At 46.6% G+C, this 71696-nt stretch overlaps 1 protein-coding gene and 8 non-coding genes across 9 annotated transcripts; 5 read left to right on the forward strand and 4 right to left on the reverse strand.

Moving 5' to 3' along the window:
• The first annotated feature begins 678 nt into the window (after positions 1–678).
• Positions 679–793, forward strand: LOC122944332. Its single transcript, XR_006390994.1, has one exon. It is a non-coding gene; the product is annotated as a U5 spliceosomal RNA (small nuclear RNA).
• A 13853-nt stretch (positions 794–14646) lies between these two features.
• LOC122944334 lies at positions 14647–14761 on the forward strand. Its single transcript, XR_006390995.1, has one exon. It is a non-coding gene; the product is annotated as a U5 spliceosomal RNA (small nuclear RNA).
• Positions 14762–15424: 663 nt separating this feature from the next.
• Positions 15425–15573, reverse strand: LOC122944322. Its single transcript, XR_006390985.1, has one exon. It is a non-coding gene; the product is annotated as a U12 minor spliceosomal RNA (small nuclear RNA).
• A 3058-nt stretch (positions 15574–18631) lies between these two features.
• LOC122944324 lies at positions 18632–18746 on the forward strand. The gene has a single exon (XR_006390987.1). It is a non-coding gene; the product is annotated as a U5 spliceosomal RNA (small nuclear RNA).
• Positions 18747–19281: 535 nt separating this feature from the next.
• Positions 19282–19430, reverse strand: LOC122944321. The gene has a single exon (XR_006390984.1). It is a non-coding gene; the product is annotated as a U12 minor spliceosomal RNA (small nuclear RNA).
• Positions 19431–22936: 3506 nt separating this feature from the next.
• Positions 22937–23051, forward strand: LOC122944335. Its single transcript, XR_006390996.1, has one exon. It is a non-coding gene; the product is annotated as a U5 spliceosomal RNA (small nuclear RNA).
• Positions 23052–24319: 1268 nt separating this feature from the next.
• Positions 24320–24468, forward strand: LOC122944319. The gene has a single exon (XR_006390982.1). It is a non-coding gene; the product is annotated as a U12 minor spliceosomal RNA (small nuclear RNA).
• Positions 24469–26047: 1579 nt separating this feature from the next.
• LOC122944336 lies at positions 26048–26162 on the reverse strand. The gene has a single exon (XR_006390997.1). It is a non-coding gene; the product is annotated as a U5 spliceosomal RNA (small nuclear RNA).
• A 30743-nt stretch (positions 26163–56905) lies between these two features.
• Positions 56906–66044, reverse strand: LOC122943683. The gene is made up of 4 exons (XM_044301604.1): positions 65981–66044; positions 62073–62312; positions 58723–58962; positions 56906–57575 (listed from the first exon to the last, which is right to left on the reverse strand). The coding sequence occupies exons 2-4, from the start codon at positions 62298–62300 to the stop codon at positions 57075–57077; spliced, it is 969 nt and encodes a 322-aa protein (XP_044157539.1). The 5' UTR covers positions 62301–62312; positions 65981–66044; the 3' UTR covers positions 56906–57074.
• Between the last annotated feature and the right edge of the window lie 5652 nt (positions 66045–71696).

Raw genomic sequence — 71696 nt, forward strand, 5'->3', positions numbered from 1 at the left:
GTTAAAAAGCTTTCACGGGTTGGATCTGTGCTCCTTCCGATCCGGGTCATTAGAGCAGGAGTGTGGCTCTCATGGGAGAGACGAGACCCCCGCACAGTGGATATGCCCCCTTTGTGTCCCTGTACAGTGGTTATGCCCCCCTTCCGCCTGTGTACTCTAAACCAGAAGTCTTGCGAGATTACGGCGATCTGACTTTGCGAGCAAGCAGAAGACTCCGGGTTACAGGCAGTGCTGGGCTCCAGAACGGTTAGTCTGGCCCCTTGGGCTCCTTACCCCTCCCCTCCTCATCCCCTGGACTGATCTGTGCAGGGGGCGAGCAAAACCAAATCAAGACCCTCGTCCGGGTTCAGCTGCACAGTGAGTGCTGGTCCCATCCCCCGCCGGGGTCATTGTGTCTGTAACCTCCACTGAACGGGGACTGTTCCGGGTCCTGCCCCCTCTGTGACTCCTCCCCCTCATCTGCATATTACCCAGGATGCATCTGCAGTGTCTTCAGACGGAGCGTTTTTTGTGATATTTTTATGGTTTTAATTGTACATATTTAGTAACAGATGAGATACATTGTATCCGGCAGAAGCAGCATGTGACCTGTACACAGCACATACATGTACACCGCACTCTCTGTGTGTGTGATGAGCGGCCCCCGGGCCCCCGGCACTGCCGGCCCCTGGCAGCTGTATACTCTGGTTTCTCTTCAGATCGAATAAATCTTTCGCCTTTTACTAAAGATTTCCGTGGAGAGGAACAATCATGAGTTTCATGGAATTTTTTGATGCCTGGCGCTCGCTGGGCTTCCTGTTCTGGTTAATAGTAGATTGGATGATGAGAGTTGTTGTATAGTAATGAGCTTATATGCTTGGCCAAATGCTGGTTAGGCTCAAGCATTGCTATTCCTGACACATGGCAGTACTTGGCTGAGTACTGTATGTGCTTGAGTCTCCTTCCCACTACTGTTAAGCAGCCAATAAACGTGCAGGTGAGTACTGCCATCTCTGTAATGCCAGTTGCCATGTAGTAGCCATGTTGGCTGCTGGCCGGAACGCGTCCTGATCATTGCGAGTCAAGGAGAGCTGTGCTGAGGGAGGGACAGACAGTGCAGGGAGATTGTGATCGCAATATATTCCAGTGAATAACGTTTCAAAGACCCAAAAGTCCTTTTAAGGACCATTGTGTGCGGTGCCAGCAATTTAATTGTGCAAAGTAGTGCTCACATAATTTTTTTTATACTTTGCGAAATAGCGATTCTTTTGCTACATAGACGGTGTCTGCAGTGACGTGTGACATCTGTGCAGCGATACCTTCTGTGTGTCAGGGGCAGACGTAGGAGGAATATTAGTGAAAACAATAATTTTTTTCCCATAATCCACATTTTTGCTGTGTAATCCGTGAATTGTGTGATCTGCGCTTCAACACCGTGTGTGGTTGTCAGGCCCAGATATAGGGAAAAATACAAAATATAAAGTACATCAGAAAACAGTGTCTGTACCGCAGAGTCCAGTAATCTGGGCCTGATATAGGGTCCATATTCTGTGGTGTTCTGTGACATATACTGTCCGGCATCCGAAAACGGAGTCTTTAGCGGACTGTAAAACAATCTGCGCCACATCTAGTGACAAAGCCATTAATATGAAGAAGGCGAGTACTAAGGGACGGGGAAGTGGCCGTGATGCTGATGGTGCACGCAGAGGCCGTGGCCCTGGGCGCAATGAAACTGTGCCTGCTGCCAGTGCACTAGAAAAAAAAAACATCCGCCGTACCGAGTTTCATGTCCAACTTAGTTGGCGGCGCAGGACAACACTGTCCAAGTCAGACCAGTGCGAACAGATGGTCGGTTGGATTGCTGAAGATAATGCTTCCAGTCAGTTAAGCACCATCCTCTCTTCCACCAAGTCCCGTCTCTGTAGCCAAGAGTCTGGTCAACCGAATCCTCTCTCCGATCATCCTTCCTCCCACCATGGAGAGGCCGGCCAAACGAGTGATCCCACACTCGGATATTCCGAGAAGCTCTTTCCAGCACCACTATTACATTTGGCCCTCACGCCCAGCACGCTTGAAGAGGGACCTGAGATATTGTGCCCTGATTCCCAACCTCTTGAGCCTTCACAGTCTCAAGAAGATGACGGTGGTGAACGGCAATCATTCGTTCATGAGGTGGATGATGATGAGACACAGTTACCAATCACTGAGGTTGTGGTTAGGTCAAGTCAGGAGGATGAGCAGAGTCAGGAAATGGAAGTGATGGTGGTGGACAAAGAGGTCACTGACCCAACATGGGAAGGTGAAAAGCCGAGCGAGGACAGCAGTATAGAGGGGAAGGGATAAGCAGCACCGCAACAGGCTGGAAGAGGCAGTGGGGTTGCAAAAGGCAGAAGTCGGCCCACACCAAACAGGTCTGCAACCGTTACACCGAGCACCCCTATGCGTAAATCTCCCTTGACAAAGGGTAGGTGTTCCGCAGTATGGTGCTTTTTTAGGAAAAGTGCAGACGACAAAAGAGTGGTAGTTTGCAACCTGTGCCGTACGAAAATGAGCCGGGGCGTGAACACTAGCAACCTGACCACCACCAGCATGATCCGCCACATGGCATCAAAGCACCCTAACAAGTGGGCCGAATGCCTGGGTCCACAATTTGGGTCTGCAGGTCACACCACTGCTGGCCAGTCCGCTGTCGAAGGCGCATGCCCGGATGTCCCTCGCCCTGCACCTGGACCTTCGCATGAACATTCAGCAACAACATCCACTTCCCTGTCCATAACACAGTCATTTGAACGCAAGCACAAATACCCACCCACAGGCCATAGCACTAAATGCGCAACTTTCGAAATTACTGGCCCTTAAAATGTTGCCATTTAGGACACTGAGGCCTTCCGCAGCCTGATGTCGACGGCCGTCCCTTGGTACGCAGTCCCCAGCTGCCACTGTTTTTCACGGTGTGCCGTGCCCACCTTACACCAGCATGTGTCCCAGAACATCACCCGTGCCCTGACCAACACAGTTACTGGGAAGGTCCACTTAACAGCGGACACATGGACAAGTGCTGGTAGCCAGGGATACTACATTTCCCTGACCGCACACTGGGTGAATGTTGTGGAGGCTGGGAGCGAGTCGTACCCTGGGATGGCACAGGTGCTACCCTCGCCCTGGATTGCGGGCCCTACGTCCATCAGGGTCTCTGCCAGCAGCTATGGTACTGGCTCCAACCCCCACTTCTCCTCCTCCTCCTCCGCTGCCTCCTCCACTTCCACCTCCAGCAGCAGTCAGCCATCAGTCCTAGCTGGATGCAGTGTAGCACTGCTGTGGGGAAGCGGCCACAGGCCGTGCTGAAGCTGATCTGCTAAGGGGACAAACAGCACACTGCCGCAGAGCTGTGGCAGGGTATAAGGGACCAGACCGAACTGTAGCTCTCGCCACTCAACCTACAACCAGGCATGGTTGTGTCTGACTATGGCCGTAACTTGGTGATGGCTTTGGAGCTCGGCAACCTGACACACATCCCATGCCTAGCCCACGTCTTAAACTTAGTGGTTCAGCGGTTTATCAAAACCTACCCCAATTTGCCAGAGCTACTAGGGAAGGTGTGCCCATTTTTGCAAGTTGTCCACATCTTCAGCCGGCCTGTCAATGCTGCAGCAGCGCTTGCGGCTTCCAGCTCACCGACTGTTGTGTGACGTGAGCACGCGCTGGAACTCTACGTTCCACATGTTGGCCAGGCTTTGTGAGCAGCAGATGCAGGTGTGGAATACCAGCTGTAACATGGTCGTCGCCTTTCGAGTCAACTGCCACTATTCACAAGTGAGGAGCGGGCATGGATGTCTGACCTCGGTGAGGTGTTAAGAAACTTTGATGAAACCACACAGATGGCGATCGGCGATAACGCTATTATCAGCGTAACCATCCCACTGCTGTGTCTACTCAAACGATCTTCAAAATTAAGGACGACGCTCTGAATGTGGCAGATAAGGAACTGGGGGAGGACATTACGCAGGGTGATAGCCAGACCACCCACAGTTCGTCTTCTCAGTGTGAATTGGACCATGAAGAGGAGGAGGAGCAGGAGACGGAGACAGTTGCCTTCGCTACAGAAGGTAGTACCCATGGAAGTTTAATTCCACCTGTTCAGCGTTAATAGGCAGAAGAGGAGGAGGAGGTGGAGAGTCATCCTGTTGTCGGCATCGACGTCTCGCCTGTTGGTACTCTGGAACACATGGCTGACTTCATGTTCGGCTGCCTTTCCCGTGACCCTCGCGTTATACGCATTTTAGATAACACGGATTACTGGGTGAGGTGAGAAATCTGAGGTGAATAGACAAATAGATAGATCTCATATTCTCCTAAACTTACATTATCAATAGCTAATTGTATAGCAGTGGCTATTGATCTATTAAGCAAATGAAAATGGTGCCTCTAGATGCCAGCCCGTCTGAAGACTAGGTGAGACCCTCCACATTATCAGGGGAAGCCCCCATTTAGCACAGGCCTGCTAATTACAAGCCATTTGGGCATCCTAATGAAGACCTGGGAGGGGAAGCGTCAGTTTTGACGTAAATTTGTTTTCCCTTAGTCCTAACAGCAGCACAAGTGGGGTATTTGCACCTGTGAAGCTGGTCAGGACAGGCGGAATTTTTAGTGAACAAAAAAATTCTGCCTAAGTATCCTAATTAGTAATTAACCAATGAAGCCCCTACCCCATATAACCCATCCCCTAACTGGACGGGGTTGCTTTATAACAAGTAACTGATAATAAATCACACAAAGGGAGGGAAATTTGTGTGCTGCTGTTAGGACTAAGGGAAAACAAACTTACGTCAAAATTGACGCTTCCCTTTTGTCCCAACAGCAGCACAAGTGGGGAAGTAGCAAGAAACCTCACCCAAATTGGGAGGGCTCCCTACTTCCCTCTTAGGAGAGGGCGGCACTTAAAACGGATTGTCCAAAGGCCATTCCCTCCGCTCGTCTGGCCTCTAGACGATAATGTGAGATGAAGGTGTTCTGGGAACTCCAAGAAGGGGCTGCACAAATTTGATCTAAGGGGATCAGTTTCTTTTCAGCATAAGAGGTGGATACAGCCCTGGTAGAATGGGCGGAGACAAAGGAAGGAGGCGTCAAGTCTTGGGACAGAAAAGCCAGACGGATTGCTTCTTTAATCCACCTGCTCAGAGTGGGTTTGGAGGCCTTCAGACCCCTGTTCTTCCCTGAATAGGTCAGAAGGAGGTTTTCCGATCTTCTAAAATTGCTTGTTCTGTCCAAATACACCCTAAGACCTCTTGAGATGTCCAATGTACGGAGCCTCTCTTCCTCGGGAGAAGACGCAGCCGGTAGGTAAAAAAGTGGGTAGACATATCGTCTGATTGATATTGGAAAAGGTAGGAACCTTTGGCAAAAAGGTTGGCAAGAACCTTAACAGGACTTTGTCCTGAAGGAAATTTAAATAGGGCTCGGAAGCCCCCAGAGCCTGAAGTTCCCCAACTCTCTTAGCTGATGTGATAGCCAGTAAGAAGGTGACCTTTAGAGATAAGAACCTCAAGTCTACCTCATTCAAAGGCTCAAAAAGAGGAATACATAACCCTTTTAGAACTACTGTTAAATCCCACTGCGGGATTGGTCTCAAGATTCTGGGTTTAAGCCTCTCGGCTCCCTTCAGGAACCTCTTGATTAGGTGGTCCTGAGAAATCGGTCTGCTAAGGAATGCCGATAAGGCAGAGACGTAAGCTCTGAGTGTAGATGGGCTTAGACCCTTGTCTAGACCATCCTGGAGGAATTGTAGAATAGCGGAGAGAGGAGGGTCTGAGGCAACTACCTCTCTGTCATTACACCATTGCAGGAATATTCTGTAGATTCTAGAATACTTTTTGCTTGTAGATTCCGCTCTGGAGTGAGAGATTGTTCTCAAGACCTCCACAGATAACCCTCTAGCTTCTAGAAGGGACCTGTCAATCTCCAGGCTGTCAGATTGAGCCTCCTCAGATCTAGACAGGGACCTGTGTCCTGATACACAAGGTCCTGTATTAGGGGAAGTCTCCAATAAATGCCCTGACTCATCTGCATGAGCTGGGTGAACCAAGACCTCGTCGGCCAGAATGGCATGATGGCAATCACCGAGGTCTGGTCTTGCTTGATCTTCATCAATACCCTCGGTATCATGGAAATTGGAGGGAAGATATATGCCAGCCTGAACCTCCAAGTTATGCACAGAGCGTCTATCGCTACCGGGTTGTCCTCCCTGTAAAGGGAACAGAACTTGCTCACCTTGGCATTCAATCGGGTAGCCATCAGGTCGATTTCCGGGGTACCCCACCGCTAGACTATCATGGAGAAGATACTCTTGTTCAGGGACCATTCTCCTGGAACCAGCAGGCCCCGACTCAGGCGATCTGCCACCACATTGAGATCTCCTTTGATATGGACTGCCATTAGGTGGGATAGGTTGATCTCTGCCCAAGAGAGAATAGAACCCACCTCCCTCAGGAGGGTTTGGGATTTCGTCCCCCCCTGTCTGTTCAGGTAAGCGACCACAGTTGTGTTGTCTGTCCGGACTCTCACCGCCTGACCGCGGATGAGAGGAGCAAAATGAAGAAGGGCTAGTTTGACTGCTCTCAACTCTCTCCAGTTGGATGAGAGGATTTTCTCCTGGGGATTCCAAGTACCTCGTACTGGGTTGTCCTCCAGATGGGCTCCCCAGCCCAGCAGGGAAGCGTCCGTGGTCAACGTGATCCAACGAGGTTGAACCAGAGACCTCCCATCTTATAGGTTCTTCCACCACTTGAGCGAAGAACGGACTTCTACCGACAGGGAGTGCATTCTGTCTAGGTCTTTGGGCTTGCGACTCCAAGCTGCTAAGACCTCCTCCTGAAGTGGGCGTAGGTGCCATAAGGCCCAAGGAACTGCCTCTGCAGATGCCGACATGTGGCCTAACATCCTCATAAGAACCCTTATGGAGACTCGTCTGGGTGGTATAAGAGACTGTGCGGCTTTTATTACTCTGTCCCTCCTCTGTGGGGACAGGTACAGGGTCATCAGTTGTGAATCGATCACAAACCCCAAGAATGTTCTTGTGGTTGACGGGATTAAGTGCAACTTGTCCCAATTTATCAGCCAACCCAAACGCTGGAGAATCTGGAGAGCTTGTTGAAGCTGACTCTGCAGGACGTCTGCGTTTGCGGCTTTTAAAAGCCAATTGTCCAAGCACGGTACGACCTCTAGCCCAAGAAGTCTTAAATGGGCAACCACAGGAGCCACTACCTTTGTGAAGGTGTGCGGAGCTAAGGATATGCCGAAGAGCAATACAGCAAACTGGTAGTGCTTCACTACCCCTTGCAAGGCCACAGCAACTCTGAGATATTTCCTGTGTGCTGGGTAGATGGGAACATGAAGGTAAGCATCCTTCAGGTCTATAGTTACCATCATATCTCCTGGGTTCAGGATGTTTAATACAGAGCGAATGGTTTCCATCCGGAAATGCTTCTTCCTGATGAAACGATTTAAGTAATGTAAATCGATGATCATCCGCCAGTCTCCTGATGGTTTTGGTACCAGAAAGATGGGAGAATAAACCCCCTGCCGTCATTCGCAAGGAGGAACCTCCTCTAATGCTCCTTTCCGTATATACTGGAGAACCGAGTCTTCCAGGATTGATTGTTTGTCGGGTGCTAAAGTCCTTGTCAGGACGAACTTGTCCCGAGGAAGGGAAATTAAATCTATTTTGTACCCTGATGCTATCACCTGTAGCACCCAAGGGTCTGGAATTTTTTGCATCCAAAAACTTTTGAATAAACTCAAACGTCCACCGACTGGGGGATTGGAAACTAGTCCTTCCTCTGGAACTCCGGGGGGTGGGGAAGGGGAATTGACGGGCTGTAGAGAGTCATAGATCAGCCCTGCGGTTTCCACGACCGCGACCCCTACCTCTCTTACTACCTTCAGAACGCCTCTGGGTTCTATCTCCACCCTGAAATCTTCCTCCTCCTCTACCTCTTCCTCGACCCCGAAAGGACTGCTGGGGGAGGGATTTACCTTTCTTGTCCGCTAAGTTCTCCATAAGAGAATCTAATTCAGAACCGAACAATCTACCCGGTTCATAGGGAAGGGAGCAAAGGTTAAACTTGGACGTATTGTCCGCTCCCCATGGTTTTAACCAGAGTGGGCGCCTGCTGGCTGAAGAAAGCGCCATAGATTTGGCCGCTAATTTTAATTGTTGTTGGGAGGAATCTGATAAGAAATCAATCCCCAGTAAGAGAGTCTTAAATTGGTCCAGGATGTCGTCCCGGGCAACCCCGGAATCCAAGTCCGATTGGATTCTGAGAGTGCGTGCACGGATAAACTCTGATACTTCAGAGCACGCTATAGCAACCGAGGCGGAGGCAGCCGAGTAATTGCGTCTAAGCGTGCACTCTGCTCGTCTGTCTAGGGGGTCCTTTAGGTTGCTGCCGTCGTCTGAGGGGACTAGAGTTCTTTTGGAGAGCTTAGATATTGCCATATCCACCTTTGGAGGTGGAACCCAGACTAAAGAATCTGCATCCTGTAGGGGGAACATTAGTTTAAACCTCTTTGTTAAGCCTGGACCCTTCTCCGGGTGTTTCCACTCGGTTGCCATTCATTTCTTTAGAGACTCGTCCACTTTAAAGGCCCTTGGCCCCCTAGAGGTGGACTGTGGAGCTTCCCCCTGCTCAAAATCATGGTCCCTCGACCTGATGGAGCGCAACAGTCTTTGAGTCTTTTCGGCCGGAAAGAGAAAGGCCGAACTCTCTTCCTCAGAGGAAGAATTATCCTCAATGGAGACGACGTCTTCAGACGTGGGTACAGGACCAGGAGAAGCCTGTCTGGGCCTCTTGTTAGAGACTGCTCCCTTGATTTCGGCAATGGAGGTATCCATAAACTGCTTCATCCAGGAAACCATCTCCACCACCGTTGGTTCTGGGTCCGTTGGTCTGGGTCGGCAGCCTGGGCATCTGTGGAATTCGTACGAATCCGGCAACGGGGTGCTGCAGCTGGAGCAGGCGAGATGTCTCTGCTTCTGAGTGGCTTTGCCTTATAAACAGACAACAGGATAAGAATTTGGACCCAAAATGGTACAAAAAAAGAGAGCAGTACCTTACCAGGAGGTGGCGATGCCATCTTAGAAAGAAAGCAAGGTGACTCCAAGGAACTTCCTGAGCGCAGGAGTAGCCAAACAGCAGAAGTCAGTTGAGCTCAGAAAACTGAAAGCAACACTGACCTGCCTCACACAGGTGCCTTAAATAGTGCAAGGGGGAGGAGCTATAGTCACTCACCCACCCTGGAGGTGGATCTCCAGACTTTAAATCGCAACCTTAATTAAAATAATATAATTTCTCCATGTCCCCCAGTTAGGTGCCCCTGCCCTACCTGAGGGCACCGACCTACGAAACTTTATGCAAAAGAAGCACTGAGCACAGCACTGGAGGACTGAGCCGAGGACCGGAAGTGACGTCAATGACGCACTTCCGATTCTCACGAGACGACGGAGGAGCGCGGAAGCGAACTGCTTCTGCGAAGATACTGTGGCACTGGGACTGAAATATAATCCAGCAATGCCTGGAAGAGTAGATGGGCCCAGATAAGTAATCTACCGGAGGCACGCTCAGCGCCCCCTCCCCCCACCAGAGGCAGGAGAGGGCAGGACACCGCTCTGGATACCTAGAAGATAAGAGAAGGCAGAATTAAACATTATAATATTATAATACTACAAGTATAACAAATGGGAGACTCCAGTAAGGAGTCTAGCCTGTCCTGGAGTCCACAGGACAATAAAAAAGCAACCCCGTCCAGTTAGGGGCCGGGTTACATGGGGTAGGGGCTTAATTGGCTAATTACTAATTAAGATACTTAGGCAGAATTTTTTGGTTCAATAAAAATTCCGCCTGTCCTGACCGGCTTCACAGGGGTAAATACCCCACTTGTGCTGCTGTTGGGACGAAAGGGAATACTTAAAATGCACAGCCACCCTAGACATGTTGGCTGCTAGACCAGTGGGTGGTCTAACCCATTCAGTAGATGAATGAAATAATATCAGAAGCCATATGTCACGAACTATGGATCCGATTGCTCCGGATCCCACAGCTGTGACGTAGTGGTCTGTGACGTGGTCTGCGCACACACAGAGACCTCACGTGACCGGGGTATTACCATTCGGCTAACACCCCCCACTACACTTCGGTAACTGCCACCACGTGGGTTCCCGGTCCACTAGCCGACTATCCGGGTCAGTCACTATCACACAGATCAGTGGATGAACCGGATATCATTTACTGACCAACCGCAGTAAATCACCCCCAGCTACAATTCCTAAATGCAATTTAACTAACTACCTGGTAACGTCTCTTCAAAGGCAAGGTACGTTGTTCAGCAGCTTAGAATATGGAAGACTTGGCCATTTAGATTTTATAATCTTTAATAAGAGGTAAAAAGCAGTGCATACAAGTCTAATGAAAATGACTATAAATCTACAGAATAATAATAACAATATAAATAACCACGACAGTTCAAATGAAAGGGAAAAAGATGAAAGAATACTTAGTTTCTCTGGAGGGTTTCAGATGGTCGTTCATATGTCATTTTTGAATCCTTGCAAACCCCGTTCAGTATGTATCAGGGGAGACCCTCAAAGTTCTTCTGATACACGGATATGCCGTCAATGTCCAATTAAGTGTCTGGTGATGTTCCATGGGTCTCTCTCCTCTGTCCTTGTGCACGGATTTTCATGAACTCTCCCATGGGCAGGAGACTTACTCCTGTCAGCCAGTCGCAGCAGAGTGACTGTGAAGCCTAGGGATTGGCCTCCAAGTTTTTTATGACCCCATCAAAGTTCAGTTCCTACAATGAGGATTATACTTAAGCCCGTATCTCCCTGATACATCGGCATATTTTTATACAGAATACATATTTGTGATCCTTATTTATTTACATACAGAATGAGACCACACACGGTAATGCTGGGACCTGTAGTTCTTCTACCACCCATAGGTCAGCTACAGAATCACATCCTCTAGTCATATTTGATACCCAATTAACCACAATACTCTGTAGAGCCTGTCAGAAAGGGCATAAGTTGATTCATAAATGAAATATGAAAGTGGACTGGTTTTATGCCCAGAGCTAATTAAGGGGCTATTAGCTCTCCTCAAACCAGACCTGGAAATTAATGACGTCACGCTCCAGCCAGGCTTGACAGCGAGCTGATCTTTATCTTAAAGGACAGGATGAGCTGGGCCTGGTATAGCCTTTATGACCTTTTATAGCTGGCCTCACAGAGTAGTGGTAATAAAAGTGTCCATCTATATCATAGGTGATCCAGGCTTCAGGAAGATGAGAGTTCACTGTTTTTAAACATAGGCCAGAAGCATTCAAGATGGCTACCCAGAGGAATTATGTATGTATGCCGGCACACCATAACTCCGACCTCATGGCACCCACAGCCTCAGAACCCTAATCATTGTGTTCAGCCTGACAGAGTCTATGCGCCATACTGGACAGGAGGCATTTCTCTGCATTCAGGATCTGGTGTCTGTATGACCGGGACGAAGCGACTCAGATTATGGGATCTTACCTGTACCCGCAGTCCCTGTCATACAGCAAGGAATCGCCATGATTCATATTGCCACCTCCGTCGGTCTTCTGGGAAGACACTTATTCCCTGCAGCTTGGGTAGAACATCTTTGGTGTCCTTTATATATGAGGTGAGACTTGGGACAAATGGGGACATAATCTCGTTTACATATTTGCTGATACCCTCACAAAGATTTTGATTGCCTGACACTATTGGTCTGGATGGTATTGGATGACGTTTTTATGGACTTTTAGAATTGCATAAAATGTTGCGATTGCAGGTTTTGGGTTAAATAAAACCTTGTGCTCCTCTTTAGCTATTAGGTTTCCATTGTGGCTGACTGTAATATCCCTTTTACATCTTGTATATATTTTAAGGTGGGGTCACTAGGTAGTTCTTTATGTGTATTTTCATCGCTAAGGGGATTCATAACCGTCTCTTTATATTCATCACTTCCACATTTCCCCCTTTGATGGTTTTATTTCAAGGTCATGATTTCCCATTTGTTCTGGTAAAGCTTGGCTTTCTTTATCCGTTAGATTTTGACCATTTTTTTTTTTTTTTTTTTTTTTAATTTTCTCCAAGTCTGCCCTTACCAGATTCATGAATGTTTGTATGTTACCATATTTTGTAAATGGTGGAGTGAATGTGGTTTGGGGAGTGAGTTCACTAAATGGCGCTGATGGTCTGGCACCTCCCCCTAGCCGTTCCTCCTGTAGTTCTTCTAAAATGTGTATTTCCCTCGCTTCCTTTTTGGATATTTTCTTGTATTTTACGCTTTCATTTCTTTTTACTCTTTTTTTTATCCTGTTGTGAATGTGATTGCTGCTCTTAGGCCAAAATGTCCCCCCTGAGGGACAATAAAGGGATTTTCTTCTTCTTTGTGTAAAGCCAATTTCCTTGCGAAAAGGTTAACATCCTTAACCCATGAAAAGCAATCAAAATAGGGCACTGGTGTAAATGGTAAACCTTTCTGTATCCCAGTTTCATGTTCCGAATCTAGAATAGTTTTGGATAGGTTAATAATCTGCATTTCTTTATCCTTTTGTTAAAGAAGATACTTTTAGTGACCAATAATAAAAGTTATGCTTTATACATTATTAACCTATGTAAAAAGAAGGCAACTAGTAGTCGCTGACTGATTGTAAAGAGTTAACTCTTCAGCCTCTACATGTGTTAGGGTCTATTGTGTTAAAGTAACCACATGGTAATTACTCCCCCTTTGTGCCCCCCCCCCCCCCGCACAGTGGTGCTGCCCCTGTTTCTGCCTCCGCACGGTGGTTATGCCCCTGTTTCTGCCCCCGCACAGTGGTGCAGCCCCTGTTTCTGCCCCCGCACAGTGGTTGTGCCCCCGCACGGTGGTTGTGCCCCTGTTTCTGCCCCCGCATAGTGGTTGTGCCCCCGCACGGTGGTTATGCCCCTGTTTCTGCCCCCGCACAGTGGTTGTGCGCCTGTTTCTGCCTCCGCACAGTGGTGCTGCCCCTGTTTCTGCCTCCGCACGGTGGTTATGCCCCTGTTTCTGCCCCCACACAGTGGTGCTGCCCCTGTTTCTGCCCCCGCACAGTGGTTGTGCCCCTGTTTCTGCCCCCGCACAGTGGTGCTGCCCCTGTTCCTGCCCCCGCACAGTGGTTGTGCCCCCGCACAGTGGTGCAGCCCCTGTTTCTGCCCCCGCACAGTGGTTGTGCCCCCGCACGGTGGTTGTGCCCCTGTTTCTGCCCCCGCACAGTGGTTGTGCCCCCGCACGGTGGTTATGCCCCTGTTTCTGCCCCCGCACAGTGGTTGTGCGCCTGTTTCTGCCTTCCGCACAGTGGTGCTGCCCCTGTTTCTGCCTCCGCACGGTGGTTATGCCCCTGTTTCTGCCCCCACACAGTGGTGCTGCCCCTGTTTCTGCCCCCGCACAGTGGTTGTGCCCCTGTTTCTGCCCCCGCACAGTGGTTGTGCCCGCGCACAGTGGTTATGCCCCTGTTTCTGCCCCCGCACAGTGGTGCTGCCCCTGTTTCTGCCCCCGCACAGTGGTTGTGCCCCTGTTTCTGCCCCCGCACAGTGGTTGTGCCCCCGCACGGTGGTTGTGCCCCTGTTTCTGCCCCCGCACAGTGGTTGTGCCCCCGCACAGTGGTTGTGCCCCCACACGGTGGTTGTGCCCCCTTTTCTGCCCCCGCACAGTGGTGCTGCCCCTGTTTCTGCCCTCACACAGTGGTGCTGCCCCTGTTTCTGCCCCCGCACAGTGGTTGTGCCCCTGTTTCTGCCCCAGCACAGTGGTTGTGCCCCTGTTTCTGCCCCTGCACAGTGGTTATGCCCCTGTTTCTGCCCCCGCACAGTGGTTATGCCCCTGTTTCTGCCCCCACACAGTGGTACTGCCCCTGTTTCTGCCCCCGCACAGTGGTGCTGCCCCTGTTTCTGCCCCTGCACAGTGGTGCTGCCCCTGTTTCTGCCCCTGCACAGTGGTGCTGCCCCTGTTTCTGCCCCCGCACAGTGGTGCTGCCCCTGTTTCTGCCCTCGCACAGTGGTTATGCCCCTGTTTCTGCCCCCGCACAGTGGTGCTGCCCCTGTTTCTGCCCCCGCACAGTGGTGCTGCCCCTGTTTCTGCCCCCGCACAGTGGTGCTGCCCCTGTTTCTGCCCCCGCACAGTGGTGCTGCCCCTGTTTCTAACCCCCGCATCTCCTGGACTGATCTTTATTCGGATTTCCCCTCCTCATCTCCTGGACTGATCTGTGCAGGGGGCGAGCAAAACCAAATCAAGACCCTCGTCCGGGTTCAGCTGCACAGTGAGTGCTGGTCCCATCCCCCGCCGGGGTCATTGTGTCTGTAACCTCCACTGAACGGGGACTGTTCCGGGTCCTGCCCCCTCTGTGACTCCTCCCCCTCATCTGCATATTACCCAGGATGCATCTGCGGTGTCTTCAGACGGAGCGTTTTTTGTGATATTTTTATGGTTTTTATTGTACATATTTAGTAACAGATGAGATACATTGTATCCGGCAGAAGCAGCATGTGACCTGTACACAGCACATACATGTACACCGCGCTCTCCGTGTGTGTGATGAGCGGCCCCCGGGCCCCCGGCACTGCCGGCCCCTGGCAACTGTATACTCTGGTTTCTCTTCAGATCGAATAAATCTTTCGCCTTTTACTAAAGATTTCCGTGGAGAGGAACAATCATGAGTTTCATGGAATTTTTTGATGCCTGGCGCTCGCTGGGCTTCCTGTTCTGGTTAATGATAGATTGGATGATGAGAGTTGTTCTTTCTTGGTGGGGTGGTTGTCTTAAAGCACAATATGTTAACCCCTTATAGAATAGGTTGGGGCAGTATAATTGGTATTTGCAGGATGCTTTATTAGGTTGCTTTTATTGCTAATATTCTCGTAGGACAAGGACTACTCCCCCTATTCTGCATGTACTTATGATGTGGTGAGAACGATATAATAGCTGTTGTAAGGTATAATATACACTGCGGGGAATTTGTCACTCAGTTCACAGACATGTAACAATTATTTTTAGATCTCACTGTTCAGAGATTGTTGATTTTGCTGATGATAGAGATTTTTATTTAAATATCACTCTTAATCCCATTCTCTTTCACTATACCATACTCATACTCTCATCCTCCCATTTTCTTCTGTCATTACACCGTGCACTCCTACTCCCATTCTACTCTATTCATTACACTGTGCACTCCTACTCCCATTCTCCTCTATCATTACACTGTGCACTCTTACTCCCATTCTCCTCTATCATTACACCATGGACTCCTACTCCCATTCTCCTCTATCATTACACCGTGCACTCCCACTCCCATTGTCTTCTATCATTACACCATGCACTACTACCCTCATTCTCCTCTGTCCTTGCACACAATCAGGGGTCAGGCAGATCACTACTACTGTAGGTCCTGCAAAGTAGGCAGATCCTCCTTGGGGCGACCTGTACCCATCCAAAAATTCCTCTCACATGAGCAGTGAGGAGCCGGCATCACCCGGACTCGTTATTTTCCTTACTCGTTAGTTTAAGGCATACCCTCCCTGTGTGGCCCCGGAGCTGTGGCCCTGGAGAGCGCCCTGTCTGTATCAGGGTGAGCCACTTGGCGCCTCCAGTGGTGGATGGTGGAATTACATGGAATCAGTGCGGAGTGATGAGGATGGGGACGGACAATCCTGAGATAATCCTTCAATGATCTATCCAGGAATGATCAGCGCAGGTGAAATGCATGATGGTAAATAAATCCCTGCAATGGTGCACTACAATACATGCAAATTAAAATATAAGGCTGAACCCTCACACTAGATGTTAAAATGAGACTTTAGCCAATATATTCAGTTCAAGAACATATCGGAGCCCGCACACCCCGTCAAGGTATCTCAGTTGGCGCGGAACCTGCTGGTAAACCTATTTTCATTTGCATATATTGTAGCGCACCTTTACCGTGATTTATTTATTCTCTTAGTCTAATCCACACATTATTCCATATCGTGTAGGATTTTTTGTGGCACATGTGGTCGGCTGCCGGCATCCTCCATTGTATGCATTAATTGCTGAGGATTGCCGTTTGCAGCGGATCATGTGGAGGTTTTCCTTCCCCGGTTATAAATACGCTACAGTATTTGGGGTTCTGAGCATTTCCTTCTATTAAGGCCACTTTATTCAGTGATTTGTCTCGAAATGCCTGATGGGAAGTTCTCTGCTTCTGGGAGCGATGACATCATCACAGGGATGGTCTCCGCCCACTTGGTATATTCCTGCAGTGCAGCCATCATACATTATCTGGCCGGGTTACTGTACAGCTCACCGCAAAACTTTTGAAAAGTCCAAAGAGAAACGTTATCATTTCATATTACACTAAGCCACGCCTCTAACTCCGCCCCCTGCCTATGTATACACAACCAGTTCCCTTACAGCCCCACATGGTAATTACTCCCCCTTTGTGTCCCTGCATAGTAGTTATGCCCCTGTTTCTGCCCCTGCACAGTCGTTTTGCCCCTGTTTCTGCCCCTGCACAGTCGTTTTGCCCCTGTTTCTGCCCCTGTACAGTTGTTATGCCCCCTTTGTGTCCCTGCATAGTAGTTATGCCCCTGTTTCTGCCCCTGCACAGTCGTTTTGCCCCTGTTTCTGCCCCTGTACAGTGGTAATGCCCCTATTTCTGCCCCCGCACAGTTGTTATGCCCCCTTTGTGCCCCTGTACAATGGTTATGCCCCCTTTGTGCTCCTGTTTCTGCCCCTGCACAGTGGTTGTGCCCCTGTTTCTGCCGCCGCACAGTGGTGCTGCCCCTGTTTCTGCCCCAGCACAGTGGTATTGCCCTGTTTCTGCCCCCGCACAGTGGTTGTGCCCCTGTTTCTGCCCCCGCACAGTGGTGCTGCCCCTGTTTCTGCCCCCGCACGGTGGTGCTGCCCCTGTTTCTGCCCCCGTACAGTGATGCTGCCCCTGTTTCTGCCCCTGTACAGTGGTAATGCCCCTGTTTCTGCCCCCGCACAGTGGTTGTGCCCCCTTTGTGCCCCTGTACAATGGTTATGCCCCCTTTGTGCCCCTGTTTCTGCCCCTGCACAGTGGTGCTGCCCCTGTTTCTGCCCCCGCACAGTGGTTATACCCTTGTTTCTGCCCCGCCACAGTGGTTGTGCCCTTGTTTCTGCCCCCGCACATTGATTGTGCCCCTGTTTCTGCCCCCGCACAGTGGTTGTGCCCCCGCACAGTGGTTATGCCCCTGTTTCTGCTCCCGCACAGTGGTGCTGCCCCAGTACTGTTAATAAAACAGTAAGTGACGCCCCCGCTTCGTTCCTCCGGTGAATGGAGTGTGTCCTCTTTCAGCTGAAGCACAATGCAGGGACAGAGTGCGCCTGCTGTTCCGGGCAGAAGAGAGCACAGGTCGATGCCCCTGTTTCTGCCCCTGCACAGTGATTGTGCCCCCGCACAGTGGTTATGCCCCTGTTTCTGCCCCTGTACAGTGGTGCTGCCCCTGTTTCTGCCCCTGCACAGTGGTTGAACCCCTGTTTCTGCCCCCGCACAGTGGTTGTGCCCTTGTTTCTGCCCCCGTAAAGCGGTTGTGCCCCTGTTTTTTCCCCCGCACAGTGGTTGTGCCCCCGCACAGTGGTTATGCCCCTGTTTCTGCCCCCGCACAGTGGTTATGCCCCTGTTTCTGCCCTCGCACAGTGGTTGTGCCCCTGTTCAGTGGTTATGCCCCTGTTTCTGCCCCCGCAAAGTGGTGCTGCCCCAGTACTGTTAATGATACAGTAAGTGACGCCCCCGCCTCGTTCCTCCGGTGAATGGAGCGTGTCCTGTTTCAGCTGCAGCACAATGCAGGGACAGAGCGCGCCTGCTGTTCCGGGCAGAAGAGAGCACAGGCCGATTCCCTGGTCGGAGAATGATTCAGGTGCGATGATGTCACCGGGTCTCGCCACTGCTGGTGGAGCAGGGAGCTGACGGCCGCTTCCCCATTATATCCAAGTGTCTCTACGTCCTCAGGACACAGAAACAGGTGATATTGGGGCGTACCACAGCCGTCCCGGGACTGGAGGACAGCCAAAACCCCAGGAGCGGTGGCAGCGGTTCCGGGACAGTTGGGAGGTTTGTGTACGGTGTTATTGGCGGCTGTGTAGAATGTCATGTGCCCAGGAGCTGACAATCGCAGCGCTCGGGTCTTTATGTGCAGGCGGTTTTGTTGCAGCTTTAATCGGATTTCCCCTCCTCATCCCCTGGACTGATCTGTGCAGGGGGCGAGCAAAACCAAATCAAGACCCTCGTCCGGGTTCAGCTGCACAGTGAGTGCTGGTCCCATCTCCCGCCGGGGTCCTTGTGTCTGTAACCTCCACTGAACGGGGACTGTTCCGGGTCCTGCCCCCTCTGCGACTCCTCCCCCTCATCTGCATATTACCCAGGATGCATCTGCGGTGTCTTCAGACGGAGCGTTTTTTTTGTAATATTTATATGGTTTTTATTGTACATTTTTAGTAACAGATGAGATACATTGTATCCGGCAGAAGCAGCATGTGACCTGTACACAGAACATACATGTACACCGCGCTCTCCGTGTGTGTGATGAGCGGCCCCCGGGCCCCCGGCACTGCCGGCCCCTGGCAGCTGTATACTCTGGTTTCTCTTCAGATCGAATAAATCTTTCGCCTTTTACTAAAGATTTCCGTGGAGAGGAACAATCATGAGTTTCATGGAATTTTTTGATGCCCGGCGCTTGCTGGGCTTCCTGTTCTGGTTAATGATAGATTGGATGATGAGAGTTGTTATAGTTTTTAAGTATGGTGGATGTTGTAACTCAGAAATTTTAACCCTTTATGATACTGGCTGGGGCTGTATTATTGGATATTGTAGGTTGCTTTTAATGCTAATATTCTGGGAGCAGCAGAACAAGGACTACTCCCCCCATTCTGTTTTGTGTACACTTCAGGCTGTGATCGATCCTATGACTGTTGTGCGGTGTGTACACTGCGTTCACAGACCTGGGACAGTTTTGCTTTTTTGAAGATGGAGCCGTTCAAAGCTTGTGGCTTTTGCTGGTGATATATATTGACTTAAACAAAAAACTGCACTACTACTCCCACTCTCCTCTGTCATTACACTATGCACTCCTACTCCCATTCTCTTGTTTCATTAAACTATGCACTACTACTCCCATTCTCCTCTATCATTACACAGTGCACTCCTACTCCCATTCTCTACTATCATTACACCATGCACTACTACCCTCATTCTCCTCTGTCCTTGCACACAATCAGGGGTCGGGCAGATCACTGCTCCTGAAGGTCTTGCAAAGTAGGCAGATCCTCCTTGGGGCGATCTGTACCCATCCAAAAATTCCTCTCACATGAGCAGTGAGGAGCCGGCGTCACCCGGACTCGTTATTTTCCTTACTCATTAGTTTAAGGCATACCCTCCCTGTGTGGCCCCGGAGCTGTGGCCCTGGAGAGCGCCCTGTCTGTATCAGGGTGAGCCACTTGGTGCCTCCAGTGGTGGATGGTGGAATTACATGGAATCAGTGCGGAGTGATGAGGATGGGGGCGGACAATCCTGAGATAATCCTTCAATGATCTATCCAGGAATGATCAGCGCAGGTGAAATGCATGATGGTAAATAAATCCCTGCAATGGTGCACTACAATACATGCAAATTAAAATATAAGGCTGAACCCTCACACTAGATGTTAAAATGAGACTTTAGCCAATATATTCAGTTCAAGAACATATCGGAGCCCGCACACCCTGTCAAGGTATCTCAGTTGGCGCGGAACCTGCTGGTAAAACTATTTTAATTTGCATATATTGTAGTGCACTATTACCGTGATTTATTTATTCTCTTAGTCTAATCCACACATTATTCCATATCGTGTAGGATTTTTTGTGGCACATGTGGTCGGCTGCCGGCATCCTCCATTGTATGCATTAATTGCTGAGGATTGCCGTTTGCAGCGGATCACGTGGAGGTTTTCCTTCCCTGGTTATAAATACGCTACAGTATTTGGGGTTCTGAGCATTTCCTCCCATTAAGGCCACTTTATTCAGTGATTTGTCTCGAAATGCCTGATGGGAAGTTCTCTGCTTCTGGGAGCGATGACATCATCACAGGGATGGTCTCCGCCCACTTGGTATATTCCTGCAGTGCAGCCATCATACATTATCTGGCCGGGTTACTGTACAGCTCACCGCAAAACTTTTGAAAAGTCCAAAGAGAAACATTATAATTTCATATTACGCTAAGCCACGCCTCTAACTCCGCCCCCTGCCTATGTATACACAACCAGTTCCCTTACAGCCCCACATGGTAATTACTCCCCCTTTGTGTCCCTGCATAGTAGTTATGCCCCCTTTGTGCCCCTGTACAGTGGTTATGCCCCTGTTTCTGCCCCTGTACAGTGGTAATGCCCCTGTTTCTGCCCCCGCACAGTGGTTATGCCCCCTTTGTGCACCTGTTCAATGGTTATGCCCCTTTTGTGCCCCTGTACAGTGGTTATGCCCCCTTTGTGCCCCTGTTTCTGCCGCCGCACAGTGGTGCTGCCCCTGTTTCTGCCCCCGCACAGTGGTTGTGCCCCTGTTTCTGCCCCCGCACAATGGTTATGCCCCTGTTTCTCCCCCCGCACAGTGGTTATGCCCCTGTTTCTGCCCCCGCACAGTGGTTATGCCGCTGTTTCTGTCCCCGCACAGTGGCTATGCACCTGTTTCAGCCCCTGCACAGTGGTGCTTCCCCCGTTTCTGCCCCGCACGGTGGTGCTGCCCCCGTTTCTGCCCCCGCACAGTGGTTATGCCGCTGTTTCTGCCCCCGCACAGTGGTTATACCCCTGTTTCTGACCCTGCACAGTGGTTGTGCCCCTATTTCTGCCCCCATACAGTGGTTATGCCCCTGTACAGTGGTGCTGCCCCTGTTTCTGCCCCGCACAGTGGTTGTGCCCCTGTTTCTGCCCCCGCACAGTGATGCTGCCCCTGTTTCTGTCCCTGTACAGTGGTAATGCCCCTGTTTCTGCCCCCGCACAGTGGTTGTGCCCCCTTTGTGCCCCTGTACAATGGTTATGCCCCTTTGTGCCCCTGTTTCTGCCCCTGCACAGTGGTGCTGCCCCTGTTTCTGCCCCCGCACAGTAGTTATACCCTTGTTTCTGCCCCGGCACAGTGGTTGTGCCCTTGTTTCTGCCCCCGCACAGTGGTTGTGCCCTTGCACAGTGGTTATGCCCCTGTTTCTGCCCCTGCACAGTGGTTGTGCCCCCGCACAGTGGTTATGCCCCTGTTTCTGCCCCTGTACAGTGGTTGTGCCCCTGTTTCTGCCCCCGCACAGTGGTTGTGCCCCTGTTTCTGCCCCCGCACAGTGGTTGTGCCCCTGTTTCTGCCCCCGCACAGTGGTGCTGCCTCTGTTTCTGCCCCCGTACAGTGGTGCTGCCCCTGTTTCTGCCCCTGTACAGTGGTAATGCCCCTGTTTCTGCCCCCGCACAGTGGTTGTGCCCCCTTTGTGCCCTTGTACAATGGTTATGCCCCCTTTGTGCCCCTGTTTCCGCCCCTGCACAGTGGTGCTACCCCTGTTTCTGCCCCCGCACAGTAGTTATACCCTTGTTTCTGGCCCGGCACAGTGGTTGTGCCCTTGTTTCTGCCCCTGCACAGTGGTTGTGCCCTTGCACAGTGGTTATGCCCCTGTTTCTGCCCCCGCACAGTGGTTGTGCCCTTGCACAGTGGTTATGCCCCTGTTTCTGCCCCTGCACAGTGGTTGTGCCCTCGCACAGTGGTTATGCCCCTGTTTCTGCCCCTGCACAGTGGTTGAACCCCTGTTTCTGCCCCCGCACAGTGGTTGTGCCCTTGTTTCTACCCCCGCACAGTGGTTGTGCCCCCCACAGTGGTTAGGCCCCTGTTTCTGCCCCCGCACAGTGGTTATTCCCCTGTTTCTGCCCCCGCACAGTGGTTATGCCCCTGTTTCTGCCCTCGCACAGTGGTTATGCCCCTGTTTCAGCCCCCGCACAGTGGTGCTGACCCTGTTTCTGCCCCCGCACAGTGGTGCTGCCCCTGTTTCTGCCCCCGCACAGTGGTGCTGCCCCAGTTCTGTTAATGATACAGTAAGTGACGCCCCCGCCTCGTTCCTCCGGTGAATGGAGCGTGTCCTGTTTCAGCTGCAGCACAATGCAGGGACAGAGCGCGCCTGCTGTTCCGGGCAGAAGAGAGCACAGGCCGATTCCCTGGTCGGAGAATGATTCAGGTGCGATGATGTCACCGGGTCTCGCCGCTGCTGGTGGAGCAGGGAGCTGACGGCCGCGTCCCCATTATATCCAAGTGTCTCTATGTCATCAGGACACAGAAACAGGTGATATTGGGGCGTACCACAGCCGTCCCGGGACTGGAGGACAGCCAAAACCCCAGGAGCGGTGGCAGCGGTTCCGGGACAGTTGGGAGGTTTGTGTACGGTGTTATTGGCGGCTGTGCAGCATGTCACGTGCCCAGGAGCTGACAATCGCAGCGCTCAGGTCTTTATGTGCAGGCGGTTTTGTTGCAGCTTTAATCGGATTTCCCCTCCTCATCTCCTGGACTGATCTGTGCAGGGGGCGAGCAAAACCAAATCAAGACCCTCGTCCGGGTTCAGCTGCACAGTGAGTGCTGGTCCCATCCCCCGCCGGGGTCCTTGTGTCTGTAACCTCCACTGAACGGGGACTGTTCCGGGTCCTGCCCCCTCTGTGACCCCTCCCCCTCATCTGCATATTACCCAGGATGCATCACCCTTGTCTTCAGACGGAGCGTTTTTTGTGATATTTATATGGTTTTTATTGTACATATTTAGTAACAGATGAAACACATTGTATCCGGCAGAGGCAGCATGTGACCTGTACACAGCACATACATGTACACCGCACTCTCCGTGTGTGTGATGAGCGGCCCCCGGGCCCCCGGCACTGCCGGCCCCTGGCAACTGTATACTCTGGTTTCTCTTCAGATCGAATAAATCTTTCGCCTTTTACTAAAGATTTCCGTGGAGAGGAACAATCATGAGTTTCATGGAATTTTTTGATGCCTGGCGCTCGCTGGGCTTCCTGTTCTGGTTAATGATATATTGGATGAGTTTTTATAGTTTTATGGTAGGGTGGATGTTCTAACTCAGAAATATTAACTCATTATGATGCTGGCTGGGGCTGTATTATTGGATATTGTAGGTTGCTTTTAATGCTAATATTCTGGGAGCAGCAGGACAAGGACTACTCCCCCTATTCTGTTTTGTGTACACTTCAGGGTGTGATTGATCTTATGAATGTTGTGCGGTGTTGTACACTGCGTTCACAGACCTTGGAAGATGGAGCCGTTCAAAGCTTGTGGCTTTTGCTGGTGATATATATTGATCCAATGTATACAATGTATCTCATCTGTTGCTAGAACTTTACAATAAGTGAAGTTGAAACAAAAAGTAACAATTCTAAAGACACGGCAGATGCATCCTGGGTAATATGCAAATCAGCCGGCTTCCTCAGCACTTCTGTTGCACCAGGGCTTTCCCAAAAGTAAATGTAAATCAGAAGAGGAAGAAGCTGCAGGACATGGAACAACCCTCCATCCCTGGTAATAAGGAGACATCGTCCAGTTTCTGAGGAAGCACCACCTGGCGGGTCTGAAGCCCGACTTATGGAAGCCCAAGATGATCCTCAAGATAATCAGAGCAAAGGACGTGGTGGAGTCTGTACCAAGAGTGCAGGAGACGGCACAGAGACTTGTCATGAAGGAGCCTCAACCTTAGGTCCTTCATACAGGCCCTCAGCTGGGGCAAGGAGGGAAGATCTTTTCACAACACACGTCTTGTGACTTCTTAAAGCCACTTTTCCGGCAGAAGGTAGATGATAAATCATGGGCCCGGTGACGCCCCTTCCTGCTATCACTTGTCTGTATTGCATTGTCTTCAGGGTTAGTGCAGCAGGCGGTGTGCGGTCATACTGTGTACACTGGACGGTATTACTTCTCATGTGCATTACTTTGGTTGCATTGATGTGAGCACGTGATAGGACTTTTATTCCAGGTCTGATAATGTATGATGGCTGCACTGCAGTAATGTACAAAGTGGGCAGAGACAATCCCTGTGATGATGTCATCGCTGCCAGAAGCAGCTTACTACCCATCATGCATTTCACCTGCGCTGATCATTCCTGGATAGATCATTGAAGGATTATCTCAGGATTGTCCGCCCCCATCCTTATCACTTCGCACTGATTCCATGTAATTCCACCATCCACCACTGGAGGCGCCAAGTGGCTCACCCTGATACAGACAGGGCGCTCTCCAGGGCCACAGCTCCGGGGCCACACAGGGAGGGTATGCCTTAAACTAATGAGTAAGGAAAATAACGAGTCCGGGTGACGCCGGCTCCTCACTGCTCATGTGAGAGGAATTTTTGGATGGGTACAGGTCACCCCAAGGAGGATCTGCCTACTTTGCAGGACCTTCAGGAGCAGTGATCTGCCCGACCCCTGATTGTGTGCAAGGACAGAGGAGAATGAGGGTAGTAGTGCATGGTGTAATGATAGAAGACAATGGGAGTGGGAGTGCATGGTGTAATAATAGAGGATAATGGGAGTAGTAGTGCAGTTTTTTTTGTTAAAGTTCATCAAAAGCCACCACCCCTGAACAGCTCCATCTCTGTTCCAGGTCTGTGAACGCAGTGTATATACCGTATAATAGTGATGTCCGGTTCATGAACGAATCCTTCTTTTGAATCGATTCCTTTCACTGAACCGGAGGAGTGGATTCATCTGACTGATGATCGGTGTGAAGCCGCTCAGTCAGACTCAGTACACGGCAGAGGATCCAGCAGCAGGTCTGGTGTAATATGATCCGACAGTGGAAGCCAGCCTTCTGCCAGACATACCAGACAGGAACTGAAACATTGTATCTGTTTGTGCTGAGTTTCTCCATTCCACCCGTCCCACTAGACTGTTCTAGTCCAGCAAAAACTGTGTATAAGGAGAGCAGTCACAGCCCCTAGTGTGCTGCAGTTAGGGACCAGTGCTTGGAGGGGAGACTCTGCCAGACTACTGAGGGACCAGAAGACGCTGAGACGGGGATACGCTGCCACAGACCCTGGATCACCAGCCTTGGACCAGGGTACCAGCCTTCAGAGAGAGCGGGAAAGCTAGCTCAGGCCTTTCCTCAGCATCAAGCCCTTCTTCTGACAGGGAGGAGACTGGAGAAGCCAGCTCAGTGCACTGCCTGTATTGTTTTGCACTTGAGTTCCTCCAGTAAAGAAGCCCCCTGGTTACTGCAGACCCTGACTCTCTGGACTTAATTTCCCATTGGGGTGCTCCATGCCATTCCATCCCTTCCGGAGAGCAGCAACACGTGGTGAACACCTCAACGGTGTACAGGGGACCCAGCGTAACGTTGGGGCCACCCCAAACCCAGCCACTGCATTAACACACCCCAAGCTGAAAAACCGTTAACTGTGTTTTCAGGACAACTTCTCTGCTTAGCAAACACCAAAACAACAACCTTCATCATCTAGTCTATCATTAACCAGAACAGGAAGCCCAGCAAGTGCCTGAACAACAACTCTCATCATCCAATCTATCATTAAAGAAGCACTCCCGCAAAAATGTTTATTCTCTGGCCTCTTAGAAAGGTCCATGATGTAAACCATACTGAAAGTAATTTTCTTACCAATGACTGTATTTTGTGAGTTTTAACCTCTCTTCTGATCCTCAGCTGTGTCACGTGACCAGCACTCTGACTTTCCGAATAACAGTCTCTTATGTGTGGACAGAATGCCAGTTTCTCTATGTAACCCTATGGGAGCCTCCATATCAGTCTCATAGGAATGGAACAGTCAATAACTTCCTGCCCTGTATCGATCGGAGATCAGCATGCTGGTCACATGACACAGCGGAGAACAAGAAGGGAGGTTATAACTCAGAAATATAGTCACTGGTGATAAGATTACTACCTGCAGCTTTCTAACAGGTCAGAGAACTAAGATTTTTGTGGAAATTTTACCAAAATGACCACTATAACAACTCTCATCATCCAATCTATTATTAACCAGAACAGGAAGCCCAGCGAGCGCCAGGCATCAAAAAATTCCATGAAACTCATGATTGTTCCTCTCCACGGAAATCTTTAGTAAAAGGCGAAAGATTTATTCGATCTGAAGAGAAACCAGAGTATACAGCTGCCAGGGGTCGGCAGTGCAGGGGGCCCGGGGGCCGCTCATCACACACACAGAGAGCGCTGTGTACATGTATATGCTGTGTACAGGTCACATGCTGCTTCTGCCGGATACAATGTATCTCATCTGTTGCTAGAACTTTACAATAAGTGAAGTTTAAACAAAAAGTAACAATTCTGAAGACACGGCAGATGCATCCTGGGTAATATGCAAATCAGCCGGCTTCCTCAGCACTTCTGTTGCACCAGGGCTTTCCCAAAAGAAAATGTAAATCAGAAGAGGAAGAAGCTGCAGGACATGGAACAACCCTCCATCCCTGGTACTAAGGAGACATCGTCCAGTTTCTGAGGAAGCACCACCTGGCGGGTCTGAAGCCCGACTTATGGAAGCCCAAGATGATCCTCAAGATAATCAGAGCAAAGGACGTGGTGGAGTCTGTACCAGAGAGTGCAGGAGACGGCACAGAGACTTGTCATGAAGGAGCCTCAACCTTAGGTCCTTCATACAGGCCCTCAGCTGGGGCAAGGAGGGAAGATCTTTTCACAACACACGTCTTGTGACTTCTTAAAGCCACTTTTCCGGCAGAAGGTAGATGATAAATCATGGGCCCGGTGACGCCCCTTCCTGCTATCACTTGTCTGTATTGCATTGTCTTCAGGGTTAGTGCAGCAGGCGGTGTGCGGTCATACTGTGTACACTGGACGGTATTACTTCTCATGTGCATTACTTTGGTTGCATTGATGTGAGCACGTGATAGGACTTTTATTCCAGGTCTGATAATGTACAGTCATGGCTGTAAATGTTGGCACCCCTGAAATTTTTCAAGAAAATGAAGTATTTCTCACAGAAAAGTAATGCAGTAACACATGTTTTGCTATACACATGTTTATTCCCTTTGTGTGTATTGGAACAAAACCAAAAAAGGGAGGAAAAAAAGCAAATTGGACATAATGTCACACCAAACTCCATAAATGGGCTGGACAAAATTATTGGCACCCTTAACTTAATATTTGATTGCACACCCTTTGGAAAAAATAACTGAAACCAGTCGCTTCCTATAACCATCAATAAGCTTCTGACACCTCTCAACCGGAATTTTGGACCACTCTTCGTTAGAAAACTGCTCCAGGTCTCTTATTGGGAGGCCGCCTTTTCCCAACAGCAATTTTAAGATCTCTCTACAGGTGTTCAATGGGATTTAGATCTGGACCCATTGCTGGCCACTTCAGAACTCTCCAGTGATTTGTTGCCATCCATTTCTGGGTGCTTTTTGATGTATGTTTGGGGTAATTGTCCTGCTGGAAGACCCAAGATCTTCGACGCAAACCCAGCTTTTTGACACTGGGCTCTACAGTGCGACCCAAAATCCGTTGGCAATCCTCAGATTTCATAATGCCTTTCACACATTCAAGGCACCCAGTGCCAGAGGCAGCAAAACAACCCCAAAACATCAATGACCCTCCACCATATTTCACTGTAGGTACTGTGTTCTTTTCTTTGTAGGCCTCATTATGTTTTCGGTAAACAGTAGAATGATGTGCTTTACCAAAAAGCTCTATCTTGGTCTCATCTGTTCACAAGACGTTTTCACAGAAGGATTTTGGCTTACTCAAGTTCATTTTTGCAAAATGTAGTCTTGCTTTTTTATGTCTCTGTGTCAGCAGTGGGGTCCTCCTGGGTCTCCTGCCATAGCATTTCATTTAAATGTCGACGGATAGTTCGCGCTGACACTGATGCTCCCTGAGCCTGCTGGACAGCTTGAATATCTTTGGAACTTGTTTGGGGCTGCTTATCCACCATCCGGACTATCCTGCGTTGACACCTTTCATAAATTTTTCTCTTCCGTCCACTCCCAGGGAGATTAGCTACAGTGCCATGGGTTGCAAACTTCTTGATAATGTTGCGCACTGTGGACAAAGGCAAATCTAGATCTCTGGAGATGGACTTGTAACCTTGAGATTGTTGATATTTTTCTACAATTTTGGTTCTCAAGTCCTCAGACAGTTCTCTTCTCCTCTTTCGGTTGTCCATGCTTAGTGTGGCGCACACAGACACACAATGCAAAGACTAAGTGAACTTCTCTCCTTTTTATCTGCTTTCATGTGTGATTTTTATATTGCCCACACCTGTTACTTTCCCCAGGTGAGTTTAAATGAGCATCACATGCTTGAAACAATCTTATTTATCCACAATTTTGAAAGGGTGCCAATAATTTTGTCCAGCCCATTTTTGGAGTTTGGTGTGACATTATGTCCAATTAGCTTTTTTCCCTACATTTTTTGGTTTTGTTCCAATACACACAAAGGGAATAAACATGGGTATAGCAAAACATGTGTTACTGCAATACTTTTCTGTGAGAAATACTTCATTTTCTTGCAAAATGTCATGGGTGCCAACATTTACGGCCATGACTGTATGATGGCTGCACTGCAGTAATGTACAAAGTGGGCAGAGACAATCCCTGTGATGATGTCATCGCTGCCAGAAGCAGCTTACTACCCATCATGCATTTCACCTGCGCTGATCATTCCTGGATAGATCATTGACTGCTGAGCTGTGTATCTAATCCTATCATGTGTGATACAGTCTGCTGAGCTGTGTATCTAATCCTCTCCTGTGTGATACTGTCTGTTGAGCTCTGTATCTAATCATTTCCTGTGTGATACTGTCTGCTGTGCTGTGTATCTAATCCTATCCTGTGTGATACTGTCTGCTGTGCTGTGTATCTAATATTATCCTGTGTGATACTGTCTGCTGAGCTGTGTATCTAATCCTATCCTGTGTGATACAGTCTGCTGAGCTGTGTATCTAATCCTATAATGTGTGATACAGTCTGCTGAGCTGTGTATCTAATCCTATCCTGTGTGATACAGTTTGCTGAGCAGATGATTAATCAGATAGATGATTAATCGTACCCCCAGTGCTGCGAAGCCAGGCCACCACTGGGCGCATCAGCTTGGTGAAGCACCACAGGGCGGAAGAGAGGCCAAATGGTAGGCACGTGAAGCGCCAGACCTGACTGTTCCAACAGAACCAGAGTAAATCTCTGGAAGCGGGTGCTACCGGAACCGTTAGGTAGGCATTCTTGAGATCCAACTTCACCATCCAGTCCCCTGGGAGAAGCATGTCTCTTAGGAGATGGATGTCTTCCATTTTGAAATGGCTGTAACGAATGAAGGCGTTCAGGGCTTTGAGATCGATCACAGTCTGCATTTGGCCCCCTTTCTTTTGCACCAAGAAGATGCTCCTAATAACTCCTGTGTGTAAACGGGAGGCTAGTTCTATCGCCCCTTTCTGGTACAGTGCCGTCAGCTCCGTGTGGATAAGGGAGCGTGCTGGCTTGGGCAGGATCATAGGGTGTGGGAGAGCCAGGTTTACGGGGGAGGTTACGAGGTGTCTATCTGAAAGCCTCTGACTGTTGACAGTACCCAGGGGTCGGAGGTGATCTTTGACCAAACATGAGAAAAGAGATGGAGTCTGCCCCCTAGGCGAACAACAGAAGAATTCAGAAGAGGATGAGGACTTATAGTATGGTCGTCTGGAAGCCGGATTTCCTCTGAAGCCTCTGGATCGGTCTGCTCCGCCTCGGGAAGGGAAAAATGAAGGTTGGTGCCGTTGGTCCTGCAGAGATGCTCTGTGCGCAAAGGAGCCCCGACCCATTCCTCGGGTCTGAAAAGATGACCGGCCAGACAGACGGCCCCTTGAACTGCCGGCCCTGGAGGAAAAACGGTTGTTGAACACCTTACGCATAGAGGACTGCGCTTTGTCTAGGCCCGTAAAGGCACCACAAATTTGCTAAATTCTTTGATGAAAGAATCACCAAATAGAAGACCTTGGGCATCTTTGCCTGTCTCGGTCAAGGCCAGATTAGACAGCTTGGGGTCGATCTTCATAAGGATTGCCTTGCGTCTTTCGATAGCTAAGGACGTATTAACGTTCCCCGCAATACAGAGGGTTCTTTGAACCCATCCTCTTAGTTCGTCAGGGTCAACTTGCTCGCCGCTTGTTTTAGTGGACTCTGCCATATCAAAGATTTTTGCTAAAGGACCTGTTATGTCCAGTAGCTTGTCTTGGCAGGCCCGTAGGGCTGAGTCTAACCGTCTACGGGGGTTAAAACCCATTTTTGCAAAAAGATTGTACCACCTTAGGATCTACCACAGGGGTCTCACAGACCTTATTGGGGATAAGTGGCCGTGGGCACTCTGCCCGCAATTTACTGCGGGATTCCTTACTGATGGGCTTACGGATCAGAGCCTCCAGATAACGTGCCACATGAGTGGCGGGGAGCCACTCAGAGGATCGAGAGAGGTGCAGTGTGTCTGGATCAAATAAGGGTTCACCCGTTAGATCCATAAGGGAAGCAGATGAACCCAAGGGCAAATCAGGGTTTGAACTAGCAGGCAGCAAACCTGAAGGGGCGTCCCCTTTTGTTGTAGGATCCACCCCGATATCCACCAGATCCTCATCTGAGTCATATATGGACTCCAAATGTGCCTCCTCCTCAAACTCTCTATTAGAGTCAGAACCAGACTCGGGCTGCGTTCGTGACGATTTCCAGAGCCATGCTTTTTCTGCCTGGCGCGGACAGGCTCGCTTGCGCAATCTAAGCACACTATCATGGGATGGACCAGAGCCATCATTCATTTGGATTCTGGAGGCAGATGTAGGTGGCAATGGTGGCAGGTTTAACCCTTGGCTAACAGAAGGAGGCTGAGCTATCAAAGCTTGTGATATAGATTGAGTGAGGGCTGTGGACATAGAGCCCATGGCTGTCATAATCGCTTTAGATATGGATTGCTGTAATGCCAAAGCCTGGGCCTCTGATGGGGAAAGATTGGTTTCCCTTAAGGGAGGGGATGAAGAATGGCCCCTGGATGGATTGTCCTGCATGGCTAGGGCAGGGAGGGAGGTGCTGTCTTTGGGCCGGTGAGACATAGGAAGGGTTGCTGGCGGGAGTAGGTCCCCCCAGGCCAGAAGAGGAAGGTATATTTGAAAAAATATGTCTATTAGGCGAAAGAAACGGGAGCAGGGTGAGCGAGCCGACACAGTAATACCTGGCAGACACCGAGATGCACTGGCGCCCAAGATATCGGGATATCTCGGGCGCGCTGAGAGACAGGAAGCGTGGAGTGGCCCAGCCTGCGAGCACTAAAGTACTGGCCGGGGAACTATACCTCCCGCGATCCCTCGTGAATACGCGAGATCTCAGGCCAGTGGAGTAGAAAAAATGGCGTCCGAGAATATCACGTGAGAACGCGAGACCTCAGAGCCCGGCGAGCGGTGCAGTGGAGAAGGAGAAGAAGATGGAGTTCCAGGCAAGATGGCGCCCGTACTCAGACGGGGAGGACAGAGGTAACTAAGTTGTGGGGGGGGGCTGTGGAGTCGCAGCTGTTGTAGGAAAACGGTGAGGGGAACCCCCCCCCCCCCCCCCACCAGCAAAAGGGAAGGAAGAAGCTTTTGATAAAGGTGTAGGGAATACAGAAACTGTGGGACAAAAATTATACACCATTAACTAAAATAACATTATATAGTAAATGAACTAAACTAAAGTCCCCTAAGCTACCCCATGTACAGTACAGACCAAAAGTTTGGACACACCTTCTCATTCAAAGAGTTTTCTTTATTTTCATGACTTTGATAATTGTAGATTCACACTGAAGGCATCAAAACTATGAATTAACACATGTGGAATTATATACATAACAAAAAAGTGTGAAACAACTGAAAATATGTCATATTCTAGGTTCTTCAAAGTAGCCACCTTTTGTTTGATTACTGCTTTGCACACTCTTGGCATTCTCTTGATGAGCTTCAAGAGGTAGTCACCTGAAATGGTTTTCACTTCACAGGTGTGCCCTGTCAGGTTTAATAAGTGGGATTTCTTGCCTTATAAATGGGGTTGGGACCATCAGTTGCGTTGTGGAGAAGTCAGGTGGATACACAGCTGATAGTCCTACTGAATAGACTGTTAGAATTTGTATTGTGGCAAGAAAAAAAACTGATCAGTAAAGAAAAACGAGTGGCCATCATTACTTTAAGAAATGAAGGTCAGTCAGTCCGAAAAATTGGGAAAACTTAAAAAGTGTCCCCAAGTGCAGTCACAAAAACCATCAAGCGCTACAAAGAAACTGGCTCACATGCGGACTGCCCCAGGAAAGGAAGCCCAAGAGGAGTCACCTCTGCTGCGGAGGGTAAGTTCATCCGAGTCACCAGCCTCAGAAATGTCAGGTTAACAGCAGCTCAGATTAGAGACCAGGTCAATGCCACACAGAGTTCTAGCAGCAGACACATCTCTAGAACAACTGTTAAGAGGAGACTGTGTGAATCAGGCCTTCATGGTAGAATATCTGCTAGGAAACCACTGCTAAGGACAGGAAACAAGCAGAAGAGACTTGTTTGGGCTAAAGAACACAAGGAATGGACATTAGACCAGTGGAAATTGTGCTTTGGTCTGATGAGTCCAAATTCGAGATCTTTGGTTCCAACCACCGTGTCTTTGTGCGACGCAGAAAAGGTGAACGGATGGACTCTACATGCCTGGTTCCCACCGTGAAGCATGGAGGAGGAGGTGTGATTGTGTGGGGGTGCTTTGCTGGTGACACTGTTGGGGATTTATTCAAAACTGAAGGCATACTGAACCAGCATGGCTACCACAGCATCTTGCAGCGGCATGCTATTCCATCCGGTTTGCGTTTAGTTGGACCATCATTTCTTTTTCAACAGGACAATGACCCCAAACACACCTCCAGGCTGTGTAAGGGCTATTTCACTATGAAGGAGAGTGATGGGGTGCTGCGACAGATGACCTGGCCTCCACAGGCACCGGACTGAACCCAATCGAGATGGTTTGGGGTGAGCTGGACCGCAGAGTGAAGGCAAAAGTGCCAACAAGTGCTAAGCATCTCTGGGAACTCCTTCAAGACTGTTGGAAGACCATTTCAGGTGACTACCTCTTGAAGCTCATCAAGAGAATGCCAAGAGTGTGCAAAGCAGTAATCAAAGCAAAAGGTGGCTACTTTGAAGAACCTAGAATATGACATATTTTCAGTTGCTTCACACTTTTTTGTTACGTATATAATTCCACATGTGTTAATTCATTGTTTTGATGCCTTCAGTGTGAATCTAAAATTTTCATAGTCCTGAAAATAAAGAAAACTCTTTGAATGAGAAGGTGTGTCCAAACTTTTGGTCTGTACTGTATATCCCACAATTGTATGAGTGGGAAAACAATAAAAGTATATTGGTCTATAGGACCAAAAAATCCCTTTAGGGATCCCTATTTAACAGTTAAAATCGTAACTTTATTATTTGTAATTTATACTCACAGACATATAATAGAGAAAATACAAAGAAAAATTGGTTAAAACTCTCAGTTGTAAGGAGTTATGAGACAAAAATTGATAAGCCTGGTTGCCTAGTTTTTGCAACCTTTGGCGATGTCTTTGTATCTGGCTCAATACAGTGATTATCTCTTATTTTAATTAGATAGCACATGAAATAGTAAATATAAAAATTTATTTGATAATGACAAATAAAATAACATGAAGGAGAGGAAATAAAGAATAGTGACCCCCCCAAAAAAAATTCCCAGAAACGACCCACCCATCTTCAGGAATTACCTTTAGATAATAAATTTGACCTGTTTTGATAACAATTGATGGTTATATCTATTATGATATCACTGCCTTAGCCATCTGTATAATGAATAATTAAATATACAATGAATAACTAAAAATATAATAAAAATTGAATAAAATTAATAAAAATAAAATAATAAAAGATGTAATAAAATTAATAAAATATATAAATTCGATCTGATGGTTTGTGGGATGGTAAAATTTATTAGGGGGACAACTTTACATCTATGAAAGATAGACTATATATAGTGAGAATGACCTATATTATATTTATAGACTGTTTATTATATAGAAAACAAGCGCCTGATTAATAAAATTAAAATTAATAGCTATGGAAGGACTGTATACTCTATTAATTGAACTTAAATCGTCTAATAATATATCCGTCTACTTTATTTTAATAAGATAGATCAATCGGGTTATAGCCATCAATTATATCATTGTATACAACATTAACTATAGGTATCGATCGCTTACAATAAGTCTATCATTGTTTAAATCGAGCGATTTACCCTGTGTCCTTTTGACAGTCTTCTAATTATATTATGACAGTTTTGTCATGTAAACACCGTCTGACGTCATCGAGGTGCGACCGGACGTCATTGACCTGAGACCGCACAGGATAAGTGCATAGGATATACGTCAACTAGATGCCATTTGGCCCGTCATCACATGCACGGACCGGATTGGCTGAGCGACCTAGATGGGTGGGACCCCGGAAAGCATAAAGGGAGGTCGATACAAGCGCGCGCGCACATATGCCCCGCATCCCCTGACGAAGCCGCAACAGCGGCGAAACATGTCGGGAGGGGTGTAGTAATGTGAACCTGTTTTTGGCAGTTTGTAAGTGAGTGAGAGGAGTTACTGGCCATAAGATACAGAGACATTAGAGGAGTATAGTGAGGCAGAGTGAGGCAGAGATTGGTGTGGATGTGCAACACCTACCCCTAGTGCAAGGCAGTCTGTACTGCAGGCACATGAACGTTCAGCAGTGCATTGGACACAGAGACATGCCTACACTGACCTCTATGGAAATAAATAGAGGCAACATGGTAGCTACTCTGAATCATTGAAATGGTGTGTTGCCACAAAAGTATCTAAGCAGGGGAATGGTAACAATTTGTGAGCCCTAGTACGATAACAACTGAGCCCAGGAGGTTTAAATAAAGGCTTTCTATATGCACCCTAAATAAATCAAAGTGCACAGTCCAAGTGCTGAGCCTATATTAAGAATTCTATAAGAATCTTAAATAAAGGCTAGGTTGCTACACACCAACGGCCCTCACACTATACAATAAGAGATAATCACTGTATTGAGCCAGATGCAAAGACATCGCCATAAAAGGTTGCAAAAACTAGGCAACCAGGCTTATCAATTTTTGTCTCTTAACTCCTTACAACTGAGAGTTTTAACCAATTTTTCTTTGTATTTTCTCTATTATATGTCTGTGAGTATAAATTACAAATAATAAAGTTATGATTTTAACTGTTAAATAGGGATCCCTAAAGGGATTTTTTGGTCCTATAGACCAATATAGTATTATGAATTTATATCCCGAGGATCTCTAAAAAGGGACTGTGGAGATTAAGTAAAACAACAAAAGGTAACAGATGGGGACAAAATCCAAGAGAAAATAACAAGAGTGTACTTATCTGGAGTGGCAGCAGCAAAGAAAGAGGAGGATCCCAGTTGAGAGGGTCCATATATACAGGGACACTGGGGAGGAGTTATTGTCATGGTTACTGGTTGTATTTCCTTTTCTCTTTGCTGCTATGTGGTTTCAGTAAAGAAAGGGTTAAGCAATAGGAGCCTCCGTGTCTTGATATAAAATCGATACTTTTGTCCCGGTATCGATACGATACTGGGATTTCCATTTTTTCAATACTGGCCTATGCTTTTGCGCAGTCTAGTATCTCTGAACATGAGCGTGCTGCTGTCGGTGCGCTCACGTTCTCTCAGCAGCACAGGGGAGAAGGAAGCAGTCTCTCCCTCCCCCTTGTGCTGCTGCTGCCACCAATGGGGAGAGAAGGGCGGAGGAGGGGCGGGCGCACTGCGCCACCAATGATAGGACTTTTCATGGGTTTGGACTTTAAGTATTAGGCTACACAGAGCGGCGCCCAGAGATGTCCCAGCACTTACTATTATTCCTGGGTGCCGCTCTGTTCGCCCGCAGTGCCCCATTACTGTGTCCTCTCCTGCTCCATATGCTAATTACCATCGGAGCGATGGGGAGGAGACAGCAGCTTCTCTAGTGGGCATTCCTTCTCCCTGCGCTGAGATTGGACAATGCTACAGCCAGGGGAGAAGGAACGCCCACTAGAGAAGCTGCTGTCTCCTCCCCATTGCTCCGATAGTAATTAGCATATGGAGCAGGAGAGGAGACAGTAATGGGGCACTGCGAGCAAACGGAGCGGCGCCCAGGAATAATAGTAAGTGCTGCGACATCCCTGGGTGCCGCTCTATGTGGCCTGCTGTTTAACTAAGTCCGAACACATATAAGGTAGTCTAACTTTTAATACAGGAGGCGGGTGCCGGCAACAGAATCGCATAGCAGACATCCTGCCTCTGACAGGGAGCTGTGATCAGCGGCAGGTAACCCCTCAGGTGCGGTACCTGAGGGGTTAACTGCAGCGGATCGCAGCTCCCTGTCATAGGGGTCGGGTGCCAGCTATTTGATTCCGGCACCCGCCTCCTGTATTTGTATTAACAGGTCAGTTATCTTCATTGGTGGCGCAGTGCGCCCCCCCCCAGCACCCCAGTATAATAAACATTGGTGGAGCAGTGCGCCCCCCCAACACCCCAGTATAATAAACATTGGTGGCACAGTGCCAATGAGGGTTAAAAATAATAATAATTAACTCACCTCCTCCAATTGATCGCGTAGCTGCCGGTCTCCTGTTCCTTCTTCAGGACCTGTCAAAGGACCCGCGGTGATGTAACGGAGCTCATCACATGGTCCATTACCATGGTGATGGATCAGGTGATGGACCATGTGATGAGCGCAGTGACGTCACCACAGGTCCTTTTCCTCACAGATGAAGACAGAAGAGATGCCGGCTGCGCAAACAAGTGGATTAACCACTTCAACCCCGCTAGCTGAAACCCCCTTCATGACCAGGCCACTTTTTACACTTCTGCACTACACTACTTTCACCGTTTATCGCTCGGTCATGCAACTTACCACCCAAATGAATTTTACCTCCTTTTCTTCTCACTAATAGAGCTTTCATTTGGTGTTATTTTATTGCTGCTGACATTTTTACTTTTTTTGTTATTAATCAAAATGTAACGATTTTTTTGCAAAAAAATGACATTTTTCACTTTCAGCTGTAAAATTTTGCAAAAAAAACGACATCCATATATACATTTTTCGCCAAATGTATTGTTCTACATGTCTTTGATAAAAAAAATATGTTTGGGCAAAAAAATAATTGTTTGGGTAAAAGTTATAGCGTTTACAAACTATGGTACAAAAATGTGAATTTCCGCTTTTTGAAGCAGTTCTGACTTTCTGAGCACCTGTCATGTTTCCTGAGGTTCTACAATGCCCAGACAGTAGAAAACCCCAACAAATGACCCCATTTCGGAAAGTAGACACCCTAAGGTATTCGCTGATGAGCATAGTGAGTTCATAGAACTTTTTATTTTTTGTCACAAGTTAGCGGAAAATGATGATTTTTTATTTTTTATTTTTTTTCTTACAAAGTCTCATATTCCACTAACTTGCGACAAAAAATTAAAAATTCTAGGAACTCGCCATGCCCCTCACAGGAATACCTTGGGGTGTCTTCTTTCCAAAATGGGGTCACTTGTGGCGTAGTTATACTGCCCTGGCAATTTAGGGGCCCAAATGTGTGAGAAGTACTTTGCAATCAAAATCTGTAAAAAATGACCGGTGAAATCCGAAAGGTGCACTTTGGAATGTGGGTCCCTTTGCCCACCTAGGCTGCAAAAAAGTGTCACACATCTGGTATCGCCGTACTCAGGAGAAGTTGGGGAATGTGTTTTGGGGTGTCATTTTACATATACCCATGCTGGGTGAGATAAATATCTTGGCAAAAGACAACTTTTCCCATTTTTTTTATACAAAGTTGGCATTTGACTAAGATATTTCTCTCACCCAGCATGGGTATATGTAAAATGACACCCCAAAACACATTCTCCAACTTCTCCTGAGTACGGCGATACCAGATGTGTGACACTTTTTTGCAGCCAAGGTGGGCAAAGGGGCACATATTCCAAAGTGCAACTTTCGGATTTCGCAGGCCATTTTTTACACATTTTGATTGCAAAGTACTTCTCACACATTTGGGCCCATAAATTGCCAGGGCAGTATAACTACCCCACAAGTGACCCCATTTTGGAAAGAAGACACCCCAAGGTATTCCGTGAGGGGCATGGCGAGTTCCTAGAATTTTTTATTTTTTGTCACAAGTTAGCGGAAAATGATGATTTTTTTTATTTTTATTTTTTTCCTTACAAAGTCTCATATTCCACTAACTTGCGACAAAAAATAAAAAATTCTAGGAACTCGCCATGCCCCTCACGGAATACCTTGGAGTGTCTTCTTTCCAAAATGGGGTCACTTGTGGCGTAGTTATACTGCCCTGGCAATTTAGGGGCCCAAATGTGTGAGAAGTACTTTGCAATCAAAATCTGTAAAAAATGACCGGTGAAATCCGAAAGGTGCACTTTGGAATGTGGGTCCCTTTGCCCACCTAGGCTGCAAAAAAGTGTCACACATCTAGTATCGCCGTACTCAGGAGAAGTTGGGGAATGTGTTTTGGGGTGTCATTTTACATATACCCATGCTGGGTGAGAGAAATATCTTGGCAAAAGACAACTTTTCCAATTTTTTTATACAAAGTTGGCATTTGACCAAGATATTTCTCTCACCCAGCATGGGTATATGTAAAATGACAGCCCAAAACACATTCCCCAACTTCTCCTGAGTACGGCGATACCACATGTGTGACACTTTTTTGCAGCCTAGATGCGGCAAAGGTGCCCAAATTCCTTTTAGGAGGGCATTTTTAGACATTTGGATCCCAGACTTCTTCTCACGCTTTCGGGCCCCTAAAAAGCCAGGGCAGTATAAATACCCCACATGTGACCCCATTTTGGAAAGAAGACACCCCAAGGTATTCCGTGAGGGGCATGGCGAGTTCCTAGAATTTTTTATTTTTTTGGCACAAGTTAGCGGAAATTGTTTTTTTTGGTATTTTCTCACAAAGTCTCCCTTTCCGCTAACTTGGGACAAAAATTTCAATCTTTCATGGACTCAATATGCCCCTCACGGAATACCTTGGGGTGTCTTCTTTCCGAAATGGGGTCACATGTGGGGTATTTACACTGCCCTGGCATTTTAGGGCCCTAAAGCGTGAGAAGAAGTCTGGAATATAAATGTCTAAAAAATGTTTACGCATTTGGATTCCGTGAGGGGTATGGTGAGTTCATGTGAGATTTTATTTTTTGACACAAGTTAGTGGAATATGAGACTTAGTAAGAAAAAACAAAAACAAAAACAAACAAAAAATTTCCGCTAACTTGGGCCCAAAAAAATGTCTGAATGGAGTCTATATGGGGTGATAACCCCCCTGTCATTGATCACCCCCCTGTCATTGATCACCCCCCTGTAAGGCTCCATTCAGACGTCCGTATGATTTTTTACGGATCCACTGATACATGGATCGGATCCGCAAAACACATGCGAACCTCTGAATGGAGCCTTACAGGGGGGTGATCAATGACAGAGGGGTGATCACCCATATAGACTCCCTGATCACCCCCCTGTAAGGCTCCATTCAGACGTCCGTATGATTTTTACGGATCCACTGATACATGGATCGGATCCGCAAAACACATGCGGACCTCTGAATGGAGCCTTACAGGGGGGGTGATCAATGACAGAGGGGTGATCACCCATATAGACTCCCTGATCACCCCCCTGTAAGGCTCAATTCAGACGTCCGTATGATTTTTACGGATCCACTGATACATGGATCGGATCCGCAAAACACATGCGGACCTCTGAATGGAGCCTTACAGGGGGGTGATCAATGACAGGGGGGTGATCAATGACAGGGAAGTGATCAGGAAGTCTATATGCGTGATCACCCCCTTGTCATTGATCACCTCCCTGTAAGGCTCCATTCAGACGTCCGCATGTGTTTTGCGGATCCGATCCATGCATCAGTGGATCCGTAAAAATCATACGGACGTCTGAATGGAGCCTTACAGGGGGGTGATCAATGACGGAGGTGATCAGGGAGTCTATATGGGTGATCACCCCTCTGTCATTGATCACCCCCCTGTAAGGCTCCATTCAGAGGTCCGCATGTGTTTTGCGGATCCGATCCATGTATCAGTGGATCCGTAAAAATCATACGGACGTCTGAATGGAGCCTTACAGGGGGGTGATCAATGACAGGGGGGTGATCAATGACAGGGGGGTGATCAATGACAGGGAAGTGATCAGGAAGTCTATATGCGTGATCACCCCCTTGTCATTGATCACCCCCTTGTAAGGCTCCATTCAGACGTCCGCATGTGTTTTGCGGATCCGATCCATGTATCAGTGGATCCGTAAAAATCATACGGACGTCTGAATGGAGCCCTACAGGGGGGTGATCAATGACGGAGGTGATCAGGGAGTCTATATGGGTGATCACCCCTCTGTCATTGATCACCCCCCCTGTAAGGCTCCATTCAGAGGTCTGCATGCGTTTTGCGGATCCGATCCATGTATCCGTGGATCCGTAAAAATCATACGGACGTCTGAATGGAGCCTTACAGGGGGGTGATCAATGACAGGGGGGTGATCAATGACAGGGGGGTGATCAGGGAGTCTATATGGGGTGATCAGGGGTGATCAGTGGTTCATAAAGGGTTAATAAGTGAGGGGGTGGGTGTAGTGTAGTGTATTGTGGTACTTTACAGAGCTGCCTGTGTCCTCTGGTGGTCGATCCAAACAAAAGGGACCACCAGAGGACCAGGTAGCAGGTATATTAGACGCTGTTATCAAAACAGCGTCTAATATACCTGTTAAGGGTTAAAAAAATCACATCTCCAGCCTGCCAGCGAGCGATCGCCGCTGGCAGGCTGGAGATCCACTCGCTTACCTTCCGTTCCTGTGAGCGCGCGCGCCTGTGAGCCATAGCCAAGACGGATCCGTCTTGAACACCATTGAAAGTCAATGGAGGACGGATCCGTTTTCTATTGTGCCAGATTGTGTCGTTTGGCTCAGTTTCATCAGACAGACACCAAAATGCTGCAAGCAGCGTTTTGGTGTCCGTCTCCAAAGCGGAATGGAGACTGAATTGATGCAAACTGATGCATTCTGAGCGGATCCTTTTACATTCAGAATGCATAAGAATGCAAACTGATCCGTGTTGGACCGCTTGTGAGAGAGCCCTGAACGGATCTCACAAACGGAAAGCCAAAACGTGAGTGTGAAAGTAGCCTAAGTCAGTGAAAATGCGGATATCTGGTACATCGCAGGCTGCTATCCCTATGCCGCACAGCCTGTGATATGCCGGCAACATGCAATGTATTCGCCCCATAAGATGCATTAACATTCCACCCCCCACTTTGGGGTGAAAAATATGGTAAGTCCTTTACTCTAGCATCCCCACAGGCAGTATTAAGCAATCACCAGACTATATTCACACCTACACACACACATGAGCACCCCTTAGTCCAACCCCAGTCTATACTCAAACAGTGCTTTGCGCGTGAAGCCTAACACCCCAAACCTTTTCGAAACGATCCTGAGCTCCTCTAGCAGCATATGTTAACTTATATCATGTGTAAGTCTGCATTTATCAGTTGTACCCACTGATCAATAGTAGGGACTTTCGGTGGCTTCCAGTTAAGAAGAATAGTCTTCCTCCCATAGAACATAGCTAGTACTCTTGCACACTGGTTCCCACTGAGTGTCTATGCAGTACAGTTGTTATTGCCATGCAAGCACCAGCAAAGGTTTTTATAGGTTCTAATTACGCTCCCTTTAAATGTTCGTGTGTGTGTATGTATATAATTATTTAATTTTTTAATTTTATTTAAAAACGGTACCAACCATTGAGTGTTTTATGGTCATATTACCATAACAAAGCCAAGTACCCAACTGTTAATTGTGCTTCGTTCTAAATCTAAACCTAATTTTAAGAGGGCCTCAAAATATTGAGTGTTTTATGGTCACATTACCATAACAAAGCCAAGTACCCAACTGTTAATTGTGCTTCGTTCTAAATCTAAACCTAATTTTAAGAGGGCCTCAAAAGATCGTTGTCACGGCTGAGGATGGGGAAAACCCTCAGCCGTGCGATGCCAGAAGATGTTAGTGGCTGCTCGGCCAGGACGACAGAATTAGGGAGCAGGCCACCTCCTATCGCGTCCCTAATCTGACCCTGACTCCTAACCATATGAGCCAACCCTGATGGTGGAATGGCTCATACACCGGAACCTATAGTCCCTGCTAGCCCTCAGGATTGCCCTGGAACAAGGAGCAGGGTAAGACGACCTGTTCCTCCTAGGCACGGAGGAACAGGAGTCTCACTGGCCAAGCTGCAAGGAAAGGGGAACCTAAACAACTTATGGCAAATGCAACAAGAATAACACCTACCTGCCACAGACACAAAGCATGGAACCCATGTGCAAGTGCTGCTGTCCACACTAAACATAAACGGACACAGCACACACCACACATCACACAGGAACCCAGGACCATAAGCTGCAATAGAGAAGCATACAAAAGACACACCTTCATAACATTGTGTATAACATAAACTTATACATAAACTTAAACTTATGACCACAAGGGTGGCCCCCCACTGGCAGATGGAATATAAGTAGGAGGATGACTCCAGCTAGCCATGGCTGAAGTACCCCTCTGACTACTGCTCTCAGCAGAGGCTAAATAGCCCATGTAGCCACACCCACACAGACACACCCAGTGTTCACACACACAGAAGGGAGTTAACCCTTCCTACACCAAGGCATGGGAGAAGGCTACTGAAAAGGGAGGTGTACAAACAACATCACACAAATAAACCCTGTGCACACCAAACAGGGAACAAGGCACACCTACATAGACAGGTTGCCAGGTGCAACCGCATGCACTTACAGCAAGCTGCCTAGCACCAGCACATAAATAATGTTGCCAGCGGCAACCACAGGTGAGGCAACATACTTCAGCCCTCACCCGTGATTGACAACCAGACCAGACCGCAGGCAACTGCATGCGGTTACAGGAGTCACGACCATGACCATGGTCGTGACAATCGTGGGCCCAAACCCTAATGCATGTGTGTCAAATTCTCAATCCATTCCCCCCTTCCCCCGAAGCCCTAGTGCTAAAAACATATTTTGAAGGACATTACATTCAGTGATACCAAATGTACAGGAGTAGTACATACAGCACAGTACATACCTGATAGAACCAGTGACATCTACTCTTATTATACACGTTTTCTTTCCTCATCTACTCCATTCAGCCTAGACCACCATGACGACTTCTTACTTAGGCTCACTTCATCTCTACAGAGTTTACCACACAGACATCCTAGAATCCTCACTTTTCTATCATCCTCCCATCTGTAACTCATACATTAACGTGTGGGAATAAGGAAGCACATGGACGCCATACAGATGTGCACGCCGAATGACATGTTTTGTTTTGTAATTATTTGTGCATAAATCGGAACGCCCATCTAAATCAGGTTTATGATCTTCTCCTCCAGAATACATAGCCACAGTATCACACCTGATGCCAGCCACCATACACTGTTAAAGATGTGTGAATTTTATTCTATATTTTGTATCTCTAGGACTGTAATGAGTTAACTTTTTCTTCTTCAAGTGCCTCCCACCCCCTCTTTGTTTCAAGACTGGAGAAGAGAGGGGGGGGGGGGCGAAGAGCTGTGCTGTGGGAAGGGTCTGTTTTCTCATCTTTGTATAGATTGTATATAGATTGTCGAGGAATGCATAAGCCAATCATATGACTTGATGATATGTATACACTGCCTATAGAGAAGCACCTCCTTGAAGTGTCACATATGACATATGCAGTATTAGTGTTAGGATAAACGCCATTACAAAATGGCGACGATAACCAGATGTTTACATTAGTTCACATTCCAAAGTAGTGCGCAGAAGCCAGGGTGTTATCTCCTCTCTCTTATCTCTTCTTCCTTTTGAGCCAATGAAATAATGCCTGGGCCTCAGAAAGTACTGCCCTTTTCTGAAGATACATATACCACTTACTTTCTGTAATAAATTAGAGATTGCTTTGACCAACTTCTGTTTCAGTGTCCAGTCTCTCAACCACGCGTGGATATTAACCCCTTGGGGGTACATTGATTTGGAGCACCAGAGTGCATCTCAAATTCTCTAATTTAGGGCTACTTTAACACACGATATGACTGATGGGCACATACTCTGAATAGAAGATCATGCAGGAATATCATCAGTTTCCTAAACAGAAGTTTAAATCAACACACATCCGACTGCAGCAACCACAATCTTTACTGACAACCTAAAAAAGACAGAAGATGGCGGGAAAAAAAGGTGCTTGGATCTTCAGCAGCTGCGTAGGCAGGCACAGTTTCTGCACTGAGCCCAACCTCTTGTGCTGGCCTTTCAGAAGCATCAATGGGGACCCATGACAAACAGCAGAAATTGAATAAAATCAACCAATGTTGCAAATATTGTCTTAACCCCTTGATGACCGGGCATTTTTTTCTCCCAGCCTTGCCAAAGCCATAACTTTTTTATTTTTTCATTCACATAGCCGCATGATGGCTTGTTTTTTTGCGGGACCAGTTGTACTTTCTAATGACACCATTTACGGTTGCATACAATATAGTGGAAAGCAGGAAAAAAATTCCAAATGGGGTAGAATTATTAAAAAAAAACAATTCCGACAGTTTTATGGGTTACCGTTTCCTATGTGGTTAAACTGACCTGTTACTTTCATTCTATGGATCAGTACGATTACAACGACATCACATGTGTATAGTTTTTCTTGTGTTTTAACCCCTTCACACATTTGGACGTAACGGTACGTCCAAATCGCAAGTAACTTAGTGCATTTGGATATACAGTCACGTCCAAACTGCTTACCGGGACTGTGACATTATAAATTGTCACAGCCCCAGAGTCTCCGCTCTCCCTGAAAGCAGAGACATCGGAGAAGCCGGCAATAGTCCCCCAGATGCTGCCATAGTCCTCCAGATGCCCCCTGCAGCCTGCTCCTCTGTGCTGGCTATGATGGCAGTGGCTCAGGAAGAGAGTGTAACTTACAGCCGACACTCTGCTGCAACTGCCGAAATTGGTGCTGGCACCGATCTCGGCCGTTTAACCCCATAGATGCTGCAGTCAGTAGCTACCCGCAGCATCCATTGGGTTGAGAGAGAGAGAGAGGGGGGGCGTGGCCGGCGGCGCATGGAGCAAGTTGCACGCTAGCTGAGGTCCGGTGCCATTAAGCCTATATAGCGGCTCATAGCGATTTTTTCAGAGACATCTGGTGTTCTACGCATTGCAGAAGAAGGAGACAGCGTGGGGGAAAGATGGTGAAGCCTAAAAAGAAGCCGGCATCTTCTAAACTCACCGAGTTCTTCCCGGCAGTAAGCGGCAGTCAAGATGGCGCGGATGGAAGTGCGGCCCTGCGCACCGCGGCTGAGCTTACTCACATGAGCCCGGCAGCCTCTTCCTCGCTACAGGCGAGCATCGGGTCACCTGCGATTCGGGTGAATACAGCACAGAATGAATCCATCGGCACACAGAATGCAGGCTTGATCACTGGAGCTGGGGGACAGCAGCACAATGTGTGGCAGGCCCAGAGCAGGAGCCCAGAGGCACAGAGCAGGCCAGCCCTGATGAAATATCAGGAGGAACACCTTTTAATGTCTGGGGCTAGAAGTGGGGATAATCCCCTTACTGAATCAATGCTTATTATACTGATGGGGGATCTGAGGAAGTCCCTACAAGCGGACATTAAAGAAATGTTAGTGCCTCTACAGAGAGAGATAATGGCTGTGGGTCACAGAACGTCCCATTTAGAGAACAAAATGGCGGAGTTTGCCAGAGCGCACAATGATCTGGTGGATACACAGAACGAAAAAGAAGAAGAGCTGAAGTTTTTGAGAGCGAAAGTAATTGATTTAGAGGACCGTTCCCGTAGAAATAATATCCGATTTCGCGGTATTCCAGAGACGGTTAAGCAAGAAGAACTACACGTTTTTCTGACGGATCTGTTTGTGGCCTTACTACCAGACGTGTCGCAATCTGAGCTATATATTGATAGGGCTCATAGGATCCCCAAGCCCAAAAGTCTTCCAGCTGAGGTGCCAAGAGATGTTTTGGCGCGAATCACTTTTTACCATGTAAAGGAAAGAATAATGGCGGCTGCCAGAGAAAACCCTAACTTACCTGAGAGGTTTCAAGAGGTATCCCTGTATACAGATCTGTCAGCGGCTACCCTTGCAAAGAGAAGAGAATTCCAAGAAGCGGCCAAAACTCTTCGCCATCATGTCGTTCAATACAGATGGGGGTTCCCGGCAAAACTGCTTATCTCATATAGAGGCAGGAAATTTGTGGCGTCAACAGTGGATGAAGCTGTGGCTTTGCTGGACAATTGGAACATGTCACCAATCCAGTTCTCAAAGGTCCAAGGCTCCTTCACCGGCGAAGTTGGATGGCGAGTGGTCTGAAGTGACAAGAGTACGTGCTCCGGATACTTGAAGGGGTTCTTTGCAGTGGTAGAGGACTTAACTTCTTTAATCCCGACTACGCAGATACTGTGTCATAGTTAGGCTTATACGGCCGTAGGTGGTGGTTATTACATCCCCTCTAGGACGTAATGTTGTCGACGTCCAGATATGGAACAGTTGAGGTTTATTTTGTATTTTTTATGTACCATGGTCCAGGTCTATGTACGCACAATAAGCAGGCACAATGCACTCAAGGCTTACTGGAATCTATAGGGAAGTTGGGGCTCATTTTGATAAGCTTCTATTACTACTGTCAAAATGGTGATTAAGTTTACTACCATTAATGCAAAGGGGCTTAACAGTCCTTTTAAAAGGTCTCAGCTGTGGAAAAATGCGTTATTAGATAACTCAGATGTCCTGTGTGTGCAGGAGACGCACTTGGCCACAGCTGACGCATATAGACTTAAACACAAAAAATATCCGCATGTCTTCTCATCCACTATGAAGGATAAGAAAAAGAGAGGAGTTTCAATAGCCATAAGGGACTCTGTGGCATTTAAGTTGGTTGACTCCAGAATAGATACGGGGGGGGCGGTATATTATCTTAATATGTGAGATAAATAATATCCCATTTACATTAGTTGCACTCTATGCGCCAAATAAGAGGCCTTTGAAATTTGTCCGCAAACTGTTTAACATCATTTCCGGTCTTAAATTAGGTTCCGTATTAGTCATGGGGGATTTTAACTCACTGATGTGGCCAGCGTTAGATTCTTCAGCTGCTGAGAAGCAAGATGCGCCTTCCCAGTTATTCTCGGCTACGCAACAGGAGGGCTTAGTAGATGTCTGGTGGGCCAAACATGCAGATGAACGTGACTACAGTTTCTTTTCCCAGAGGCATAAAACATATTCTAGAATTGATCTCATTCTATCTGATCTAAACACTCTGCCTAAAGTAATCTCTTGCAATATAGGATATATTAGCTGGTCTGACCATGCCCCAGTTCATATTACATTGATGGAGCAATTCAAGTCAGGTACTCGCAGTTCATGGCGTTTAAATGAGAGGATTCTGCATTCATCAAAATATATTGAAGGGTCACATAGATCAATCAAAGAATTTTTTACCTATAATGACACAGGGGAAGTTAAAATGAGTTCAGTTTGGTGCGCTCATAAAGCCTTTGCTAGGGGACACTTTCTTGGTTTGGAAGCCAAGGATAAAAGAGAAAGAGAGGCACACAGAGCGCGGCTAGTTAACTCTATCATTAAAATTAGCTCCCTAAATAAAAGTGTGTTTAGCGCAGCGCGTGAGCAAGAACTAAAAGAGTTGCGGCAAGAGTTACATGTCCTGGATCTACATAAGTATGATCTGGCGATCAGGCGGATGAATGCTCAGTATTATGGTAGGGATAATAAGGCGGGTTCTTTATTGGCTTCTAGGCTTAAAAAGAGGCAATGTAAAATGAAACTTCCGTATATACTTAGCAATAATGGTACAAAAAATTTTGACCCTCAATTGATAGCTGATGAAATGGCTTTATTCTACTCATCACTTTATAATTTAAAACTAAACGATGCAACGGTTCAGCCCACCATGGAGGGAATTGATAGATTCTTAGAGGGGGTAAAACTACCGGCAATATCCCAATCTCACCTAGAGGATCTTCAGGCAGAAATCACTGAAGAGGAAATACAAAGTGCCATTAGAGGTTTAAAATCTAATAAGGCTCCTGGGCCGGATGGCCTTACTAATAGTTATTATAAGGAATTTAAGGAATATATTGTACCCTCACTTAGGAAACTTTTCAATGAGGTGAGGACGGGGGGGGGAAGGGGGGACGACGACGACTTCCCGGCTGAAATGTTGGAGGCCACTATCATTACACTGCCAAAACCTGGGAAGTCTCCAGATAAACCAGAGAACTTCTGTCCAATCTCGCTGCTGAATACAGACTTAAAATTGTATGCAAAGATTCTAGCGGTGAGATTGGCGGAGGTTCTTCCTAGCTTGGTCCATAAAGACCAAGTGGGATTTATAAAGGGAAGGCAATCAGCAGATGGTACTAGGAGGTTCATAGACCTAATTGAACTGGTGGAGCAGCGTCGTACGCCTTCTCTGCTCCTATCTTTGGATGCGGAGAAGGCGTTCGACAGGGTTAATTGGGGTTATCTAGAGAAGATCTTAGATAAATTTGGTATTGTGGGAGTGGCGAAAACTGCAATATTGGCCATGTACTCTAAACCATCGGCTAAAGTTCTGGCTTCTGGTTTCATGTCTAAAGGGTTTCCCATCACAAATGGTACACGACAAGGGTGCCCGTTATCACCCCTTATCTTTACCTTGGTCATGGAGCCACTAGCGGAATATATTCGGGGGGCGGGGAATGTAACAGGAGTCCGAGTTGGAGAAAAAGAACATAAAATAGGCTTATTTGCGGAAGACGTTATCATAGCATTAACTGATCCGGTTAACTCTTTAGTAGCAGCTCTATCCATCTTAGAGGAATTTAGCACTATTTCGTACTATAAACTCAATGCTAGTAAATCAGTAGTGTTGAATATGGGACTGACACCCACTGATCAGGTATCTATAGCATCAAAATTCCCGTTTAAATGGGCAACAGAAAGTATTACGTACTTGGGGGTGGAATTGGCCTTCCCTTTTAAAAAGCTATTTAAAGTAAACTATGAACCGCTGATGAGGACATTAAAACATATGCAAGCAATGAAATATCGTGGGTAGGTCGGATAGCTACAATAAAAATGATGGTGCTGCCAATTTTTTTTTATATGTTTAGAAATGTTCCAATTTCGGTGTCCAAAAAGTACATTGCGAAATTGCAAGCTCTGCTGCTGCGTTTCGTGTGGAAAAATGCTAGGCATAGAGTAGCGGCTTCTACCCTCTATAAATCTATTGCACAGGGAGGTCTCAGCTTTCCGAATTTATTACATTATCATTATGCAGCGCTTTTGACTCCCATAAGGCAAAGAATGTTGGATCCGAATCCTCCATTGTGGGCGCAGATAGAGGCAAATATGTCGGTTGAAAAGAATATTAGGGTAGCTCTACAATGTCCATATATTGATCCAGCAGGTAGTGAAACACGGTCAACACTGGTTAAATCAGGGTTAGCGTTGTGGAAGAATGTAATTCTTCCCAAAAAGTTAATTCATATGAAAAGATCACAGATTCCGTTGGAAGCTATAGAGCAGATGATACCGGATATATCCTTTACTTCATGGATACAGAAGGGGATTAAGACAGTAAGAGAGGCGTGGATAGATTCAGGGATGGTGCAATTTTCTGATCTATCAAGTAAGTTTGGGATCTCCAACAAAGAGTTTTATAAGTATTTGAGGCTGAGATCAATATTGAACTCTTTACCAGAGGAAGTGGGTGATCCTGACTCTTTATTTGCATCATTTTTCTTCGGTGCTAGTAACAGGGAGAAGGGTATCTCTAAGTTTTATAGGCTACTCCTGGAAGCTTATAACAAAGAGGCTGTAACAGGGTTAGATAAATGGGCCAAAGATTTGGGCCTGCCTATGGATCAAATTGCATGGGAACATATATTCTCGCTGGCCCAGAAACACTCCAAATGTTCGTATCATTTAGAGGCTACTAGGAAACTAATTTACAGATGGTACATGACTCCAGAAAGGTTGTCATTGATATACCCTGAAGTATTAAACGTGTGTTGGAGATGTGGGAAGTTTGGGGGGGATATGATGCACATTTTCTGGGAATGCGCAAACCTGAAATCCTTTTGGAAGGAAGTGGCTAAAATGCTTACCGTATTTCCTGACTTAACTCTCCCCTTCACTCCGGATCTGGTTTTATTGCTTAATGGGTTGCAGTTAGTGCCGAAGGCATACCGAACGATTGTCTTTCATGTACTGATGGCTGCTAAAATCCTCATAGCTAAATATTGGAAATCTGATAAAGTTCCCTGTATCACAGAGGTAATCAACCGGGTCAGCTTTCATTGTGAAATGGAAGGCACCTTGGCGTCTTGTCAGGGTAGGTTTAAACATTACCTGAATAATTGGGGGGTTTGGAAAGAAAAGTTTCCCACTGTCAACGGATAGAGGGGGGAGTTGAGGGGATTTCTTTGGGAGTAGGTGTTATTGACATGTCAATATGGGGGTGCTGAATTAGCTAGTGCAAACAGAATACGGAGCTCTTTCTCACTTCAAGACCTATGTTTATCTAGAGAGCATACTGATTAAAACATCATGCGTACATATGGTGTATTGGTATGGTGGATATGATTTTGGACCATGGGCAGGTTGTTGTTGTTGTTACCTGTCTGTATTTGTTTTTTCCCCTATGTCCCTTCCCTTATCCCCCCCTGTCCTGATGCGGGCAATTAGTGGATGTGATACCAAGATTCTCAGTAATATCACAACTATGGTATGTCTGATCAAGCTGCTATTACTAAATGCCTGTACTATTTTGTTGATTAACTCAATAAAAATATTGTGAAAGAGAGAGAGAGAGAGGGAGCTTCCTCTGTCTTCCATCGGACCGTCGCTGCTGCGATGGCAGTGGCCAGATGGTTACCATGGCAACCAGGCGCCTTACCAAGGCGTCCGGGCTTGCCATTTACCTAAGCCTCATCAGACCAAGAGGGTCTGATCAGGCTTAGTGACAGTGTAAAACTGACAATACAGTGCATTGCAATAGACTACTGCAATGCACTGTATAGCCATCAGGCCCACTGGATAGTCAATATCCAAATGGGTCTTGTTAAAAAAATTGATAATTGTCTTTTCCCATATCTGTTCATTTATAAGTCATTAAAAAAAAAAAAAAAAAAAACAGACATAATTGGTATCGCCACATCCTTAACAACCTTATCTATAAAAGTATTATGTTACTAATCACGCGCAGTGAAAGCAGTAAAAAAATAATCTTTAAAACAATGACGGAATTGCTGGTTTTGTCACCTCACCTCCACAAAAAAATAAACAACTGATCAAAAAGACATATATACCCCAAAATGATACCAATAAAAACTACGGCCTGTCCCGCAAAAAAACAAGCCATCATACAGCTACATTGGTGAAAAAAATAAAAAAAGTTATGGATGTTAGTATATGGTGATGCAAAATTTTATTTATTTTAAACACAAAAATGATTTTATGCTGAAAAAGTAGTAAAACATAAAAAACTATATAAATTTGGTTTCGCCATAACCGTATCAACCCACAGAATAAAATTATCATATCATATTTACCGCAAGAGGTACCCCATAAAAAATAAAAATAAAAAACACTGACCAAATTGCCATTTTTGCCCACTTCACCTCCCTAAAAAATGGTATAAAAGTGATCAAAAAATGTATGTACCCCAAAATGATACCAATAAAACTACAGCCTGTAGTTTTGAATAACTTGAGAGGTGTAGTTTCTAAAATGGGGTCATTTATGGGTGGCTTCTACTATGTAAGTCCCACAAAGTGACTTCATAACTGAAATGGTCCTTAAAAAAGTGGGTTCTGGAAATTTTCTTAACATTTGTTAAATTTGTCTCTAAACTTAGAAGCCTTCTAACAAAATGGTGCAAACATAAAGTAGACATATGAGGAATGTAACGTAATAACATACATATCAAAAGCAGAGAAATTCTAATTTTGAAAATAGCAAAATTCGGTTCCGAGGTACCAGTTGGAACGAAGCCAGTTTAAAAATCAAATGCCGAATTTATTCAACGTAGTCACGCGAGACTTCGTGAATAACTAACTTTGCCTCATCGGAGGTGTCAGGAGTAAGGACCGCCTTATTCCTAGTTATAAGGTTTGCTTTGATATTATATGTTTATGGGTATATGTCGTAGTGTAACATAGTCCAGTGTGCACATTCATATACAGTATGTATTCATGTATTGCCAGGCCAGCAGCCATTGATGAATTGGTTGAAGGCTGCATATAGTGCCGAGATGTCTGCCTCATACCTGTGAAAACAGCAGCCTGCTCCCCGGGGGGTTAGTTAGCACAGAGATGCTTACCAGGATGGGCCCGCTTGCTGGTCACACTCAGGTCATGGGACAACAGACTCTCCGGCGCCATGTGTCAGCATGGGGGCTTCATACCAGAGAATGAACAATAAGTTGTAATCCTTCATAACTTGTTCAGGATGGGGCTGACGTCTCCAAAACCCAGCTCATCATATATGTTATGATGGGGGCATCGCATGGATACCAGACATGGTGTATCAACTCGCCTTCCTCTTCTTAAAATAAGGATCTCATCTTCTGAGCGTCCTGGACGTATCTCGTTTCATATGCTAAGACTCGGAACGATGAGATATGAAGAAGGTCTGGGGTCTGTATCTTCACCAGGACAACTGGCAAACTATCTTTTTGATATGTTCTTACCTGTTCACTAGATGGCCAGTGGGATGGCTGTATGGGTAATGTAGCTTGGCCCAGAGGGGCTGAACCAGAGGTGGGAGTGAGATCCCCCTAAGGCCTGCGCCTGGAGGAAAGGCATAAAAATGCAATCCCTGGATATTTGGGTATCACAAAGTGAGAGATCCAATCAAATTGGTTTGTGCACCATTACTCACTGGGAGGAAAGGACTTTTACCACACAACTGCTAAGTATTAGAACTTTCTTTGTTTTCTCCTTTTTATTTTACAATTGTTTGCCATTTATGTCTCTTGTTAATCCTTTTTTGTAACCAAGTACTGTCTATTTTTTATACATTAAACCTAAAGGTTTGATGGTTTGTCTTGTAACTATCACGGCTGAGGATGGGGAAAACCCTCAGCCGTGTGATGCCAGATGATGGTAGTCGCTGCTCGACCAGAGAGACAGAATTAGGGAGCAGGTCACCTCCTAGAGCTTCCCTAATCTGACCCTGACTCCTAGCTGCATGAGCCAACCTTGATGGTAGGAGGGCTCATGCTCAGGAACCTCGGATCCCTACTGACCCTCCGCCGATCCCTGAACTAGGAGCTGGATAGACCACCTGTTCCTCCTGGATGCAGAGAAACAGGAGTCTAAACTGGTCGAGCTGCAATGGGATATAAAACATGAACAGCCTATGGATATGGCAGGAGGATGAAAAGAACTTCCACACCTACCTGCCACAGACACACAGACTGGATCCCGTGAAATGCAAGCTGGTGTCCACACCCAAACACAAATGGACACAGCACACACACAAACACACAGGAACCCAGATCCATAGGTGCATAAAATATGAAAGCGAAAAGCAACATCAACTAAACATCACATATAACGTTTATGACCACAAGGGTGGCCCCCACTGGCAGATGGTAAACCACCAGGAGGATGACTCCAGCAAGCATGACTGAAGTACCCCTCAGATACTGGCATCAGCTAGGAGCTAAATAGCCCCAAGTAGCCACACCCACACTCAGACACACCCAGTGCACACACACTAGGAAGGAAGTTAACCCTTCCAACACCAGGGAAGGGAAGACAGCAACTTAAAGGGGAATACACACACAATAAACCCTGTGCACACCAGACAAGGAAAGTGCACACATATATGGAGAGGTTGCCAGAGACAACCGCATGCTATGACAGCGAGCAGCCTAGCAACCAGCTCCAGCTGCTCTACTGCCACAGGTGAGGGCCGCTAGGCAACATACTAGCGGCCCTCACCTGTGATTGACAACACAGAACAAACCGCTGACAACCGCATGCGACCACAAGAGTCACGACCATAACCATGGTCATGACAGTAACCTTAAGAACCTGTTGTGGGTGTGCTTGCAGGCTTCAGGTGGCGATTTATGCTCAAGTTACGGCTCAGCGTAGGGCGTAACAGCGTGTGAGGTGAATCAGCCTGAAGGGCTTGGGCAATCCTTGTCACGTAACGAGGTGGGCCGGTCTGGTCACCGGTACGTGACAGGAGGCCATACATTCTAATACTGTTCGGAGACCCGTCTCCGTACAGTATTAAAACAATTTTTTTTAATGAGAACTTCGGATCTAAGATCCGAAGCTTGATTCGCCCATCTCTAGTTAAATGGCGCCTGCTGTGCTTGAGAGCAGACTTTTGAATATAGCTCTAGTTCAGATCTATATGTCTCCATGGTTACAGACTACATACACTGTGTCTGATCTTCCACTTTGCTAGCATTCATGCCCGCTTTCCAAGAATGCTGACAACTGCACCCAGCTGATAAATCCAGTACGACAGATTGGCCTTTCCTCGGTATTCTGCCTTTGGTCAGTCTATGTTATGACTTTTTGTGTCTTTAAATGGCAGTACAGTAAAAGGAGACAGATAATGATGTTAGGTATAGCAGCTCATATGGGGCCCACAATATCAAGAGAACCCAGTCAGGCGGTAATTTTCCCTTCCGTAGTTGAGATCACAGCCAGCAGAAGGTGGGGCTGCTTTAACCTGCTCTATCTCTGGCTGTATAGCAGTTAGAGATACAGTATAACAATGTAATCTTTAAAACAGTTCTTACCTAGTTTCTCTCCTGATCTACTTTGTGTTATTGAGAGGAGAACTAGTTTTCCTAAATTTGGTGCCTCTCAGGAAATCCGTGCACCACAAACTGAAATCTATACCAGCCAGTATCTGACGTGGATTTCAGGTGTAATATGTCAGGCTGCACAGTGAATGTACTGAAGGCGCTTTGAAAATTTTCACCTGTGCTGGTGAGATGACCATTTGATAGGCTCCTTATCATACAGTCATGTGAAAAAATTAGGACACCCTTTGAAAGCATGTGGTTTTTTGTAACATTTTTAATAAAAGGTTATTTCATCTCCGTTTCAACAATACAGAGAGATTAAAGTAATCCAACTAAACAAAGAAAACTGAAGAAAAGTCTTTTCAAGATCTTCTGTAAATGTCATTCTACAAAAATGCCTATTCTAACTGAGGAAAAAGATAGGACACCCTTGCCCCTAATAGCGAGTGTTACCTCCTTTGGCTGAAATAACTGCAGTGAGACGGTTCTTGTAGCCATCTACCAGTCTTCGACATCGGTCTGAGGAAATTTTACCCCACTCCTCAATGCAGAACTTTTTCAGCTGTGAGATGTTTGAGGGGTTTCTTGCACGTACAGCCCTTTTCAAGTCACCCCACAGCATCTCAATGGGATTCAAATCTGGACTTTGACTTGGCCATTCCAGGACTCTCCATTTCTTCTTTTTCAGCCAATCTTTGGTTGATTTACTAGTATGTTTTGGGTCATTGTCATGTTGCATGGTCCAGTTCCGCTTCAGCTTTAATTTTCTAACTGATGGTCTCACATGTTCTTCAAGCACCTTCTGATACACAGTAGAATTCATCGTGGATTCTATGATGGTGAGCTGACCAGGTCCTGCTGCAGCAAAGCAGCCCCAAACCATGACACTTCCACCTCCATGCTTCACAGTTGGTATGAGGTTCTTTTCTTGGAATGCTGTGTTTGGTTTACGCCAAACATGTCCTCTGCTGTTGTGTCCAAATAATTCAATTTTGGACTCATCTGTCCAAAGAACATTATTCCAGAAGTCCTGGTCTTTGTCAACTTTATCTCTGGCAAATGTCAGTCTGGCCTCGATGTTTCTCTTGGAAAGCAAAGGTTTCCTCCTTGCACACCTCCCATGCAAGTTAAACTTGTACAGTCTCTTTCTGATTGTAGAGGCATGTACTTCTACATCAACAGTAGCCAGAGCCTGCTGTAGTTCTCGAGATGACACTTTAGGGTTTTTGGAGACCTCTTTTAGCATCTTGCGGTCTGCTCTTGGGGTGAACTTGCTGGGCGACCAGTCCTGGGCATGTTGGCAGTTGTTTTGAAAGCCCTCCACTTGTAGACTATCTTCCGGACAGTGGAATGGCTGATTTCAAAATCTTTTGAGATCTTTTTAAATCCCTTCCCAGACTCATAGGCTGCTACAATCTTTTTTCTGAAGTCCTCTGACAGCTCTTTTGCTCTCACCATGGTGCTCACTCTCACTTCAACAGTCAGGAGCACACCAAACTAAATGTCTGAGGTTTAAATAGGGCAAGCCTCATTCAACATGCAGAGTAACGATCTACTAATTATGTGCACCTGGTGTGATATACCTGTGTGAGATCTGAGCCAATTTAAGAGGGAATACATGTGAGGGTGTCCTATCTTTTTCCTCAGTTAGAATAGGCATTTTTGTAGAATGACATTTACAGAAGATCTTGAAAAGACTTTTCTTCAGTTTTCTTTGTTTAGTCGGATTACTTTAATCTCTCTGTATTGTTGAAACGGAGATGAAATAACCTTTTATTAAAAATGTTACAAAAAACCACATGCTTTCAAAGGGTGTCCTAATTTTTTCACATGACTGTAGATCCTTCGGGTCTTAGAGAAATATATTGATTATTTAGGTAAACAACATTTTCTTCAAATTCTATTCTTATAATCATCAGACACAAACTTTCCAATTTCATCTGAATTTATTATGGACACAGACTGGTTTACAATGGGACAAGCTAAGTACATTAAATCGGCCATGTTCATTTAATAATCACAGTGCCTGGCATTTCCTTGACCATTTGCTACATAACAACTTAATTGTCTTCTGAACAGAGAACAGAGACACTGGGTTAGAATTTTTTTATTTCCAACCCAATACCCCCAAATTTGAATTCCACTTCATCCTTTCCTGCCTTAATTCCATAACCCATGACTTCGACTCCCACTTTATCTTTTGTGAAAGTGAACCCATTACCGCAGATACTGGCTTCCATACCATCATCTCCTACCTTGACCCCATTACCTAAGATTTTGAGTTCCGCTCCATCATTTCCTAGCTTGAAGCCAGTATCGATACTGCGACCAACTTTTACCTTCAGAGGGCCAACACCTGCCGATAAACCTATTTCTTGTCTAGTCATGACTTTGATTTCTGTCGGAGAATTTTTAAATTCACCTGAGAGTTTAAATAAATTGCATTCAGCATTAAACGCACCGGCTTCAACTTTTACTTTTCCAAGTCCAGTTTCAACATAAACTTCAGTTTCATTATCACCATAAGAGGCTTCAGCACCGGCATAGGCAAGACTTGCTTCCACAATGCGTCTGCGTTTTGGCTTGTTTCTATTTTCCTGCAAGAAGTTAGCATTTATGAGATTTATACCAAACAGTTAAGAAAATAGCACAATCCTTATCTGCACAGGGTCTGACTGGCCCATCAGAGCACCAGAGGATTCTCCGATGAGCCCAGGCTCTTTTACCATGGTCGGACCCAAAAGTCCAGGAGAAAATAATCCATTTAGCTGCATTTTCAGCCAATTACCTACCACTAGGGTCTATTTCTTTGACTTACAAAATAAATTAAACCTTATTGATGATATAGGGGTTGGTCCTCGAGAATAATTGTGCTGCCACACAGAGCAGTTGGGTTGCAGTTACTGCATGAACAGGAATTCACAATGTCGTTTTTGAATGTAGCCAGCTGCAATTAATTAAATCCTTTAGATGATTTCCCCTATGCATTACGCTGAGTGTGATGATGTCATCATGTGCTACTGCTGGGATCGTGGTGACGTCATCACGCTGAGCGCAGGTCTTTCGACAGGTCTTTTTCAATCAAGAGAGGAGCAACTGCTTTTTGAGTATTTTGCCTATTTTTTTTTTTTTTTTTTTTTTGCCAAAACGAAAAATTATAGCTGGGGCCACTATGGGGGCATTATTACTGCAGGGGTCACTATGGGGAACATTATGGGCCACCATGGGGGACATTATTACTGCTGGGGGCCACTATGAGAGACATCTTCACTGCTAGGGCCACTATGGGGGACATTATTAAAGATGGGGAACATTATTACTGCTGAGAGCCATTATGGGGGACATTATGTGTACAGAGGGCACTGCAGGGGTTGGGATCTTTAGAAAAAAAAAAGACAATTAATTAATTTGTTTTTCTTGGCCATTTTTAACAGCCATGAAAAACGGATGCCAAACAACCATTAATAAAATACAGACAGAAAGAAAATGGATGCCCAAATGGTTGAAAAATGGCCATGAAAAACAGACAGTATGTCAGTTTTTAACAAACTTTTTTTTTTCATGTGCATGTAGCCTTATGAAGATGAATCACAGTGCCTGATTTATTACATGACGACACATTTGGCTTCCAAATCGAGAACAGAGACACTGAATTGTTGTTTCAATCCCAGTACCCAAGAATTTGACTTTAAATCCATCATCTCCTCCCTTGATCCCAGTTCCCACACCGAGACCAGCTTTTACCTTCACACTTGCTACTTTTGCTCTAGCCCTGACTTTGGTTCCTGTTGAGGTATCTTTAGCTTTCACTGAGGCACTGAGTGCATTTGCTGAAACACTAAATTCATCGACTTCAACTTTTGCTCTTGCAAATCCAGCTTCAACATAAGCTTCAGCTTCATGACCGAAATAGGCTTCAGCGTGGGCGTAGCCAAGTGCAACCTCCGTAGCAAAGCGTTTGCGTTTTGGCATGATCTCAGTTTCCTGCAAGAAAATAGCATGTATGTGATTTATACCCAATGGTTAAGAAAATAGCACAAATTTTTATACATCTGGAACCAAAAGTTTAGCAGATATCACTTTTAAAAAATTGGAGTTAGACGCTTTGCTGAATTTTTCCCCAAAATTTCATTAGATCCAAATGAATTAGTCACGAAGCGTGTTATAAATCAGCTATTTCCCAGCTGCAGGGAGCGTGTATCTCAATGTACAACACTGTGCATTGCTGAAACGTGCATAGCTAGTCAGCTGTGATAGTGAAACAGTTACTGTGAGTCCGTATGACGGCAGTTGACAGGCGTCACTCTTAGACTCAGTTCACACTTCAGTTATTTTGGCTCCATAACTGACCAAATATGTAAAGTGTTAACTCAGCCTTACAGGTCAATGTTAGCGTCAGGTATAAAGAACCGTGCAGTGGCCCAAGATTTTACTATAGAGTGAAAGAGAGCAGTCCTTTTACACCGTCAGCTGATTCCACATAGATTTCTACAGAACCTGTTATGTTACACGCTGATACAAGTAATGGGACCATGACAGAGTGGAGAGGGTTGGAAAAAAATCGGATGGAGACAGCACATCCTCAAGTGAAAATTTATTCCACAGTGGAGAGGGTGTCAGCAATACGTTTGTGTTGATTTTACTGTTTGTTTTTCCCTTCTTCTGATCCGTCACAAGAACAACCCCAAAAAAACGGATACTGTCTTTGAGCATCTGCCTTCACACGGTCAGTATTTGATCAGTAATTGATCAGTATTGCTAAGGTCAAAAACAGGAGTGGATCCAAAACAGAATATTTGCATGTCTTATGTGTTTTGTACCCATTCCTGCTTTTGGCTTCCAAATCATGATCAAATCCTGATGCAAAATAATGATCGTGTGATAGAGGCCTCGTGCTCCATTTGCATGAGTTTTGGCCATTTCCCTCTGAAATCGGTTTTATTCAGATTTAAAAGAAGTCCTGCATACAGGACTTTAATGGCCTCTATCACACGGTCAGTATTTGGTCAGTTTTTTGCATCAGTATTTCATCAGTATTGCTAAGGCCGAAATAAGTGGGTCCAAAACAGAGATGGCACGTGATGGGAATATTTGCATGTCTTCTGTGTTTTGGGCCCATGCCTGCTTCTGGCTTCTAAATCATGAGCAAATCCTGATGCAAAATACTGGCAGTGGGATAGAGGCCTTATGGATGCTCCAAAGACAGGATTTGTTGTGTTTTTAATTCTTCAATTCTTCTGACAGATCAGAAGAAGGGTAAAATAAATGATGATGTTAACAAGGCCAAATAGGTACACTAGTGGCCCCGTCACAGAGTGGTGAGGGTGGCAACAGCATGAGGAGTCAACATAGTGGCCCCGTCCCAGAGTGGGGAGGGTGGCAACCGCGTGAGGATTCAACATAGTGGCCCAGTCACAGAGTGGGGAGGGTGACAACCGCATGAGGAGTCAACATAGTGGCCCAGTCACAGAGTGGTGAGGGTGTCAACAGCATGAGGAGTCAACATAGTGGCCCAGTCATCAAGTGGGGAGGGTGGCAACCGCATGAGGACTCAACATAGTGGCCCAGTCACAGTGTGGGGAGGGTGACAACTGCATGAGGAGTCAACATAGTGGCCCAATCACCGAGTGGTGAGGGTGGCAACAGCATGAGGAGTCAACATATTGGCCCCGTCACAGAGTGGGGAGGTGGGGGGCAACAGCAGTGGCAGTAACAGCACAAGATGGTGGGTGGTAGTAGGAAAAGATGGCAGCAGAGACAGCAGGTGTGTGGCATCAGGCGGGTGGCAGCATCAGAATAGTGGCTGAAGCATGTGCCCAGAAGTAACAGGCCATTTTTCACAATGTTTTGGTGTGACACCCAGAATGACCTAGTCTGATGCATCCGGCACTGTCATGTGGAAATCCTGGCTGATCCATGGCTGATTCATCTTTACAAAGGTTAGTCTCTCAAAGCTTCTGCTACTGGGTGTTTTTTTCTGTAGGCGGGTGAAGAAAAGTGCTCATTAAAGACTCCAGACTTAAGTTGCTGCTGATGGAGCTGGTGCTGCTCCTGCCCTCCTTCCCACCCTCCAGCAGTCGTGGCAGTAGAGCGTGAGCACAGAGGGCCCCCTTCCCCAGTCAGAGCTTCCTGAGGATGGGTTATGGCACAGCGACCAACTGACTACATAGGATGTCTCGATAGTTGAGTTTATCCTCCCTCTCAGCAGGTGGAAAAAAGGCCCCCATTTTAGAGCAGTAGCGAGGGTCTAACATTGTGGAGAGCCAGTAGTCATCCCTCTGCCAAATGGTGATAATACGGCTGTCACTAGGCAAGCAACTCAGCATGCATCTGGCCATTTGGGCAAGGGACTTGGAGGCACTCCCTGCCTCCATCTCCACTGCTTACTGCCACAGAGTCATCTGCCCTGGTCTTCCTCATCACCCTCCTGCTCATCTCTCGTCACTTGTGCAGATAAACCACCCATTCTGTTTTTTTTTTTTTTTTTTTTTGCCAAAACGAAAAATTATAGCTGGGGCCACTATGGGGGCATTATTACTGCAGGGGTCACTATGGGGAACATTATGGGCCACCATGGGGGACATTATTACTGCTGGGGGCCACTATGAGAGACATCTTCACTGCTAGGGCCACTATGGGGGACATTATTAAAGATGGGGAACATTATTACTGCTGAGAGCCATTATGGGGGACATTATGTGTACAGAGGGCACTGCAGGGGTTGGGATCTTTAGAAAAAAAAAAGACAATTAATTAATTTGTTTTTCTTGGCCATTTTTAACAGCCATGAAAAACGGATGCCAAACAACCATTAATAAAATACAGACAGAAAGAAAATGGATGCCCAAATGGTTGAAAAATGGCCATGAAAAACAGACAGTATGTCAGTTTTTAACAAACTTTTTTTTTTCATGTGCATGTAGCCTTATGAAGATGAATCACAGTGCCTGATTTATTACATGACGACACATTTGGCTTCCAAATCGAGAACAGAGACACTGAATTGTTGTTTCAATCCCAGTACCCAAGAATTTGACTTTAAATCCATCATCTCCTCCCTTGATCCCAGTTCCCACACCGAGACCAGCTTTTACCTTCACACTTGCTACTTTTGCTCTAGCCCTGACTTTGGTTCCTGTTGAGGTATCTTTAGCTTTCACTGAGGCACTGAGTGCATTTGCTGAAACACTAAATTCATCGACTTCAACTTTTGCTCTTGCAAATCCAGCTTCAACATAAGCTTCAGCTTCATGACCGAAATAGGCTTCAGCGTGGGCGTAGCCAAGTGCAACCTCCGTAGCAAAGCGTTTGCGTTTTGGCATGATCTCAGTTTCCTGCAAGAAAATAGCATGTATGTGATTTATACCCAATGGTTAAGAAAATAGCACAAATTTTTATACATCTGGAACCAAAAGTTTAGCAGATATCACTTTTAAAAAATTGGAGTTAGACGCTTTGCTGAATTTTTCCCCAAAATTTCATTAGATCCAAATGAATTAGTCACGAAGCGTGTTATAAATCAGCTATTTCCCAGCTGCAGGGAGCGTGTATCTCAATGTACAACACTGTGCATTGCTGAAACGTGCATAGCTAGTCAGCTGTGATAGTGAAACAGTTACTGTGAGTCCGTATGACGGCAGTTGACAGGCGTCACTCTTAGACTCAGTTCACACTTCAGTTATTTTGGCTCCATAACTGACCAAATATGTAAAGTGTTAACTCAGCCTTACAGGTCAATGTTAGCGTCAGGTATAAAGAACCGTGCAGTGGCCCAAGATTTTACTATAGAGTGAAAGAGAGCAGTCCTTTTACACCGTCAGCTGATTCCACATAGATTTCTACAGAACCTGTTATGTTACACGCTGATACAAGTAATGGGACCATGACAGAGTGGAGAGGGTTGGAAAAAAATCGGATGGAGACAGCACATCCTCAAGTGAAAATTTATTCCACAGTGGAGAGGGTGTCAGCAATACGTTTGTGTTGATTTTACTGTTTGTTTTTCCCTTCTTCTGATCCGTCACAAGAACAACCCCAAAAAAACGGATACTGTCTTTGAGCATCTGCCTTCACACGGTCAGTATTTGATCAGTAATTGATCAGTATTGCTAAGGTCAAAAACAGGAGTGGATCCAAAACAGAATATTTGCATGTCTTATGTGTTTTGTACCCATTCCTGCTTTTGGCTTCCAAATCATGATCAAATCCTGATGCAAAATAATGATCGTGTGATAGAGGCCTCGTGCTCCATTTGCATGAGTTTTGGCCATTTCCCTCTGAAATCGGTTTTATTCAGATTTAAAAGAAGTCCTGCATACAGGACTTTAATGGCCTCTATCACACGGTCAGTATTTGGTCAGTTTTTTGCATCAGTATTTCATCAGTATTGCTAAGGCCGAAATAAGTGGGTCCAAAACAGAGATGGCACGTGATGGGAATATTTGCATGTCTTCTGTGTTTTGGGCCCATGCCTGCTTCTGGCTTCTAAATCATGAGCAAATCCTGATGCAAAATACTGGCAGTGGGATAGAGGCCTTATGGATGCTCCAAAGACAGGATTTGTTGTGTTTTTAATTCTTCAATTCTTCTGACAGATCAGAAGAAGGGTAAAATAAATGATGATGTTAACAAGGCCAAATAGGTACACTAGTGGCCCCGTCACAGAGTGGTGAGGGTGGCAACAGCATGAGGAGTCAACATAGTGGCCCCGTCCCAGAGTGGGGAGGGTGGCAACCGCGTGAGGATTCAACATAGTGGCCCAGTCACAGAGTGGGGAGGGTGACAACCGCATGAGGAGTCAACATAGTGGCCCAGTCACAGAGTGGTGAGGGTGTCAACAGCATGAGGAGTCAACATAGTGGCCCAGTCATCAAGTGGGGAGGGTGGCAACCGCATGAGGACTCAACATAGTGGCCCAGTCACAGTGTGGGGAGGGTGACAACTGCATGAGGAGTCAACATAGTGGCCCAATCACCGAGTGGTGAGGGTGGCAACAGCATGAGGAGTCAACATATTGGCCCCGTCACAGAGTGGGGAGGTGGGGGGCAACAGCAGTGGCAGTAACAGCACAAGATGGTGGGTGGTAGTAGGAAAAGATGGCAGCAGAGACAGCAGGTGTGTGGCATCAGGCGGGTGGCAGCATCAGAATAGTGGCTGAAGCATGTGCCCAGAAGTAACAGGCCATTTTTCACAATGTTTTGGTGTGACACCCAGAATGACCTAGTCTGATGCATCCGGCACTGTCATGTGGAAATCCTGGCTGATCCATGGCTGATTCATCTTTACAAAGGTTAGTCTCTCAAAGCTTCTGCTACTGGGTGTTTTTTTCTGTAGGCGGGTGAAGAAAAGTGCTCATTAAAGACTCCAGACTTAAGTTGCTGCTGATGGAGCTGGTGCTGCTCCTGCCCTCCTTCCCACCCTCCAGCAGTCGTGGCAGTAGAGCGTGAGCACAGAGGGCCCCCTTCCCCAGTCAGAGCTTCCTGAGGATGGGTTATGGCACAGCGACCAACTGACTACATAGGATGTCTCGATAGTTGAGTTTATCCTCCCTCTCAGCAGGTGGAAAAAAGGCCCCCATTTTAGAGCAGTAGCGAGGGTCTAACATTGTGGAGAGCCAGTAGTCATCCCTCTGCCAAATGGTGATAATACGGCTGTCACTAGGCAAGCAACTCAGCATGCATCTGGCCATTTGGGCAAGGGACTTGGAGGCACTCCCTGCCTCCATCTCCACTGCTTACTGCCACAGAGTCATCTGCCCTGGTCTTCCTCATCACCCTCCTGCTCATCTCTCGTCACTTGTGCAGATAAACCACCCATTCTGTATACATTGCTTGTGAGTGAATGTCCTCCTCCTCCGCCATTTCAGCCCCCACAGGGCTCAGGGGGCCGTGAGATGTAGGTGCTATGTCTCCTTTCCCTTTGCCAGCCAGATTTATCAGCATCTGCTCCAGGATGTGAAGGAATGGAATGACATCATTCATCCTAAAGTCCTGGCAACTGACAAATGGCCTCCTCAAAGGTACTGAGCAAATGGCAGGCATGAGCTGGAGCGTGTAGTTCCAACGTGTGGAAACTTTGCATATTTGGGGAACGCTTTTCTGCCTTTGCAGTCCAAGGAGGGTGTGTTTGGCAGTGTAAGAGTGGCTGAAGTGCATGCGGTTTCCTGGCCATTTTCAAGATGTCTTGCAGTTGGGTGGAAGACTTCAGGAACCGATTTACAATCTGATTAAAGACTAAAGCCATGCAGAGCGCATAGGTCAGCCCTCTTTGATGCAGCGCCGTCACAATGTTCTTCTCGTTATCGGTGACCATGGTACCGATCTTCAGTTGGCGAGGAGATAGCCAATATTCAATTTGCTCTTGAAAGACGCAGAGCAGTTTTTCCCTGGTGTGACTTCGTTCACCCAGGCAAACCAAGTGCAGAACAGCGTGAGACCACCGTGCTCTACAGAGGTGGTATGCTGGAGGAGCATTTCGAATTGTGCCTAGAGTGGAGGCGGAGGACAAGGTTGAGGATCAGGAGGCAGAAAAGGACATTGGTGTAGGAATCACAGCATGAGAATGCTGAGGCGGTATTGCCGTAACCTGGCCAAGTTGCTGGTGTGCCTGGCCATGAGCTGAAGGGAAGGGTTTAGGTTAAGAAATTGGCATTGGGGGGGGGGGGAGCTGTCTCAGTTTTCACATCAGGCAGCAGAAAGGCTAGCTGCACCCCTGCCGTCATCAATAACCAGACGGAACGGCTGTGACCGGGCATGCTCTCAAATTTTTTCATCATCCTGTTACATATTCATCTATGTGCACATACATCTCATAGACATGTAACACAAAGGGTGCGTCTGATAAACATCCTCTCTGCTGCTCTGCTAAACATTCCCAAACCCTTCTTCCCATTTGAAACACCCTTTGCTGACCAGGCTTTTTATGCCCGGCTTCTCCACGGCATATACAGGACGCTTAACCCCTTCCCGTCATGTTTTGTGATTAGATGAAGATAAATGCTCACCAGTAACAAGCAGTAGCGACGGACGTATGAAGCAGTTCTCCCTCGGTGGACAACAGTATCTGGCTGGTCTTACTTTCTCTTTCTGTTTCCACTACATTGACATACAGATGTAGCAGAGTTACCACTCAAACTCTTAACTCCAATTTCTTAACTCATAATGATATCCCAAAACAAAAGCCATTGAAGTAATTGAAAGTGTCGGCTTAAGGCTAGGTCTACACGACGACATTTGTCGCGCGACATTTTGTTGCACCAATGTCGCGCAACAATTTTTATAATGGCAGTCTATGGTGTCGCACTGCAACATGCGACATGCTGCGACTGCGACGCGACAGTTGCAGAAAATCCATTCAAGATGGATTTTTCTGCGACTGTCGCGTCGCAGGCGCAACATGTCGCATGTTGCAGTGCGACACCATAGACTGCCATTATAAAAATTGTCGCGCGACAACTGTTGCGCCCTATCTGTCGCGCGACTTTTTGTTGCGCGACAAATGTCGTCGTGTAGACCTAGCCTAACACGACTAATTTAGTTAACAACTCTTGTTAAGCATGCGTGTTAACTCCACTACATCTCTATGTATAATTGCAATTTGCATATTCTCACCAACCCCTTCCCAACCAATGACATACCTCCTTACCGATAACCAACAGTATTGCGAGGGGGTAAAACAGCCAAAGGCACCCCACTCCGAAGGTACCAGAACAGCCTTAAAGTCCAGCGACCAGACTTAAGCCAAGTTTAGCACAGCATAGCGATTAAGCAGAATATTTAAGGTTGCCAGTTTATGCCAAACCTGCTGGAACCAAGAGAAACGCCACTTCTTGTATGGATGCAAGTTGATTCAAGTAAAGCTGGTGAATTTTATAAAATCTGGACTATTCCTCCACCTCCACAATTACTCTCCCATTTACTGCTTCCGACCCTAACAACCCTGGGGAGCGACGGCAGTGTTGGACTGGGGTACTTAGGGCCCAACAGTGTAACTGATTCTAGGGGCCCGCACGATTTACAACCCGATTAATGACTTATGCCATGCAGAGCGCATGGGTCAGCCCTCTTGGATGCAGCGCCGTCACAATGTTCTTCCCGTTATCAGTGACCATGGTTCCGATCTTCAGTTGGCAAGGAGATATCCAAGATTCAATTTCCTCTTGAAGGATGCAGAGCAGTTCTTCCCCATGTGACTTTGTTCGCCCAGGCAAATCAGGTGCAGAACAGCGTGAGACCACCGTGCTCTACAGAGGTGGTATGCTGGAGGAGCACTCCGAATTGTGCCTAGAGTGGAGGCTGAGGACAAGGTTGAGGATCAGGAGGCAGAAGAGGACATTGGCGCAGGAATCACAGCTTGAGAGCGCTGAGGCGGCATTGCCATAACCTGGCCAAGTTGCTGGTGTGCCTGGGCAGGAACCACATTCACCCAGTGGGCCATAAAGGACAGATATTATCCTTGACCATAGTTACAGTTCTGCACGTCGGCGCTGCCGTGAGCAATACCAGACAAAGACAGGCTCAAGGGCTGGGCCACCTTCTGCTTAACATACATGTGCAGGGATGGTAGAGCCTTTTTAGAGAGGTAATGCCGGCTTGGGACTCTCCACTTTGGCTCGGCACAAACCACCAGTTCTCTGAAAGGAGCAGAGTCAACTACATGGAAAGGGAAGGTTCACCAGTTCTCTGAAAAAGTGCACACATACTGTTGTTTTTTTTGCAATCGCCTCCCTGACTGATTGCTGGTGAAATGAGTGATGATGTCACTGATGTCACCCTCACTAGTCTCATGGCTGTGTGCCTGACCGTTCGGAACACCTGCTCCCACGCTGCTCTCATTGCCGCTACTTGCCCACCTAGAGGAGGAAGCAGCGGATCTCTCCTTCAAATCTGGGCTGGGCAGTAGCTGCTGACTGTCCTCAATAACAGTAGCATTAGACTGCTATTTCACCCCAATTAGAATCAAGGCCAAATGGAACTACTTATGTAAAACAATGTGAACACCCCAAAAGCAATAGTATGAGACCGTTATTTCACCCCAATTACAGAATCAAGGGCTAGTGGAATTAATTATGTATAAAACAACGTGAATACCCCAAAAGCAGCAGTATTAGACCACTATTTTCCCCCAATTACAAAATCAAGGCCTAGTGGAATCACTTATGTATAAAACAATGTGAACACCCCACAAACAGCAGTATCAGGCCGCTATTTCACCCAAAAGGCCTAGTGGAATCACTTATGTATAAAACAATGTGAAAACCCCAAAAGCAGTAGTATCAGACCGCTTTTCACCCCAATTACAGAATCATGGTCTAGTGGATTTACTTATATATAAAACAATGTGAACACCCCAAAAACAGTAGTATTAGTCTACTATTTCACCCCAATTAGAATCAAGGCCAAATTGAATGATTTACTGTATGTATAAAACAATGTGAACACCCCAAAAACAGTAGAATCAGACTGCTATTTCACCCCAATTCCCGAATCAAGGCCTAGTGGAATTACTTATGTATAAAACACTGTGAACACTCCAAAAGAAGCAGTATTAGACCACTATTTTATCACAATTACAGAATCAAGGCCTAATGGAATTACTTATGTATAAAACAATGTGAACACCATGCCATGGTGCTCACCAGAGTGCCACTAACTCCTCAAACAGCTGATCTGTATCAGATCCACTCCAATCTGATATTGATGACCTATCCTGAGGATATCTCATCATTATCAGAATCTCAGAAAACCCCCTTAAAATGTCATAACATATGTTTAAAAGAAATTAAGCTTTAAGGCCTCATTCTGCAGTGTCCCACTACCCTCGTGAGTACTGCAAAGTTGTAGTATTATGCTTTATATAACGTGTTTTATGCTGCAGTGCATCTTTATGCATAATCCCTGCCTACAGGTTTGTTAGATTCCATTACACTGAGCCTACCACTAGGGGGGAGACAACACATCCCATATATAGCCCAGCTCAGGCCTAGTTGGGTAGTAGTAGTCAGTCTTCAGCCCTGAGCTGAAGAGGTCCACATCCAGCTCAGAACTCTGCTAAGAGTTAGTGGACATCAGCTAGAAGTTTAGCTTCAGGAAAGGATATTAATCCAGAAAGCACTAAAGAAACAGAGACCCAGAGGGTTATGGCCATCGCTATACGCGCCTTAGGACCTTTGGAGTTAAAAGCGAAGGATTCACAAGTCTTCGGCAGCCTCACTAACCTGCACTGGTATAACAGGGACCAGCGTAGAAGTCCTCTACCAGTAAGCATAAAACCTATATCATTAATAGCCTGAGAGACAGACATCACACCTCTGTCCCTCTTAAAAAGACTGTTTTTTATATCTGGATATACTAGAGACTGTTTAATACTTGGATGTAACCGTTACCAGGAGCAACGTTCAGTAAAAGTTATAAGTTGGATTGCACCATCCTTGTCTCAGTCTCCAATTCCTCTATAGTAAATGGTTGTGCCACCACAAAAGGTACTGGCATCACGACTACAAGGGACCTTGCCATAGGGACATTAATACAGACCATCAAGGGCACCTCAAACCACCATCTGGCTTGTGTCCCTTACACCAGAGTGTGCCCCAGAGAATTCCTGTGCCGTTCTAATCACTTGTGCAGTGAAGAAAATCCAATTTAGCACTTTTTCCTCCACTAAGGGAGGCATAATATTCTAATTGGCTGTGCAAATTCGCAAGATCTCCTACCCTTACTCCGGGTAAGGACTTCCAAATGGAACTAGCCTCAACCCCAGCTGTGTTTAGTATTTGGGGTAACATTCTGAGTGGCATCAAAGGTGACAGTCTCCCTTTCCCCATGTTAAGCGCTCCTGTCTTGTTGCAAGCAATGACAGTACTCTTCGTGATAACATTAAGCAGAGAATCTTTATCTGGCTTTTTGAAAGGGAACCACAACATATAGTCTTCTGATTTTCCCATTAAGGCAAGTTCCATCTCTATATGCATGGGCGGGGGCGTAGATCTAGTCAAGGCAATCCATCTCTCTAAGTGTATGGCTTGTATGTATTGTTCTATATCTGGGAGTGAGATGCCACCCTGTTTTCTTCTCCTAGTAAGCAACCCAAAGGGGAGTCTAGCTTTTTTGTTCGCCCAAATATACCTCCCAATCAGTAATCTGATCTTAGATATGTAATTAGCCGGCAAATATAACGGGAGAGATCTAAGGGTATATAATAGTTGAGGGAGAATGTAGGCCGTAATCACATTTTTCCTCCCTAGCCAGGAAAGAAACGGTAAAGAGCTTTTGGTTTGGAAGGTTTCAATCTTTTTCAGCAGAGGGGGGAAATTTAGACTGAACAACAATCCAGGATCACTAGGTATATTAATACCTAAGTACTTGATAGAAGTTGAGGGCCATTTAAAGGGAGTCAAATCCTTAAGTTTAGATTGCTCTGCATGTGAGAGGGAGATCCCTAATGCTTCTGACTTGTCCATATTGATCTTAAAGTTGGTCAACTCCCCAAACCTTTGGAAGGTATTCATAACCTCTGCCATAGCTTCAACTGGGTCAGTTAGCACAAGAAGCAAATCATCGGCAAACGCCGCCATTTTATGGGTATATACACCCAAGTGTAATCCTTTAATTACCGGGTTTTGTCTAAATTTTAACAGCAAGGTCTCTAAGGTAAGTATAAAGAGAGTGGGGGAAAGTGGACACCCCTGGCGCGTGCCATTACGTATTGAGAAGGCGTCCGACAGAGTCCCATTCACCATAATACGCGCAGATGGCGAGGAGTACAGTGAGAATATGGCTCTAATAAACTGTTCAGGAAAGCCAAATCCTTCCAAAGCGCTATGCATGTAAAGCCAGCTGACTCTGTCGAACGCCTTCTCTGCATCAGTACCCAGTAGTACCAATGGGGTCTTGTTCTTTTTGGCATAACAAACAGCATGGACTACCCTACTAACATTATGCCTCCCTTATCTTCCTGGGACAAACCCCACTTGCTCCTCCCCCACAAGCCCAGGCAGAATTTTGGAGATTCTAATACTCAGCAATTTAGCCCACCACTTTAAATCGGTATTAAGCAAGGAGATTGGTCTATAACTCCCACAAGCTTCTTGCTCTTTCCCCTCTTTATGAATCACTGTAATATGTGCTGCCTGAGCTTGTGAGGGTAGGGTCCCACCTCCTAACAGAGAGTTGCATAGACAGACAAATTGGGGGATAAGTATATCTCTAAACTTTTTATAATAAGCGATAGGGAACCCATCCGGGCCAGGGCTTTTTCCCGATGGTATAGTGTCCAGAACTTGCGTCACCTCCTCTGCTGTAAAGGGTCTAAGTGACTCCAGGTTCTTCGCCTCTGAAATGGACGGGATCTTAATGGAGCTCAAAAATTCCTTAATTTGCAAAGCCATATCATTACCTGAGTTTTTATCTTTTAAGTTATATAGGGATTCATAAAACTTACAAAACTCTCTGGCAATAGCAGGTGTGTTTGTGAGTCTATTTCCCTCTGAGGACTTTATCGCTTGTATAAAGGACCTATCTCTTTGTTGTTTTAGGAGAGCGGACATCAATTTGGTGCTTTTATTACTGTGAAGGTAATGTTTAAAACGCAGGTTCTGAAGTATCTTGGCTGTTCTAACATTGAGGATATCTTTCACTTGTTTACGTAGGGAAGCAAGGGAAATATACACCTCCTCAGTCTGCGACTTCTTATGCAGGCTTTCAAGCGTTGATATCTGCAGC

This window comes from Bufo gargarizans, chromosome 7, assembly GCF_014858855.1.
Source record: "Bufo gargarizans isolate SCDJY-AF-19 chromosome 7, ASM1485885v1, whole genome shotgun sequence".
NCBI lineage: Eukaryota > Metazoa > Chordata > Amphibia > Anura > Bufonidae > Bufo > Bufo gargarizans.

Excerpts from the sequence above, each read along its gene's own strand:
- LOC122943683 (XM_044301604.1), bottom strand. The coding sequence starts at position 62,300 with ATGCCAAAACGCAAACGCTTTGCTACGGAGGTTGCACTTGGCTACGCC. Across the intron at positions 58,963-62,072 it reads CAAAAGTAGCAAGTGTGAAG|GAAACTGAGATCATGCCAAA; the intron begins GTAAAAGCTGGT and ends ATTTTCTTGCAG. Across the intron at positions 57,576-58,722 it reads CAAAAGTAGCAAGTGTGAAG|GAAAATAGAAACAAGCCAAA; the intron begins GTAAAAGCTGGT and ends AACTTCTTGCAG.